This window comes from Mobula birostris, chromosome 6 (assembly GCF_030028105.1).
Source record: "Mobula birostris isolate sMobBir1 chromosome 6, sMobBir1.hap1, whole genome shotgun sequence".
Lineage (NCBI taxonomy): Eukaryota > Metazoa > Chordata > Chondrichthyes > Myliobatiformes > Myliobatidae > Mobula > Mobula birostris.
The window spans coordinates 187,185,408-187,257,496 of record NC_092375.1 but is presented as its reverse complement, the minus strand read 5'-3'; the positions used below and the strand labels follow the sequence as shown (position 1 = coordinate 187,257,496).

The following is a 72,089-nucleotide window of genomic DNA, read 5'->3' as shown; positions in this document are numbered from 1 at the left end:
ACTATCATATCACAGAAACCAGCATCCCCTCCATACCTCTCACTGCCCCAGTAAAGCAACTAGAAGTCCACAGAAGAGTCTCGGCCTAAAATGTTGACTGTTTATTCATTTCTATGGATGCTGCCTGACCTGCTGAGTTCCTCCAGCATTTTTGGTGTGTTGCTCCAGATTTCCAGCACTTGCAGAATCTTTCTGTGCGTATGGAATACTTAAAGACCCCACCCACCCTAATCATCTCTCTTCTCTCCTCTTCCAAAGGACAGAAAATACAAATGCCTGAAGGCATGTACCACCAGGCTCAAGGACAGCTTCTACCCTGCGTCTATAAAATTATTAGGTAGTTTCTGGCGGCGCTGGTCACTGGCAGGACTGGACCCAGGTGTGGGGGACAGCAGGGACAGCAGTTCCTGGTCATGGTGTTTGATTATTCAACCCAGGAGCAGAGGAACGCGCATTCCCCATGAAGAGACGGATACCAGCGGTTAGACATAGGAACACAAACAAAGCATCAGAGGCACCACGAGATATATCATTTTCCCAAACACACAAGGACTCCAACTGGAGCTAAACTAGAGTCCCCTTCAAATAATCATAGAATGCGGGAAACCTGTGGCAGACACAATTAACTTGACAAGACTAAACAGAGTGAACCAGGGTTTCACAGCATTAACAATGAGTAAATACAGGTACTCAAGCAACCCCAGAAGCCCAACACTCTGCAGAAAGCCAGAGAGGCCCACAAAGCTGATGACAATTCCTAATACAATAAATTGGACTCTTGACCTCACAAAATAGCTTGTTGTGATCCGGCACCACGTTTACCTGCACTGCACATTCTCTAGAGCTGTTAGACTTTATTCCGCATTGTCATTGTTCTAACACAGTGCATTGTGATCTGTATAAACAGTATGCCAAGAAAAGCTTTTCACTCAACCGTCAGCATATAGGACAATAATACACCAAATGCAAAATCATCAGGACAATCCCAGGTCAGGCCTTCAGAATCCACCAACCTAGGCTATGTCACTAATCTCAAACCATTATGCTTGGTGGTCGTAAAACCTGCAAAACATTCCAGCTCAGGGGGCCACACACAGCATGCACACCTGTAGAAAGGTGTGTGTGTACGTGAGTGCGTGTGCATGTGTGTGTGTGTGATGAACACAAGGCCAGAATGAGCACAATCAATATTCACATCAGCGTAAATAAATACAGGCAGTCCCCCTGCTGTGCTCGGGCTTCATTCCTGACAACTCTTTGTAAGTTGATTTCTCTGTATGTCACAAAGATCCATTTTCCACAGTAATCCATATCATATCGCTCCACATTTACTTGCTATTGTTCCCTCATTTCATTGAACAATCACTTTAACTCTATCCATAACTAAACTAATGGAGAACAGCACTGTGCGAAAGTGCTATTATATAGCTAAGATGCCTAAGACTTTTGCACAGTACTGTAGTAAGTTTAATTATTGCACTGTACTGCTGCCGCAAAAAAAATCATGACATATGTGAGTGATGATAAGCTGCTACCACTACTACTACGTCGACTCAGGCCTAGGGGGCCGGCGTCGGGCGCGATGACGGACTCTCCACTTCTCCCTCTCCCTCATCAGTGTGTTCAGTTCATCTACATTAGCCGCGCCGCTGTCTTCTAGGAGCGTGTTGACTATAGTCTTGGGAGGGCGCCCAGGGTTCATCCTCCCATGCTTGGGCTCCCATATGATGACTGGGCTGGCAGGTAGCTCGGGGTGGCGTAGACAGTACCCCGCTGGTTGCAGTCTTCTCGCCTTGATTTTAGTGGTGAGTATCGGATGATAAACCTGATTCTGATATTAGTCTCTATTGTGGACTGAGAGTGGGAAGAGACCGGGAGAGGGGAATCTTGGTTGGGAAAAGGGGAAGTGAGAGAGGAGGGAGCTGGAAGTACCAGAGAGACATTCCGTAATGATCAAAAAACCAATTGTCTGGAATCAAAAGACTTTGCCTGATGTCTCAGCGCTGGGTGTGCTTGTGCTTCTGTCACTCCCTCCCAGTCCCCTGGCATTCCTTCTCTATCACATACGCCAACACCCCTTCCGTGGCACTCCACCCTTGCCATTCCTAAGAACCCTTGCTCCCGCCAGATTTACAAACTTGTTGGCAAATACAGTACTGTGCAAAAGTCTTCAGCACCCTAGCTATATACACGTGCATAAGACTTTTGCACAGTACAGTATATCCTCTGCTCAGTCATTAATAAATACCATGAAACATTTATTTTTATTACCAGCTTAAAAATGCTTTGAAAAAAATGTATGGAAAAATTTTCAGAAGGTCAGATTCCTGAGTCAGGTCTTTCATTACCTGAAGAGCCCCTGTAATGGTTATGTACCACCACCGTGTGGAATAAATAGGAACTGCAAAACTTCCAGTCCCGCAGAAATTATGCCAAACTATAATATCAACATACAAGGTGGTGTTATAACTCCGCCATGGATAGTCTAAAACCTGGCTGTGCAAGGAGGAGGGTTGGGCATGCGGCTAGCAACTACTGCTATGTCTGCTGCTCCCAGAGGAAGGTATGAATGGTCTGTCTCTCCTTCTCGCTCGATGTTGCCAGAGTCCTGGGTCTTGGGCAAGGTTACATCAATGTGGTTTGTGGATTGGACTGTAGCTCATGTTATGATGTGTTTCTGGTTTCTGATTTCTCCTTTTTCTGTTGCTATTTTGATTGGGGGAGACTGGAGGTTAGCTGAGAAGATCATCGGGGTCTCTCTTCCCGCCATTACAGACATTTACACTACACGCTACACCCGTAAAGCAAACAGCATTGTGAAGGACCCCACGCACCCCTCATACAAACTCTTCTCCCTCCTGCCATCTGGCAAAAGGTACCGAAGCATTCGGGCTCTCACGACCAGACTGTGCAACAGTTTCTTCCCCCAAGCCAACAGACTCCTCAATACTCACGAGTCTATTCATAAAGCATCAGTGTTTTATAAAATGTTCGAGCATTCTCTGGGTGAATCGTGTAACAATCTCAAAGCAGTATGACAGAAGGATCTTGGAAGCGATATTGAAGATAATGAGTGGTCAAATATTTTATCAAATGTGGGTAGACATATTAGGGAAGCGAGAGGGAAATTTATTCAATATCAGATAGTACACAGATATTATTGGACACCAACTAGACTCTACAAAATGGGGATTGTTGATAATAATCTATGCTGGAAATGTAAAAATGAGATGGGCACATATTTTCACATGATTTGGGAGAGTTCCATGGTTCGTCCGTTTTGGTGTAAAGTTCTTGATTTGTTGGGGAGTTGGTCGGATTCCACACTGCCCTTGTGCCCACAGTTTTGTCTCCTGGGTGATAGGACAATGAAACCTAATGTAAACAATGACAAATTTACTATTATAGGTGGGTCTCATCACAGCTGCAAGAATTATATTGCAAAACTGGAAAAAACCCAGATGTCCCACTGTGAAGGAATGGACTGAGGAAATGATTAAGATTTCATCATATGAACACGTTGGGAAGAATTAACAGTGAGGAAAAGTGCAGGATGCCTGGGATCAATTTTGGTTGTATGTTAATTTAAACTTAAATTAAAACTCCTTTCTGTTTCTAAGCTTTACTTGTTTTCCTGTCATGGGATGGCTGTGTAAATATGCTGTACTGTATCAGCTCTATGACATGCTGTGCTCCTTTGTAAAATAAGAATAAATAATAATAAAAATTTAAATTACAAAAAAAACTTACGAGTCTAGACTGACATCTACATCATTTATTATTATATTGCAATTTCTCCTCTACTGTGCCTATTGTCTTGTTTATTATTTATTGTACTGCCCTGCACTGTTTTGTGCACTTTATGTAGTCCTGTGTAGGTCTGTAGTCTACTGTAGTTTTTGTGTTGTCTTACGCAGTCTAGTGTAACCTTGTGTTGTCCCACCTAGTCTAGTGTAGTTTTGTGTTGCTTCATGTAGCACCATGGTCCTGGAGGAACGTTGTTTCATTTTTACTGTGTACTGTACCAGCAGTTTATGGTTGAAATGACAATAAAAAGCGACTTGACTTGACTTGGCTCTACAGCCTGTATATTAAGATTGAACTGAAGTGAGCTGTATTGAATATGCCAGGAATCTTTCAATGACTTTGTGGGTTGGTGTTTTATATTTTGCTCTTTTTATTTCACTGTTTGTGCAATTTGGTTCTTTTTGCACGCTGGGTGTTTGGTGTTTTCTTTGAACAGGTTCCATGTTTTTCTCTGTTTTCTGGCTCTCTGTGGGAAGACCAATCTGGGCTGTATACTGGAAACATACTGTACATTTATAATAAATGTACCTTGAATCCCGTAAAATCCCAGCACTACAGAAACACCAACTGAAGCTCTAAAGACCTCTTCCCTGGGAGAGGAAGGAAGAATACTGACACCACCTGGGGACAACTTGAAAGACTGGCCCAGGACAGGGGACTCTGGTAAGCTGCTGTCAGCCGCCTATGCCCCAGTAGGGGTGATGGGTTTAAGTAAATAATACAGCACCATTTGGCAGAGGACTTAAAAAAAATATGCTTATACATTCCGTTTAAAGCAGAGGGAAACTAGATTGTGTGCCACTTTAGGCACTCCAGGGGTAAAGAAACAGGACATTATGAAGTAAAACCATTATTACCTACTTTTAGGCCAGTATATTATCAGGGCAAAAGGATAGAAGTTCATTATGACAGCAGCTGTGCAAAGGACTAATTGACAAATTATGATGCATGCTGCATTTTGGCAGATAATATTTTCTTTAACGGGGCACCTGGCCAAGTGGTTAAGGCATTGGACTAGCGACCTGAAGGTTGTGAGTTCGAGCCCCAGCCAAGGCAACGTGTTGTGTCCTTGAGCAAGGCACTTGCTCTGCGACGACACTGGTACCAAGCTGTATGGGTCCTAATGCCCTTCCCTTGGACAACATCGGTGTCGTGGAGAGGGGAGACTTGCAGCATGGGCAACTGCTGGTCTTCCATACAACCTTGCCCAGGCCTGCGCCCTGCAGAGTGAGGATTTTCCAGGCGCAGATCCATGGTCTCGCAAGACTAACGGATGCCTTTACTTTATTTTCTTTCACAATGAAACATATGTTCTGATGAAAGGTCATTGAACCAAACTGTTTCTCTGTCCATAGATTCTACCTCACCTAAATAATGCGACTAAATAATTACATAACACTTAAAAATTCTCATTAAGTCATACTCAATGTTTATTTCTCACTGATAGTCGTGATTAACCATCCACACTGCTATTGAAGAGAGCACTTGAGGATATCACCAACAGTGTATATTTGCAGACTGAAATCAGCACCAGAGGTCATTCATTGATGATGCAGCAAAAGATTTAAAAAGAACTCTAGAGCTTTTGGCTCTTTTTGGCGGGCTGCTGTCAGTGTGAGAAGTCGTACACTACTGATGCAGCTCGAGGTTTAAAAAGAGCTCAGGTGATTTTGGCTCTTTACAGCGGGCTGCAATCAGCGAGGGACCAATAAAAAGGCAAGTGTAAGCAGAGTGGCCATTGTTGGAGTGGATAGTGTTAGAGTGGCTGGGAATTGGTTCAATGGGCTTAGGCAAGAACAGGCTAGGACAAGCACAGGCGGAGGCTCAAAGTAAGAAAGTATCTAGTAAGTTTTTGTTTCTGTTAGTACATAGCTAGTGCATTGAAAGTGGGTCCAGAATTCTTGGTGTGCTCCTTGTGTAAGATGGGGGTCTCTGGGAGACCACCAGTCTCCCTGATAACTACGTCTACATGAAGAACACAGAGCTGCAGTTCCTTTGATAAACATGTCAAAGAAATGGAGCGGCAGCTCAGTGACCATTTGCTCATATGGGAAAATGAGGAGATAATAGATAGGAGCTACAGGGAGCTTCTAAGTTGAAGGAAGCAGGTACCTGGGTAACTCTCAGGAGAGGGAAAGGGAACAGGCAGCCAGTGCAGAGTGTTCCCCTCAATAATAAGTATATCGCTTTGGATACTGTTGGGGATGGGGGACAAACGTGCTAGGGGAAAGCACAGTGACCAGGTCCCTAGCACTGTCTAGCTCTGCAGCTCAGAAGGGAAAGTGGAGAGAAGAGGAGAGCAGTAGTGATAGGGGATCCCATAATTAGAGAAGCAGAAAGCAGATTCTGTGGATGTGAAAGAGACACCCCGATGGTATGTTACCTCCCAAGTGCCAGGGTCAGGGATGTCTCGGATCAGGTCCACAGCTTTCTAAAGGGGAGGGTAAACTGCCAGTAGTTGTGGTACATATAGGTACCAATGACATAGGTAGGAAAAGGGAAGGGGTTCTGAATCTCTGGATTGCTGCCTGTGCCACGTACCAGTGAGGGTAAGAAAAGAATGATTTCGCAGATGAATGCATGGATGCAGGTGGTATATTTGAATGCACACAGTATACGAAATAAGGTAGATGTTACTGTAGTGCAGTTAGAGATTGGCAGGTATGACATTGAGGGCATCTCCGAGTCGTGGCTGATAGAAGGTCATAGTTCAGAGCTTAATATCATAGGACACACATTGCATCGAAAGGACAAGCAGGTAGGCAGAGAGTGTGCGACGGTTCTGTTGGTAAAGAATGAAATCAAATTCTTAGCAAGAGGTGATACAGGACTAGAAGATGTAGAGTCCTGGTGAGTAGAGTTAAGGAACTACAAGGGTAAAAAGAGCCTGATGGGAGTTACAGTATATGCAGTCCAGGATGCTGGCTACAAATTACAATGGTAGATAGAAAAGGCATGTAAAAAAGGTAACATTGTGATAATCATGGGGAGTTCAATATGCAGGTAGATTGGGAAAATGAGGTAGGTGCTGATCCCAAGAGTGAGAAATTGTACACTGCCTATGAGATGGCTTTTTAGAGCAGCTTGTGGATGAGCCCACTAGAGGAACAGTAATTCTGGATTGTGTGTTAAAAGATGACACAGATTTGATTAGGGAGCTTAAGGTAAAGGAAAGTTTAGGAGTTAATGATCATAATATGATAGAATTCACTGTATAGTTTGAGAAGGCGAAGCTAAAATCAGATGTATCAGTATTACAGTGGAGTAAAAGCACTGTAAACCAATGAACACATCTACATGAAATAATGTCGTAGGAAAGCAACATCCATCATCAGCGATCCCCATCACCCAGGTCATACTCTTTTCTTGCTGCTGTCATCAGGTAGAAGGTACAAGAGCCTCAGGACTCGCACCACCAGGTTCAAGAACAGTTACTACCCCACAACCATCAGGCTCTTGAAGAACAGGGGATAACTACACTCACTTGTCCATTCATTGATATGTTCCCACAATCAGTGTTCTCTATCTTTAAGGACTTTTTATCTTGTTATTTAATGTTCTCAATATTTATTGCTATTTATTTACATTTGCATCTGCACAGTTTGTTGTTTTCTGCACTCTGGTTGATCTTTCATTGATCCTGTTATAGTTACTATTCTATAGATTTGCTGAATATGTCCACAGGAAATGAATCTCAGGGTTATATATGGTGACATAGATGTACTTAGACAATAAATTTCCTTTGAACAAAAGCATGAGAGAAGAGCTGGCCAAAGTTGATTGGAAGGGGACACTAGAAGGCTTGACACTAGACTGCTCAATACAAGAGGACATGGCTTTAAGGTAAGGGGTGGGAAGTTCAAGGGGGATATTAGAGGAAGGTTTTTTACTCAAGAGTGGTTGGTGCGTGGAATGCATTGCCTGAGTCAGTGGTGGAGGCAGATACACTAGTGAAGTTTAAGAGACTACTAGACAGGTATATGGAGGTATTTAAGGTGGGGGGTTATATGGGAGGCAGGGTTTGAGGGTCAGCACAACATTGTGGGCCAAAGGGCCTGTAATGTGTTGTACTATTCTACGTTCTATGTTCTATGATGACAGAACAGCAATGGCTGGGGAAAAGATACATCACAAAGATGAAAAGATATTCTAAAGGAAAGATGAGGCAACTATGGCTGACAGGGGAAGTCAAAGACAGCATAAAAGTAAAAGAGAGGCTATGTAATATAGCAAAAATTAGTGGAAAGTTAGTCCCTTCTGAGTCGTGGCTGAAAGTGGAAAGCTTTCAAAAAGCAATGGAAGGCAACTAAAGATCCATAAAAAGAGAGAAAAAAGAATATGAAGGTAAGTTGGCCATTAATGTAAACGAGGATACAAAAGATTTTTCAGATTTATAAAGAGTAAAACAGAGGTGTGAGTAGATATTAGACTGTTAGAAAATGATGTTGGAGAGGTAGTAATGGGGGACAAAAAATTACAGGCAATAAGTACTTTGCGCCAATCTACACCGTGGGAGATACTAGCGGAATGCCAGAAATTCGAGAATGTCAGAGATCAGTGGTGTGTGTGGCTGCTACTAAGGAGAAAGGACTTGGGAAAATGAAAGGTTTGAAGGTAGATGGACCAGATGACTAAACCTCAGGGTTCTGAAAGAGATAGCTGAACAAGATAAGAGCCCATGGTATTGCAGGAAAGGTACTAGAATGTAGAGAAGATTGGCTAATTGGCAGGAGGCAAAGTATAAAGGGAGCTCTTTTGTTTGGCTGCCGGTGACAAGCGGTGTGTGCCTCAGGGGTCGGTGTCAGTCACTTGTATGAAGGGACTGATGGGTTTATGCCCAGGTTTGTGGACAATATGAAGATCAGTGGAGGGGTAGGTAGTGCTGAGGAAGCAATGTGATTGCAGCAGGAAGAATGGGCAAAAAACTGGCAGATGGAATGCTGTGTTGGGAAATATATGGTAATACATTTTAGTAAAAGGAACAATAGTGTGGACTGTTATCTAAATGGAGAGAAGGTTCAAACATCAGAGGTGCAGAGGGACTTGGAAGTCCTCATGCAAGACTTCCAGAAGGTTGATTTACAGGTTGACTCTGTGGTAAAGAAGGCAAATGGAATGTGGCATTTATTTCAAGGGGAATAGAATATAAAAGCAAGGAGATAATGCTGAGCCTTTATAAGACATCAGTCAGGCTGCACTTGGAGTATGGTCAACAGATTTGGGCCACGTATCTCAGAAAGGATGTGCTCTCATTGGAGAAAGTCCAGAAGAGGTTCACGAGGATGAAAGCATACAAGATGAAAATACTAAATGGTAGCTTCAACACACTGTACTCTGACTTGGATTTTTTCCTTTTGCTGTCAAAATTCACTCCATTGAAGCCAGAGTGCAATATGCCACTGCCAGTTGGGAACACATTTCCAGGCATTTGATTATTAGTTCCTGATGGCCAGCAGATGAACAAGTGACAAACTGAAAGGAAGTGAGCAATGGAACCATCAACATTGTAAATGTAGCTGCAAAATACTGCACACCTTTTTAATGACAGGAGGAGACATTGTTCAGAATTAACAAAGGGGATCATTGTTCGTGGGTTTCTGGAGCAGATCAGGAACTTAGACCATTGATCTAAAGAAATGAGTTTGAATCTCATTATTGTATCTAAACTATTGAAATCTGAATAAATGAATACTGATTTAAAAGCTGGTATTTGTAAACAGTTTGTATAAAAACTCATTTGATTTGTTAATTGTCCTCAGGGAAAGAAATCTGACATCCTTAATCAGTCTTACCTATATTGACTAGTGTGGTGGATTCATAACTTCCCTCTGAGGAGCAATAGCAGGGCTCTTTGTTTAGGAAACAATTAAGGATGTGCACCATGTGCTGGTGGTCATATCGATGATATTTATATTTATTTAACAAGTAAATAAACATTTACTGGCCTTTGTCCTGCTACAAGTATTATTGTTCCCTTCTCTCCATTCCATCATTGTTTTGCTATTTTCTCGAGTCAAGCCCATGTTACAGCCTCTACAAGACATCACAGGAGGACATCTGAACCACTGCTCTAAGGGTCTATAAGCACCATCAATCTCAACACACTGGGTTTAAACCTCAAGAATTACACAAGATTGTTTTACATGTAACCATGAACAAAGCCATGAAGAGGATTAGCTTTAATATTTACAAGTGAAAACCAACAATGTTCAAATAATTAATGTCTGAAAAGGAGGAAATGCCCTAAACACTAAACAGGTCAGACAGCAATGTGGAAAAAGATGCGGAGGGTTTCATACTTTTTCAGTTTATTTACAAGAGCTAGGCTATAGTTACATTGTAACTTTAACATTTATAAATAGTGACTATAATAATAGGTGGTGTAAAATCAGTCTTTATTTTGATTTTCCTGGGTGCGACAGAGCTTGAAAGGAGTGTGGATAATGACTGGTCTGATGGATCCAAGGTCATGGAGGACGGTATATCATGTGGTACCACTGCTCTGGTATGTCATTGCGGCACGCGTCCTGCAAAAGTACAGCCAGGCCGGCAGAGGAAAAGGATCTCTCCTGTAGAGAGGTGGTCTTCCTGAAAGCCTTCTCATCCAACCTCCTCCTCTCCGCTTGCGACTCCAGAATTTAGCCCTCTGAAATGACTGCATAATGCATAGAGTGAATAACTTGAATCTGGATATTAGCAGCATAACATTCGACACTTCCTGACTGACTATGGCTTTTAAAAAGTTGTTTCAGGAATTAGATGCCCATCTCAATTATGTTGGTCATGGATAACAGATCTCAAAGTACAGATATATGAGTCAAATACCATGGTAACAGAGACTTGTCACATGCATTGTTTCGATGTGTATATGACTGTTTTATTCTAATGCATTGTGCCTGCTTCCACTGTAACAAATTTGTGTGCATAACATTCTGCTGTTGGGTGCAGCCAAACTGAACATGAAGGGAATGAACTGTCTGTAAATACCGAGTTTAACTAAAAGTCTTAAGTAACCATACCTGACGGTCACTGGTTTCCTGGGATTTTACAGCCCTGTACCTCTGGTCTTCTTGACAACATGGAATGATTGTGTTGTCATTCTTTGCAAATCTGCGGAGTGTTCTGTTTGAGGAGGAATCCACAGAGCGTGTGTCATGTTTCTTGTTAATCGTATAGCTGGCAGGTTCTGCTGACAAAAGCAATTAAGCGCTACTGTGATGTTAACCCCCATAGACATTGCACTATGCATGTATGTAGCAGAATCTTTTCAGGGTGCTTTGTGAAGCACATTCTTATGCACTGGTCTTGAGTTGCATGAATGCAGAAATCACATCCCTTGAAATGGCACAAGCTGTGTCACCGCTGAGGTCATCTTCAAAAGGCAGTTCCTCCAGGTGGCATCCATCATTAACGATCTTCATCATACAGGACGCGCCACTGGGACATGTCATTTCTAGCATTGATGAGAAGGCACAACAATGTTTTAGGAACAGCTTCTTCTCCTCTGCCATCAGATATCAGAATAGTCCATGAACCCAACACCACCTCACTCTTCCTCTTGTGTTCTCTTTATTTTTTGTAAGTTTTTAGTAACACGTTACACTTGCACTGTACTGCTGCTAAAAACAACAACCTTGACGACTAATGTCAGTGACAGTAAACCTAACTCTGAATATCTTGGGTGGCAATCGGCTCCTGCTGAGACCTTTCTCTTTCTCCTCTAGGTGCTGGCGCTGCCCACCCACATCTCCCCTTTATGTCCTCATGGGGAACAGTGGGGGCAGCTAACAGCAAGGTGAAGAAATCGTTTTCTCTTGGTAACTCCTATAACGTAGAATAGAACAAGTCCTGAGCGAATATCATATGACCATATAACACTGGAGCAAAATTCGGCCCACAGGGTCCGCTGTGCCATTCCATCATAGCTGATTTAATACCCCTCTCAACCTCATTCTCCTGCCTTCTCCCTATAAACTTGGACACCCTGATAATCAATAACCTACAAGCCTCTGCTTTAAATATACTCAGTGACCTGCCCTGCACAGTTGTGTGTCTGTCTGTGGCAGTCAATTTCACAGATTCATCACCCCAAAACTTCATCTTTAATAATAGACTCCAACGTCTTTCAAACCACTGAAGTCAGGCTAACTGGTATATAACTTCCTTTCTTCTACTTCCTGCCTTCCTAAAAAATGGAGTGACATTTGCAATTTTCCAGTCCTCAGGAACCATTCTAGGAGTGATTCTTGAAAGATCATCACTAATGCCTCTGCAATCTCTTCAGCTACGTCTTGCAGAGCCCTGGGGTGTATGCCATCTGGTGGAGGTGAGTTATCTAGCTTCAGAACTTCCAAGTTCAAAAGCATTTTCTCCCTAGTACACTCATTTCTGCCCCCGACACTCTGGAACTGCCAGCATACCGCTAGCGTCTTCCACAGTGAACACTGATGCAAAATAATTATTCAGTTCATTCACCATTTTCTTGTTCTCCATTACTATCTCTCCAGCGTCATTTTGCAGCAATCCAATAACTGTTTCTGCCTCTCTTTTACTCTTTCTATACCTTTTGTATAACTTCTTAATTTAAGAAGTAAAAAAAAGAAATAATAATAATAATAATTAATAAGTAAGCATTAAATATGCAGAACATGAGATGAGGGGTCCTTGAAAGTGAGTCCATAGGCTGTGGGAATTGTAATGTATGAAACTATTTCTTTCAGACCAATGACCCCCTGCCCCCCCTTAGCACGACGTATTGATCTGTTGTCTGTGCATGCGCTGATGTCTACGCATGTACATTGCTCTCTCTCTCGTTGCAATGTGAATATACCAGTTAAAGCCATCTCCCACGTGCATGCTTTTATTTAATTGATATGTAGTTGTGCACAGATACAACAAGTTGGTGACAAGTACAAACCTGAATGCCAGAAAATATCACGAACTGTACCGATGAAACAGAGAGAGCTAAACAGCACGAGAATGCCATCACAGACGCTAACAAAGGAACATGTAACAGTGAAAGAAGTGCTGAATTTAATGTGAAAATAACGTGGCAACAGCTTCAGTCAGGAAAGTTGATGAATTTGATGAAGTTAATGAAGACTGGGAGTCATACGCCAAGTGGGTTGAATTGTATTGTACCGCGAACAATGTGGAGGAGCAAAAGAAAGCCCCCGCACTTCTTAGATTAATGTCCCCAGGAACATACAGTCTCTTACACAAACTAGTAACCCTGAAAAGCCAGCAAGTAAGACGTTCAACGAAATTGCTACAATTTTGTAAAATCACATGAGACCTAAACCACTGGTAATAACTGAGAGATTTAGATTTTACAAAAGGAACCAGTCAAAATATGAACGCCTTTCTGAACTGTGCAAACTCTTCCAGTACTGTGACTTTAAAGATGGACTTTCTGATGCATTACAAGACACGTGTATGTGGCATGCATAGTCAAAGGCTCAAAACAGGTTATTGTCCAAAAAAGACCTAACCTTAGAATGGGCATTGACCACTGTAAATCATAAGAGACTTCAGTAAAGGATGCAAAACGACAGAAAATATCGTTAGAATGTGACATTCACAAAATGTCTCTGAATGGTTCAAAAATCCAAAGATATTATCGATGTGGCAACTCCTCCCATGATGCAAATGACTGTTGGTTCAAAGAAAATGTCTGCAGAAAGTGTCACTGACATAGAGAGAATATGCAAGGCAGAGAGAAAAGCACAACCAAGTGAAAAGTCGCAAACACCAAACTAAGTAAATGCATGGTTACCAAATGTAAAACAGAATCAGACAACATAGAGTCTAACAAAGGTGAACTGTCATGCCTAGGACTGCATAGTATAACTGAAGCAGATCGCAAAATCATCTGGATCACAGTAGATGTGTCTGGTGTAAAACTGAAAATGGAGCTGTGTCCATGGTCAGCTTTGTCCATAACTCCACAGGCTGACTACAGCAGACTGCTTTCTAAGATACCAGTCGGAGAAGACTTCAGTGATGCTAAAGACTTACACAGGTGAAAAAGTGTCTCCCAAAGGCAAACTGTAAGTAAATATGACGTGTAGAGGCCAAAAGCAAGAGTTAATGTATTGAAAAGTGGGGGGCAGCACCTTTCTGACGTGAATGGTTGAGAAAAATCCAACTAGACTGGCATTTAATCAAAGCTCTCAATGTGTCATCAACAGGTAACTGCAGCCCAAACGGTAGCACTAACCAGAGAATGGCAGAGCCGCTTAATGCTACTGAGAAGATGGGATTGGGAAACTCAAAGACATGAAGGCCAGAATTGAACTGGTTGAAAGAGCAATGCCAGGATTCCATAAAGCGCATTCAGTACTTTACACACTATGTCCTAAAGTGGATGCTGAACTGCAGAGCTTGGAGGCATCTGGAATTCTCTCCAAGGTTCAGTGAAGTGACTGGGCCACCCCCATTGTCCCGGTGATCAAGAAAGGGAAGGCCGGAGCAATTTGCATATGTGGGGATTTCAACGTGATGCGACTGTGCAGTGTCCCCTGTCACAAGTAGAAGACATTTTCCATTTTTGGCAGGTAGGGAGAGGTTTTCAAAGATTGACTTGTCACAAGCCTATCTGCAAATGGAGATTGAGGAGTTAAGCCGGAATTTTTCTCACAATCAATTCTCACAAGGGGGTGTTCCAGTATAGTCATCTTGTCTTTATTGTCACATCAGCTCTAGCAATTTGGCAAAGAGCAATAGACAAATGTTCCAAGATATCCCAGGGACACAATGTTACCTTGATGACATCATCGTAGCTGGCAAAAATGAAGAGCATCTCCAGAACCTTGGTAAGGTGCTTAAGAGAGAGAGAGATGTGAGATTTTCAAGAATGAAATCTCGTATTGTGGACATGTCATTGACAAACATGGCTTACATAACTCACAAGAGAAGATTGTAGCAGTGCTACAGGCACCCAAACTGGAAAATGTGTCACAACTCAGCTCATACTCAAGCATTGTAAACTACTACCACCGGTTTCTCCCAAACATTGCTACAGTGCTGCACCCATTGAATGCACCGTTACAGACAGGAGCAAAGTGGGAATGGTCAGAAAGATGTGAAAGAGCATTCAAGGAAACAAAGAGAGTAATAATATCTGATGAACTGCTCACTCGTTATGACCCATCCCTGCCCATCAGACTGGCGTGCAAATCATCCCTTTATGGCAGTGGAGCTGTTTTGTCACACATTATGAAAGATGGATCTGAATACCCGATTGCATTTGCTTCAAGATCACTGACAAGTGCAGAACGCAACTACGCACAGATCGACAGAGAAACCCTTAGTCTGGTATGGGGAATAAAGAGGTTCCACCACCACATCTATGGACAAAAATTGATACTAGTGACAGATCACCAGCCCTTTGTGTCCATTTTCAATCCCAGGAAGGGAATTCCAGTGATGACTGCTACCCAGTTACAATGTTGGTCATTATGCAACCAATTTCCCCTGGGATCAATAAAGTATGACTATGACTATGACTATTCCTAGAACCCCACTCTTATGACATAGAGTTCAAGGGTACCAAACAACACAGCAACACTGATGGCTTGTCACGTCTTCCACTATTGGCAACTGAAGAAGAAAGGTCTTCATACTGTGACCCAGCAGACATATCCCATAATGCATTGGTGAACCAGTGGCTGGTAACAAATTCCGAAATACAAAGGGAAACGAGGAATGACCCGACACTGTCAAAGGTCAATGACATCACCATGCAAGGACGGCCAGTTTATGGAAACCCTATGTTTCCAGAGTTCTCAGTCAGACGAGACCAGCTGTCGGTATGTCAAAGTACACTGATGTGTGGATCTCATATTGTGGTTCTCTCTAAACTGCATACAAGAATGTCAGAAAATCTGTATGAAGGACACTTGGGTACAGTCAAGATGAAGAGTCTCAGCCGGAGCTACATGAGGTGGCCGGAACACAGATTGAAAACTTGGCCAAAAACTGTTCAGGATGCAAAAATTTCAAAATGTACCCCACAGGCCCCTGTTACACCCGTGGGAGTGGCCGTCATCACTATGGCAAAGAGTATTGACTTTGCTGGGCCATTCATGGACTCTACGTTTCTGATTGCTGTGGATGCTTTAAAGGGGGTGAACCTTCGCAAGGTGGAAGACCCCAATGGAGTATCTGGTAGGGCTCTGAAAAACCTGTGCCAACCAACTAGCGGGAGTATTCAAGGACATTTTCAACCTCTCACTACTACGGATGGAAGTTCCCACTTTCTTCAAAAAGGCAACAATTATACCAGTGCCTAAGAAGAATAATGTGAGCTGCCTTAATGACTACGGCCCAGTAGCACTCACATCTACAGTGATGAAATGCTTTGAGAGGTTGGTCATGACTAGACTGATCTCCTGCCTTAGCAAGGACCTAGACCTATTGTAATTTGCCTATCACCACAATAGGTCAATGGCAGACACAATCTCAATGGCTCTTCACACATCCTTAGACCACCTGGACAATACAACCACCTATGTCAGGATGCTGTTCATCGACAATAGCTCAGCATTCAACACTATCATTCCCACAATGCTAATTGAGAAGTTACAGAACCTGGGCCTCTGTACCTCCCTCTGCAATTGGATCCTTGACTTCCTAACTGGAAGACCACAATCTGTGTGGATTGGTGATAATATATCCTCCTCTCTGATAATCAACACTGGTGTACCTCAGGGGTGTGTGCTTAGCCCACTGCTCTACTCTGTATATACACATGACTGCGTGGCCAAGCATAGCTCAAATGCTGTCTATAAATTTGCTGATGATACAACCATTGTTGGTAGAAACTTGAATGGAGATGAGAGGGCGTACGAGAGTGAGATATGGCAAATAGTGGAGTGGTGCTGCAGCAACAACCTGGCACTCAACGTCAGTAATACGAAGAGCTGATTGTGGACTTCAGGAAGGATAAGATAAAGGAACACATACCAATCCTCATAGAGGGATCAGAAGTGGAGAGAGTGAGCAGCTTCAAGTTCCTGGGTGTCAAGATCTCTGAGAATCTAACCTGGTCCCAATATATCGATGTAGCTATAATCCAGGCAAGATAGTGACTATACTTCATTAGGAGCTTGAAGAGATTTGGTATGTCAATGGAAACACTCAAGAACTTCTATAGATGTACTCTGGAGAGCATTCTGACTGGCCCCATCACTGTCTGGTTTGGTGGGGGAAGGGGGCTACTGCACAGGACTCAATGAAGCTGCAGAGGGTCTTAAATTTAGTCGGCTCCATGTTGGGCACTAGCCTACAAAGTACCCAGGACACCTTCAAGGAGCGGTGTCTCAGAAAGGTGTCCCTGCCCCCCCCCTTAGCACTATGAATTGATCTGTTGTCTGCGCATGCGCATTGTTCTCTCTCGCTGCAATGTGAATACTGTACAGCAATTAAAGCCGTCTCTCACGTGCGTGCTTTTATTTAATAAATACAACAGGAACACTTCAGTGATGGGGCAAGTGAAGTTATCCCCACTGGTTCAAGAACCTGATTATTTCAGAACCTGGCAGTGCGGGTCCTGATGGCAGCAGTCAGAAGAGAGCATAGTGGGATCTTTGATGATGGATGCTGCTTTCCTGTGATACCGTCTCACGTAGATGTATTCAATGGTGGGGACAGCTTTACCCGTGATGTACAGGGCCGTATCCACTACTTTTTGTAGGATTTTCCATTCAAGGGCACTGGTGTTTCCATACCAGACTTCCTAACTGGAAGACCACAGATGTGTGGATTGGTGATAACATAACCTCCTTGCTGACAACCAACACTGGTGCACCTCAGGGGTGTGTGTTTAGCCCACTGCTCTACTCTCTCTATACCCATGACTGCGTGGCTAGGCATAGCTCAAATACCATTTGCTGACGATACAACCACTGTCGGTAGAATCTCAGGTGGTGACGAGAGGGCGTACAGGAGTGAGCAGTTTCAAGTTCCTAGGTGTCAAGATCTCTCAGGACCTAACCTGGTCCCAACATATCGATGCAGTTATAAATAGTCATAGTCATAGTCATAGTCATACTTTATTGATCCCGGGGGAAATTGATTTTCGTTACAGTTGCACCATAAATAAATAGTAATAAAACCATAAATAGTTAAATAGTAATATGTAAATTATACCAGGAAATAAGTCCAGGACCAGCCTATTGGCTCAGGGTGTCTGACCCTTCAAGGGAGGAGTTGTAAAGTTTGATGACCACAGGCAGGAATGACTTCCTATGATGCTGTGTTGCATCTCGGTGGAATGAGTCTCTGGCTGAATGTACTCCTGTGTCCAACCAGTTCATTATGTAGTGGATGGGAGACATTGTCCAAGATGGCATGCAACTTGGACAGCATCCTCTTTTCAGACACCACCGTCAGAGAGTCCAATTCCATCCCCACAACATCACTGGCCTTACAAATGAGTTTGTTGAGAAAGAAGGGAAGACAGCGGCTATATTTTATTAGGTTTTTGAAGAGATTTGGTATGTCAACAAATATACTCAAAAACTTCTATAGATGTACCGTGAAGAGCATCCTGACAGGTGTCTGGTATGGGGGGGGGGGGGGGTGCTACTGCACAGGACCAAAAGAACCTGTGGAGGATTGTGAATCTAATCGGCTTTTCTAGGGTACTAGCCTACAAAGTACCCAGGACATCTTCAAGGAGCAGTGCCTCAGAAAGGCAGCGTCCTTTATTAAGGACCTCCAGCACCCAGGGCATGCCCTTTTCTCACTGTTACCATCAGGTAGGAGGAACAGAAGTCTAAAGACACACACTCAGCGATTCAGGAACAGCTTCTTCCCCTCGCTATCTGATTCTTAAATGGACATTGAACCCTTGGACACTACCTCACTTTATTAATATATAGTATTTCTGTTTTTGCACAACTCTTTAATCTATTCTATATACGAACACTGTAATCGATTTATTTATTATTATTTTGTATTTTTTCTTCTGTTATGTATTGCATTGAACTGCTGTTGCTAAGTTAACAAATTTCACGTCACGTGCCAGTGATAATAAACCCGATTCTGATAAAACTCTCCTCCACACATCTACAGAAGTTTGTCAAAGATTTAGATGAAACGCCAAATCTTCGCACACTTCTAAGAAAGTAAAGGCACTGCCATGATGGCACTATCGTGCTGGTACCAGGACAGATCCTCTGAACTAGAAATTTGTTGTTGCTGACTCTGTCCATCCCCGATCCCCAGACGACTTTGAAAATCTCTGGTATCACATACCTATCGACTAGTCTGAAGCAAGTTGAAATGAGGAAGGTAGAAACATTTCAGTCAAAACGGAAATTTGTGTTGAGAGTGGGATTGATTTAATCCTATTTTCTGCTATTTTACATCTACTTCATACACTAAGAGGACACGAAGAAAAAATTGTTAGAATCAGTAGAGCTATGTTGTCACGAAGAAAGAGAAAAAGATTGAAAATGCTGAAGTGGTTAGCTATTGGTAAATATCATTCATGGAATGACTATTTTTGGATCACACCTGACAGTTATCATCTCCCAAAATACACCCTCTTGGCTGCTAACCTTGCTGATTTATACTTCTGAAAAAGAACAGTGAAATCATGGACCTACATCACTATAAAACTACCAAAACATTTAGATTTATTAATTCTTAACAAATCAAAGCTCCTGCAAAATGATTTAAATCATTCAGGAGGCAATCAGTTACAATCTTTTGTGGATATGGTGCATGTCAATGATTTTAATATGACAGTGTACAAGAAGATTCTACCAAAAGCAATGGACTAAACAGCCAGTCCTGATGAATAGTGTTCTACCTCATTTGACAGATATTTCTTGACATACAATTGAAACATATTTCACTCTTATTGCAGATTTCTAACTAGAGTCATTGGATATTAGTTGGAAATTAGCCAGGGGTGATAACAAGGACAAGTTCCCACTACATATTAAATGCTCCCAATGGCGTCCATCTCAAATAGCCTCTGCCGATCAAGTCCAGCTCCTGGTCTTCATGTGTGGCTTAGTCACCAGGTCTGGTACAACCGTTTCTACTGACAGGAGAAGGGGTATAGGTGGGTTACTGGTGCCTTTAAACCCGGTGCTTTGGGCAGATATTGCTTGTCAGTCATAATTGGAAGCTCATCTGGAAGGAAAACTCTGATCCCAAACCTTTGCTACCTTGTGGCTATATCCACTCATGGGTTAGGCTTTGGGAATAAACCTGGGTGAAAAATCTGGAGCTGAAGTCCCTGAGGCAGTCCTACATTGAGTTCATCGGTGACTGGCAACTCCTGCGACACTCTGCCATTCCTTTAGGTTCATCAGATGCATGGAGAGGGAGAAACTTGCTATGTAGGCAACAGCTTGGTCCCCATATCGTATTCTCCAGGCTTGCGTATGTAGATAGCTAGGACACAACATCTATGGTCAACCCTGACTGGCGGAGGCCTGACTCACTCACTCTTTGAATATTGGTTAAGGCACCAATGTCTTTGGTTTTGAAAGGTGCAATGGGAACAAAGGCAGGCTGGCTCTACAACCTGCAGTCTATGAACGACACGGTGACAAATTGAACTGAGCTGAACACTCCTAGACTGTCTCAATGACTTTGTAGTTTGATAATTTTATACTCTGTGCTCATTTTGTTTTTGCCATTTGTGCATAGCAGACATCCCACCTCTCCTGGAAGTTCCGGGAGTCTTCTGCATATTGATAGTGGCTCCCTGACACCCGGAAATTATATACAATATCCCGAGATAGATTTTTTTGAGGTGGAGAGGGAGAGGGAGCATCCTGATTGGTCTCTCTTCGTGCTAAGAGTGGTCCCCAACCACCAGGCCGTGAGGAAACAATATGATTTGGCGATATGAAACGATATGAGTCATTTGCGCCTTTCCTCATTTCCTGTTACGCACTGTTGAATTTTAACGCACGCGAGGTCATCAGTGACCCAAGACGTGCAAAAGAATGGGTCTGTGACCCATTTGTGAAGCTCCCTGGTGAATCATCCATGTCAGCGCAGGAAAAAGATCAACTCCTCGAGCTTGCAATGACGGTGGGCTGAAAAGTATGTTTGACATAACATCTCTGCCAGTATTCTGGACAAAGTCAAGGCTGAACATCTTGAGATAGCCACGAAAGCACTGAAAACATTGCTTCCATTTCCAACATATTTCTGCAAAGCGGAGTTTTCTGCAATGAATGCAACGAAAACTATTGCGGAATAGACTAGACATGAGGAACCCCGTTTGAGTATCGCTCTCTCCCATCATCCCTCGATAGGACCGTGTTGTTGCAGGAAAACAAGCCCAGGGCTCCCACTGATTCACTGATTGGTGTGTTGCAATGATTTTATATGTTCATACGAGGAAAATATGCACTGTGTGTTTAATATCCAAACATTACTTAAAATGTTATTGACTTAAGTGACTTATAATTCAGTGGTCCCCAACCTCAGGGCCGCGAAGAATACAGTGGTGGCCGGAACACGCCCAGCACATTTTGAAGAAAAAAGCTGAAATAATTCGCGCTAATTAATTAGGTGCTGCCCAGCACTTAAATGTCGGCCCAGATCAGAGGTGAATGCCAATTGTGTTGCCTCTGATCTGGGCCGACATTTATGTGCCGGGCGGCACCTAATCAATTAGCTTGTTTATTTCGGCTTTTTTTCTTAAAGATGTGCTGGGAATGTTCCGGCCACCACTGTATTCTTCACGGCCCGGAGGTTTGGGACCACTGTTGTAATTGACTTATCACTACATTCATGCGAGGAAAATATGCACTGTGTGTTTAATATTAAATTCATTAGATAAACCCCTTTAGAAACGAAATTGAGTGTATTAGCCACTTACAAGTGACTTATAGTTGACGTATCACCTATATTCCGGTCGCGTTTAACACCCCCCCCCCCCCCCCACCGGGTTGGCCGGTCCGCAAGAATATTGTCAATATTAAACTGGTCTGTGGTGCAAAAAAGGTTAGGGACCCCTGATTTAAACTAGCTGGCTGGCTGCCAAGGAGCTACACTATTGATGTCCTAGGTGATGAGGCCAAACTCCCTGTAGACTTGCTTAAAGTTGTAATAGAATAAACATGATAATTTAAGTACATATTTTAATGTCACATTTGCTGCATATAGTAGTAGTAGTAGTACTACTCATACTTTATCGATCCCGGGGGAAATTGGTTTTTGACACAGTTGCACCATAAAATAAATAGTAATAGAACCATAAATAGTTAAATAGTAATATGTAAATTCTGCCAGGAAATAAGTCCAGGACTAGCCTATTGGCTCAGGGTGTCTGACCCTCCAAGGGAGGAGTTGTAAAGTTTGATGGCCACAGGCAGGAATGGCTTCCTATGACGCTCTGTGCTGCATCTCGGTGGAATGAGTCTCTAGCTGAATGTACTCCTGTGCCCACCCAGTACATTATGTAGTGGATGGGAGACATTGTCCAAGATGGCATGCAACTTAGACAGCATCCTCTTTTCAGACACCACCGTGACAGAGTCCAGTTCCATCCCTACAACATCACTGGCCTTACGAATGAGTTTGTTGATTCTGTTGGTGTCTGCTACCCTCAGCCTGCTGCCCCAGCACACAACAGCAAACATGATTGCACTGGCCACCACAGACTCATAGAACATCCTCAGCATTGGCCGGCAGATGTTAAAGGACCTCAGTTTCCTCAGAAAATAGAGACGGCTCTGACCCTTCTTGTAGACAGCTTCAGAATTCCTTGACCAGTCCAGTTTATTGTCAATTCGTATCCCCAGGTATTTGTAATCCTCCACCATGTCCACACTGACCCCTGGATGGAAACAGGGTTCACCGGTACCTTAGCTCTCCTCAGGTCTTCCACCGGCTCCTTAGTCTTTTTCACATTAAGCTGCAGATAATTCTGCTCACACCATGTGACAAAGTTTCCTACCGTAGCCCTGTACTCAACCTCATCTCCCTTGCTGATGCATCCAACTATGGCAGAGTCATCCGAAAACTTCTGAAGATGACAAGATTCTGTGCAGTAGTTGAAGTCCAAGGTGTAAATAGTGAAGAGAAAGGGAGACAAGACAGTCCCCTGTGGAGCCCCAGTGCCGCTGATCACTCTGTCGGACACACAGTGTTGCAAGCACACGTACTGTGGTCTGCCAGTCAGGTAATTGAGAATCCATGATACCAGGGAAGCATCCACCTGCATCGCTGTCAGCTTCTCCCCCAGCAGAGCAGGGCGGATGGTGTTGAACACACTGGAGAAGTCAAAAAACATGACCCTCACAGTGCTCGCTGGCTTGTCCAGGTGGGCGTAGACACGGTTCAGCAGGTAGACGATGGTATCCTCAACTCCTAGTCGGAGCTAGTAGGCGAACTGGAGGGGATCTAAGTGTGGCCTGACCATAGGCTGGAGCAGCTCCAGAACAAGTCTCTCCAGGGTCTTCATGATGTGTGAGGTCAATGACACTGGTCTGTAGTCATTGAGGCCGCTGGGGCGCGGCGCCTTCGGCACAGGGACGAGGCAGGACGGAAAGGGCTATCAGACCTATACCCAACTTGGTTTACAGATTAGACAAAATCACTAAACAAAGTATTAAATACAACCTTAGAGGCCGACAGGGGTGGCGGGGGAAAGATATGGGGTTGCAGGGGGGCGGGGGTGCTACCTCCCTGAAATGAGTTTTTGCAGGGTGGGATGTCTGGCATAGAGTGTTCGATGGTTTCTTTGAGTGGGTTCCATGATGTTTCTTTGTTTTGTGGTTGTCTGTGGGAAGACAAATCTCAGGGTTGTATACGCATACATAGTTTGATGATACATGTACTTTGAATCTTTGAACAGTTTACCATTTTACTGAACAAAGTGTTCACTAAGGATAAGCCAACATTTTTTACCTATGTGAAGTAGTAAATTCTAATTCCAGTGAGGCAAGGCTGACAGCGTGGCTTCCCAACTTACATAATTGTTTAATAATACTTCGACATCGCCCGACTCCAGTCGATCCACTTACAGTAGTGTGAAACACTTCCTTCAAGCTCATCCCGGCACTGAACTACCGTAGCCGTGCAGAATTCTGGGTACCGTGGTTCACGTGTGAGGATTTCGCTGTAAATGCAAGTTGACGGACCACAACTCCCAGCAGGCATTGTTTGCGCTTGCGCACTCTCGCTCACTGATGCTCTCTATATATATAAAAGGCAGCCGCCGCGCCTCATCCTTGTTCTTAGGCTGCCAGTCGCCATGTTGGGAGCCGTGGGACGGTGCAGCAGGGGTGTGCTGCAGGCCCTGCGGCCTGTAATCAAGCCCGTTCAGCCAGCGTTGGGCGCACCTGGTACACTCTATTCACGTAGGTATTAATGGTTGGTGTTTTGCTTCGGTATTTTCTGGTGACATCCAGTAACATAAAACATGGTGGGAGGGCGGCTTGGACTTAGTGATGCAAGCAGAAACCACCGCAAACAATCATAACCCTCCTTCCTGCTCAATCCAGTATAGAACTGAGACTTTTTCAGACAAGTTGGGGCTCGGTAACGAGGGCGGGAAGAATGGTGGGGAGCCGTGGTTGCTTTGACCTTTTCCTGTCCTCCGAATGGAGGCCTGAGGCCTAGTGGGCGGCGAAGGCGCTTCCTCCTCTCTCCCAGGCTCGTGGGGAAGTGTTTAAATTTCACTCAGCCACCGGATTTGTGTTCTGTTCGTACAAATCATCATCTTTGTACTTGTGGTATTGCGACCGTGGCTTCTCCGATGACCCTGTTCACCTCTGGTTTAGTCCTTTCACCTTGAAAGTTGGTTGCAGGAACACCAGTGTTTGTAACCAGTGATCTTACTCGGAGTTCGAGTTAAGTTATGACAGGCACATTGCATTTTAATACAAATATAGCACGTCGAGGAAATAATTTCGCTGTTGGTTCGCTTGATTCAAGCTTATGAACTCTTCCTGTGTCGCTGAAGTGATAAGATCCAAGTGCAAAAAATATTTGTACCGCTTATGCCATAGCTGGTAAATGATATTTTGTGAAGTGGCGAAGTTTCCATTTTACAACTGGCTGGAAGCTCAGCTTAAAAAAAATAAGCATGAGGACCAATTAAATCTGAGTCCTTATAACAAGGCCCTGCAAATATCGTGTTTTTTAAAAAATGACAAGCACTGTCTGAGTAACAAATTGTATTTAAGCGAAATACGGAACAAGTAGAATATTACCAATGCCACTGCCGTACTCTAAATTGTGTTGTTTCTAATAGTTATTGATGGAGGAATGCACTTGGTGTATAATACTGTATTCATTTGATGACTAAATGAACAAAATCAGTGCAGACACTGAGTGTCACACAAGTTCGTGACTGCTGCTAGTTAGACATAGTTTGGGCAACAATCTCATGTCCTAATTAAGTGGCATAGTGTCCCAAATAAATGAAGGAAATCATTTTTTAAAGTTTTTGTTCTTTTAAGTTGGCTCAAATAAGCTGCTGTACTGAAAAACTGGAATCCACTGTAGTTGCATTTTGGATAAAGTGTCAAATTTGAGCCAGGTTGTAAATAATTCGAAGCGGGCAAAGGTGAATAAGTTGTTAAAATGTAAGTCACTGATCATCAGTCATTCCTAAGACTTTTGTGCCAGTAGACTGCACATATCTTCTAGTTTATAAATTGTTCTTCATGTTGATATCCAAATATATTTTATTTTTTGTTGTGCAACATTGCTATTAGTTTTCCAGTGAATTTTGGGGCGAGGGAGAGAGATGCAAATAGTCCAGACCACTTAGTCTAACCATGCACCTCACTTGCACGCCAGTTTCAAATTCAGGATTGCCAGTGTGCCAGATGTATTATTTCTGATCAATTGGAGCCAGAGGTTATTGGAGTTTTAATATGGGGGAAAACTGGAAGCTGCCATCGGTTGCAGTGGTACTTTTAAAGTAGAATAACAAGAATCACCAGTACCATTGTTGCTGTTTGATATCCCTTTACAGCTCTTCCCCTTTATTCAGCTATGAGTAGTTGACCAATTTACAAGTTTTCACTGAAAACTTTAATGACTTTTACTTTTATTCACAAGGACATTAAGTTGGGTTTCAAATTGGTGAGTTTCTAGTTAAAATTTTAATATGAATACACTGTCCAGTTATTGAGTTTTTAAGTCAGCTGTAGTCATTCTAAAACTCATTCTAATAGGGCTGAGAGATGGGGGAGAGAGAAAATAGTTGGGCAGAAAGTGTGTTAAAGTATTATTAATGACATGATTTAAAGTTACCATGGATCAGTGAAAAGGAAATTGAGGAATCTGAAGTTTGAGGGTTACTGTAATTAGATGACTGAGGAGTGGGTGTTGTGTATTTGCACCTTCAGGGTTTTGAAGTTGAGCAAAAGACTAGTTGAAGCACAAGGGAATGGGGAGGTGGGTCATGTACTGGCATGAATTGAAACTTCATTGACATGAATAATGGAATGAATGGGATTTTCTGGTCATAGAAAGTACTGCAGGGATCAGTACTTTGGCCTCTGCCACTTTGAATTATGGAATTTAATCACCAGAGAATTGGATGGGCAAGTGAGAATGAGCCACATTGTTTTAAGCTGTTTTACATGAGCGAGAAAACATAACAAATATTGTGTAGACAATTAATGGGGAAAACGAACATATTAAATTAAATCAATGGTTTGGGGTGACATTGTACACCACAGAAGGCAAACCTGCAGCACCAAAAAATTAAAGGCAAATGGTATCTTGGCATTCATTGCAAGAAATTGAGGGCAAGAGCAAGTACATCTTTCTGGAGTAGGATAGCACTTTTTTGTGCAAGGATGTATTTACTGTTGAGAAATTTCACCAGTTTAATTATTGAACGGTTAAAGATACTGACTAGATCTGTATTCATCAGTGTTATGAAGAACAGATTGTGATCTCATTTCTCTGACTTGTCTAGAATGGTATAATGGTGTCAGTATATTTTGGCTAAGAGGAGATATATTTTCATTAGGAAAGTGGCAAGTCTGAAACTTTCCACAACAGGTGGATGTGGTGGATTCCTCAACTCTACCAATGTTAAATTTATTTAAGGATACAAATTTCTAGACACAAGGCATCAAGGAATAGGGGAAGAGCATGTTTGTTGCGTAAAGAAAATCGGTTCGGTGATTGAACAACAGCAGGCTTGTGGCTACCAAATGCTCTGTTTCTGTGGCAAAATATTTGGGCATCTCAACAGGTGATACAGTTCAAGATTAGACCTTGTTTATTCTTACTAGAATAATTCTAGGAGGCTGAGCATTGTTAATGTGTATATTTCATTACTTACTGCAGGGCGAAATTATGTTGCACAAGCTAATCCAGCTGCTAAAGAAGGTTTGCCTAAAGGACGGATTGTTGCAGTAATTGGAGCTGTTGTGGATGTCCAGTTTGATGAAGGGCTTCCTCCAATCCTGAATGCTCTCGATGTGGTGGGCCGAGAGAGCAGGCTGGTGCTGGAAGTGGCCCAGCATCTTGGTGAGCTTGATTTGATTTAAATTTTCAAATAGGAACTCGATGATGAGACATCATTATGACTTTCGTTCTTCTGAAAAGTCTGAAGACCAATTCCTATCTGAGAGAGAAGTGTCAGGAATTGTCTCAAGTTTAAATAAAATAGTTTCCTGTGTGACTAACAAGCTTAATTTCTATAGGTGAGAACACTGTACGAACCATTGCTATGGATGGTACTGAAGGGTTGGTGCGTGGGCAACAAGTTCTGGATACTGGTGCACCTATCAGGATTCCAGTTGGACCAGAAACTCTTGGTAGAATTATGAATGTCATTGGTGCACCAATTGATGAGAGAGGACCAATCACCACAAAGCAGTAAGTAGATTTATCCTGCTTGTGCATGAAAATGTCTATTTATCTGCTTTTGTGCTTTCTCACTGTATGGTTGTTACACATTAAAATGTATTTTACTTTAATGTAGAACTGTAGTATTCTACAGGTATAATTGGGAGTAAGGCATACTAGCTGGTTGTAACAAAGTTCCCTCTATTTTTTTTTAAACATCTGCACAGACTAGCCATTGCTCTGAGCAGGATACTTTTACGTGGCCTGAAAACTGCGCATCACTAATGGTTTTTTTGTAATGTTTACTAAGAATGTTTAGAATGAAAATCAAAAATATCACATACTTGATTTTATTAATTGAAAGGTGTAATGAAATGCAACAAAATATTTCATGTTTTGTAAACCTTTTCCAGCTGTGCAGCAAGGACCATGGCTGCAGAAGCATTTCATTTACTGCACAGCCTAGAGGGAACGGTGGATTCCAGTTTTGAATTTTAACCTAATATTTGCTGTCAACTTGCCTTGTCTAGTCACTAGCCATTTGAATCAGGAAACTTGCATTCTTCCTGTCCATTTTGGCTCAAATTTGATGGCAGAGAAATAGAACATTTAGGTAATGTCTCAAAAGGGGTTGAGTTTAATTGTGATGGATGCAGAAACTGAACCTGTACTGGATAATCCAACAGATATAGAAAATGATTATAATTTAAAATAAAAGCAAGTATAATTTCTGAAATATCAAAAAAAGGCAGATTTGAGAACTGTTCGATTTTTCGATCTGATAAGCCGATTGAAAAAATAATTTTGTTCTTAGAGTTTGATCTGAATAAATAAACTTCTAAACCAAGCTATGATGTAGTCGGCATTTTTTAAGTGCAAGTATGTAGATTATTTTCTTACTAACCGGATTGGTTCGTCTGCAGCGAACACTCTTGTTATGCAAGCCCACAATGCTGAAAATTTATCTTTTTTTTTCTCTCAACTACATCTACCAAATTCGAAAACCTATTTCAACCTGGATTCTTGTCAAAGCAAAATGCTGTAGCTAACGGCAATTCTCTGATGTTGGAAGAACAAAATGCTCAAAGCTAATTAGTATTGTTCCATGCTCTGCACATGACTTCAGGCTTCTGGGTACCCAGCTTGATGCTTTATTTTGATAACTTGCGATGAAGTATATTTTAATACTGTTAAATGTAATTTTTCAAATTATTTATTAATTAATTGAACTGGAACATTACTTTGATTTCCCCAAAATGTTCTAACTTCAGATGGTGTTGAAGTAGTAATTATTTTGGTTGCTTGTTGTCTGTTGTTTGGCTACTTTAATGTAAATATTGCAAAAGCTGATGCTGCCTTCTGTGCTGTGGGTATACAAAGCAGCATCTTGTGGAGTGCAAGCCACAGCCTGTTCAGTGTTAACTGTATTAGTATAAAGAAGATTTGTGGTAGTTTCAATATCATTCCCTCCAGTCATTATTCCTCACAATATCTGACTGTTCTAAAGTGAAATCTAAGGTAAAGGTAGAAAAATGAATTGCCCAAGAAACACATGATAAATTTGCAAATGACTAAGTATTTTGCAGGAATTGATTTCCACCACTGCCTCACCTCAGCACAAAATATTAGGATATATCCCATTACTTCAGAGTTGTTTGATACATCAAATTAATTGTTTGTATTGCTGCTTTTGATTCAATGGATAGGATTTCATGTACTTTATTCACCTAGGCATGCTGCAATTCATGCTGAAGCTCCTGAGTTTGTGGAGATGAGTGTTGAGCAGGAGATCTTGGTGACTGGCATCAAAGTTGTAGACCTGTTGGCTCCCTATGCCAAGGGTGGAAAAATTGGTAAGTATGTTTAATATGTAAAATTAACATAGCTTCATTGTAATTTAATATCTTAGATTTTTAAATTTGTGTTGATGTCTTCAATCCTACAAGTCTTTTGAAAGCTGCATTCTTCCCTATTTTAGCCTTTGGATCCTTGATTTTAATGACAGTGACTCTTGACCGAGCTTTCAAGTTTTAATTTCTGGAATTCCATGCAAACATCTTGGTTTTGGACATCTGGCCTAATACCTCATGCTGAGGAAAAATTGATTCCTGTAAAGCATCTTAAGTTGTTTTGCTCTGTTAAATGTTTCATAATCTTATCACCGACTTTTGAAATTGTAATTCCTCATTTAAAAATTTCGTACAAGGGTGAGAAAATTCACCATTTGTGCAGACATAGAGTAATAGTTCTGAATTGGGCCCTCTGGCTTGACCAAAATGCTTGTTTAGCTCGTCCAGTTTGGTCCTTATCCTAAACATTGTACCTGTACAAATACCTTTTAAATGTTGTTATATTTGCTTTAACTACTTCCTCTTGCATTCATTCCTTATATGTAGCATGCTTTATGTGCAGCAGTTGTTTCTGGGGTCCGCCTTTTAAATTGTTCTCGCCTATGCCCCTCAAGTTTTTGATTCCAGGTTGGTGTTGGGTTTTGGGGAGGACTGTGCATTCAATCTATTTTATGCCCTTTGTGATCTCATACCTCTGGAGCGAATGCCAGAGAAAGTGGTTCAGGCGAGTACAGTAACATTTAAGTGATTATAAGGAATTACAAGTTTAAGTCAGTGATAGCACATTTAACAGGGCAAACAGCTTGAGATGCTTTGCAAGAATCAATTTTTCTTCAGAGCACGAGATAGTAGGCCAGATGTCTAAAACCAAGAGGTGTGTATGGGATTCCAGGACTTGAAACTTGAAAGCTTCCTCATCTAAGCTCCAAAGAATAAAGTCAGAGCTTCCTCAACCCCTCCTAACTCAGGCCTTTGAATATGTTAAATGAAATAAGCCTTTAAAGCTGTCTGAAATTACTTTTTGTAGTATTCTGAGAATTGTTTGGCGTTCACAATGAATGCAACTATATGTGCACCCAGAATACTAATCAAAAATACTCTGAACCAGTTATGTAGGTTTGAGTAACTGATCTTGATTCCTATTGAATTATATTTTTTAAAAAGTATAACCAAGGCAAGTAATTTATTTTGCTAGAAATTGATGGTAAAATACAGGCTTGAGCTTAAACCTGTCCCTCCCTAGGTCTTTTTGGTGGAGCTGGTGTCGGTAAAACTGTACTGATCATGGAACTTATTAACAACGTTGCTAAAGCCCACGGTGGATACTCCGTGTTTGCTGGAGTCGGAGAGCGTACCCGTGAAGGGAATGATTTGTATCATGAAATGATTGAGTCTGGTGTCATCAATCTGAAAGACACAACATCCAAGGTAATTGTTTAAAAGTTACTAAATTATGGTTTTCTGTAAAATGGGAACACATTGTCAAATCTTAACTGCCCTGTGCTTTTAACATCTTCCGGGATAGATATCCAAAATGAAGATGCATCTCCCAAATGGATAGCCAAAATTTAAATGCCATAGAAAAATCTTAATTGCAATAGTGGAAGTCAGAAAGAGATTAAACTTGTGCTTTTGTCACTAATGTAGTTATCAAATTAGGAACTAGTATAGAAACTATTCAGAGTATAGGTGACCCCTGCATTAAAGTTGGAGTAACTGAAATTCATCCTAGGAAATTCATCAATCACTATCAAAAATGTCTGAGATCTTGATTAAAAAATTTGCAGGGTGGTGGAAGCTAAACACATTTCTGAACTCTGACTTGCACAAATGACATGTCTACATTATGGATGAATTGCAATAAAGGCAGTTTTCAAGAGATGTGCGCGCCCCCCCCCCCCCCCTTCAAGTGAGCATGTGGAATTTGAGAAGAGATTAAATAGCACAAGCAATAGAAGGGTGTTTAAACTGGGATGAGATGAGGTAGAGGCTAATGTTGAATGTAGTTGCTGGCATTGTTCATTGTGCTCCATGACCACTATAAGCAGGGTATATGTGACAAATAAATCTCTCAAAACAAGTCACCTTTTGTAAAATTTCCTTGTTTTGATTTGTACTTCAAACTTGGCATGTATTTTTTCCATTAGGTAGCACTTGTATATGGTCAGATGAATGAACCACCTGGTGCCCGTGCTAGAGTGGCACTGACTGGACTGACTGTTGCTGAATACTTCCGTGATCAGGAAGGTCAAGACGTGTTGTTGTTCATTGACAACATTTTTAGGTTCACTCAGGCAGGTTCAGAGGTAAGTAAGCTTGTTGCCAATTACACAAGTTTGATTACTAAACCTTTAAATGGTATTTGAGCAAATAGTGCAGAGTTCTTTTATGACTTCCAGGTATCTGCTCTGCTTGGCCGTATTCCTTCTGCTGTAGGTTATCAGCCAACTCTGGCCACTGACATGGGTACCATGCAAGAGCGGATCACCACCACAAAGAAAGGATCAATTACATCAGTACAGGTAACCAGAAAATTAATCAGCATTTGCTTTTTCTATTAATTCCCAGTGATGAGGAAAAATTGACTTTCGTTCTCCTGAATGTAATGAAGCAAGTTATAATTAATCTGAGGTGATTTAGTAAATATTAAAAGGAATTTTTAAAATGCAAACTTTTATACAACCAAGCTGTTTTGTTTTTACAGGCTATCTATGTACCAGCTGATGATTTGACTGACCCTGCACCTGCTACTACATTTGCCCACTTGGATGCCACAACTGTGCTTTCGCGTGCAATTGCTGAACTGGGTATATATCCAGCTGTAGATCCACTGGATTCTACTTCACGTATTATGGATCCCAATATTGTTGGACAAGAGCACTATGATGTGGCTCGTGGTGTACAGAAAATATTGCAGGTTTGTATGTTAATTTTACTAATTGGTATAATTGGCCAACTTGTAGCAAAATTTTGATCTTTTGGGGTTTTAAGATGAGAGTAATTTGTAAAGGTAAGGGAACTATGGGTTTTGTTAATTGATTGGGGCAGGAGAAAATGAGGAAATCTTGGTATGTATAGGTAGCTAGATTGAGGGAGTTGTCTTGAGCAATGGTACAGGAGAGAATTGAGAAATTTTCAAGGGGAAAGGGGGGCTACAAAATATCCCTGGCAGTAAAAATGAGTACTTTAAGACCTATATTGGGGGCTAGGATAAGACTCGTTTCCCTTAAGCAAAAAGGGTAACTTGTGAGGCCATGTGGGCAACACTTTAAATGAATATAATTTTCTTCAAGAAGGACATGGGGTGTAGTGAATTCAGAGAAGGAATCATGGCTAATAATCCGGAACAAGTCTCCACTAAGATGTTGGGTATCATGGGATGTTAGGAGTTTGGGTAAATCCCTAGGGCTGGATGTGATCTATCCCAAAAGTTAGCCTAGCTAAGTAAGGGTCTCAGCCCAAAATGTCGACTATACTCATTTCTGTAGATGCTGCTTGACCTGCTGAGTTCCCCCAGCATCTTGTTGTCAAATTTTTGCATCTTTGTTAACCATGAATGAGGTGGCAGCATACTTACAATAGTTAATATTATTCCTTAAGAACCAGAAACTGAACTGGATTTGCCATATACATCAAAGTGGCTGTTAGAGCAGGTCTGTCTGGGAATCCTGCATCAAATGACTTGCATCCTGACACCCTGGGTCCTGTTCACCATCTAAAGTGCTGAAGTCAAGAGTGTAATGGAATATAGTCCATGTGCCTGAATGAGTGTGGCTTGACACCATACAAGACAAAAGCCTGCTTTGAAATGCGCTTCATCCGCAGCCATCCCTTTACCACAGATGCACAGTGGTTTAAGAAGGCAGCTTACTGCCAACTTAATGGCAATTGGACAGTTAAATGATGGCTCTGCTTGCAAAAACCCATGTCCCTTGAATGAATATTTAAACAGTGGGAGTAAGCCAGATAACTGCAGACTAGTTAACCTTGGTGGGAAAATATCTTTGAAGAGGTAACTCAAAACAAGTCGAAGTAGGCCTGTAGATGTTAACGTCTATGGACATCAGGTGGTTTCATGTGGTCTTGTATGGCAGTCTGGTCCAGAAGCTCAAGGCATATGGGAACCAAGTGAACTGGCTAATTAGATTCAAAGTAAACTTAGTAATTGGAAGCAGAGGGTAGTGGTAGAAAGATACTTTTCTGATTTGGAGGTCTGTGACCATTGATGTTGGGATCCTTGGTGGTTGTGTATATCAGCAAATTGGATGTGACTGTAGGGAGGTATGATTTAGTTTGCAGGCATCATGGAAATAGTTGAGTAAAGCTACAGCTGCATCATTGTAACACTGAACAGGCTGTGGCTTGCACTCTATAAGAAGCTGCTTTGTATACCCACAACACAAGGCAGCATCAGCTTTTGCAATATTTACATTAAAGTAACCAACTATCTGTGTGCTTCATTGCTTGGTGGGGCATCTGCTCTGTCCGTGACCACAAGAAATTGCAGCTGTGGACAGCAAAACACATAGGAACCAGCCTCTGTCTACACTTCTCACTCTTTGGTAATGCAGTTAGTATAATCAAATAGCACTCCCCCAACCCCAGAACTCACTCTCTTCTCTCCCCCTCCTCCTGTCAGGCAGTAGATACAAAAAGCCTGAACACATGGACCACCTGTCTCAAGGACTGCTTCAATCCTGCTTCTATAAAACTTGAATGATTCCCTAGTGATAGTGAACTCTTGACCTCTCAATCTACCTCACTGCACCTCCACTGTCTACCCACACTGCACTTTGTACTGTAACTCCATTATACTTTACCTTGTATTACCTCAATGCACTAATTTTATTTATGAGATACAGCATGGAATAGGCCCCTGCAGCCCTTTGAGCCACGCTGGCCAGCAATGCCCCAATTTAATCCTAGCCTAATCGCAGGACACCACTAGCCTACCAACCAGTACGTCTTTGGGCTCTGGCAGGAAACGGGAGTATCTAGAGGGCATTGAACCCAGGTCGTCTGTACTGCAAAGCATTGTGCTAACCACTATGCTACCACGTTGCTATGTAATTATCTGTTCAGATGGTCTGCAAGACAATTTCTTCACTATACTTTGGTACATAATGACGAAACCATGGGAAACTTGTGAGCCACCTGTCAACAAATGAAAATAAGCTATTAACCAATAAGAAATGGATCAGATTGGAAGTTGGACAGAATATTTGCAGGTGCAACTTAAATGGAGGTAGGGCAGAAGTGCTTCGGCTACAAAAAATGCTAATAAACAGGCTTATCCATAATTCCCTGGAAATAGCAAGACAGGTTGCTAGGGTGAAGTAGGCATGGAGAATGCTTGTTTGTGGAATGAGTTGTTGCAGCTTCACAGATCATTAATTAAAAGCTCTGTCACTCTGTTAGAAGGATGTTAAGCTGGAGAGTGCAAAGGAAATTTGCCACAATGTTGCCTGGATTGGAGAGATGAGATAGGCTGTTATTTTCTACCTGCAGTAACAATGCATTAATCAAAATTTCTCTACAATAAAGATTGAGTAACGTCTCATCAGTCTGAAACTCTCATGGTTTTTCTACAGATGCTGTCCAATCTTATGACTATTCTCAGCATTTCTGCTTTCAACTCAATTTTCCCAGCATTTACAATTTTGCTTTTTGGTTAGGAATGTTTTATTTTCTAAAGCCAGTGGTGTTGGTTGTATATCACTTGTTCTTTGTTAAAGTGGTGCTTTCTTTATATTCTGATAGCAAACTGAGAGCAGAATTCATTTTTCCTTAGGATTACAAGTCCTTGCAGGATATCATTGCCATCCTGGGAATGGATGAACTGTCAGAAGAAGACAAACTGACTGTAGCTCGTGCTCGTAAGATCCAGCGTTTCCTCTCTCAGCCTTTCCAGGTTGCTGAGGTGTTTACAGGTCATCTTGGAAAACTTGTACCCCTCAAAGAGACCATTAAGGGATTTCAGATGATCCTTAAAGGTAAATTTAATGCTTCCTGAGATTGAAGTTAATTTTGATTGCTCTAATTACTATGGATAAATAGTTGCATTGGGCTTCTCCTTCATGCTTTTTTTTATTAATTTTGCCCACTTCCAGGTGAATATGATCATTTGCCTGAGCAATCCTTCTACATGGTTGGACCTATTGAAGAAGCAGTCGCCAAGGCACAGAAGTTGGCAGAAGAGCATTCATAATATTGTAACAATCATCTTGTGTAACTTGTATGAAACATCTTCAGATGTGTTGTCTTCATGACAAAGATCAGAATGTTATTTAATGTTTCTACTTCAGAATATGAATAAAATGTCTGAATATGGATTACATTTCTGAAGGAATGTCATAAAGATGATCACACCACATGACCAAAATAAACTCAATATTTGCCTGTAACACTTTAGTTAAGGTGTTCTGTTGGTGACTTAGTAAATTTAACAGGTTTATATATAAAAAAAAAGAGAGGTTTCAAATGGCTTTTATTTTCAGGTCACAATCATTGGCAATGATAACATCCTTCTGAAGAAAAATCCAAATTTGTCAGAGATAAATGAATATCTCAAAGTGTAAGAAAATCCCAGAGCTTGATATGTTGATAGTTCAAAGCATTGAAAGTAAGGTGTAGTTAAAATTGGATGCACAAGTGGATAAAATTGTAATAAGCTTGGTGATCTAAGGTAATGCAAGAAAGAATGGGCAATTAAAACAAATGAGGATTTGAAAGTTACACTGCTAGAACAATATAGTGAAGCAGCATGGTGCAAACATTTCTTGATCTTCAGGAAGGTGGGGTATGTTAATCTGTTTAATTGGAGGCAGATAAAATTCCACCCAGATTATTAAAATTATAATCTTGGAGGTTAGGTGTTAGCTGGTAATGTGTGCTTAATGCACACTAGGTGGAACACAGTTGTTTGAGCCAATTATCTTAAAACATGTTTCCTTGATGAATTTGTAGTTTGTGACTGAGGCAATTGGGTATTTAGCCATTGACAGGGTGGTGAGCTACATAGCTTGACCAGTTCTCATTATAAAACCATTGGTTTGGTCTTATGATTCTTTAGAATTGGAGACCAGCAAGATTCTGAGCCATCACATCTAGCTTGAGTGTCTACATTCTTGGGTAAACGCTGATGAAGGAGAGGGGTGCTTGGAGAGCTTCTGCCGGGAGCCAGGACATGTAATGTTACAGAGGGCAGCTCAAAAGCTCCACAGATCCTGTAGGCTGGGAGTTGAACACTAATGTGCTCAACACTAATGGGATGAGGCAGATGTATAGGATCTCGTCTCCACAATCTTACTGTAGGAGTGGAGCTAATATTAAGAACAAACAGGAAAGTTGTCATAGTTGGGAGTGCATCTTGGAACCAAGGTTATTGCAAAGCTCAGTAGCTGAGTAATCGAGTGGCAAGTATGTATTGGGACAGGTTTCCTAGCAAAGATGTGCTTGGGAGGTGGAAGGCCTTCAAAAGTAAAATTTTGAGAGTACAGGTTTTGCATGTTCTTGTCAGCATACAGGTTTAGGGAACCTTGGTTTTAAAGAGTCCGGTTAAAGGAAAGATGCACAGCAGGTATAGGCAAACAGGAACAAATGAGGTATTTGAGTATAAAAAATGTAAAAGAACACAAAAATCAGGAGAGCTTAAAGAAAACATGAAGTTGCTCTTGCAGACAAGGTCAAGGAGAATCCTAAGGGCTTCTACAGATAAACTAAGAGTAAAAGGATGTTTTCTCCTGGTAGGGATTAGTTTTTAGTTCAAAGTGCTCCGGCTATGTTTTGTGGCCCTGCAACCTTGTCCTTCAATCTCTGAATTATGGAGGACAGCATGTGTATAAATGTCTCTCTCCAGCAGACTTGATCATCATGACTCCAGTATTTCTACTATTTTTAATGTTTCTCAATTGTACATATGATTTTTTTGTGTCCTGTTGCTGAGCAGCAGTGAACTATCTGATTAGCCTATCAGAGTTCTCTTTGGGAAATAGCTGACTTGATCAGCATTTCTGATCTGGCTATTGTTCATGATTGCACTTAAATTTTTTTTTAAAAAGGAAAAAATTGGTCCTCTGGAAGATCAGGATAATCTATGCATAGATCTGAAAGAGATGGGGGAGAACTTGAATTTTTGCATCTGTATTACTTCGGAGACAGATGCATTCTATAGATGTGAGGCAATACAGCAGAAAGGTCATGGGCCCTATACAGATTATAGAGAAGGGAGTGTTTGTTGTTTTCGTGGCAAATTAGGGTGGATAATCTCCAGGGACTGACAATGTGTTCCCTTGGACCCTGTGGGAGGCTAGTGCAGAAATTGAAGGACCCCGAGCAGAGGTACTTAAAACATCCTTAGCCACAGGTGAGGTGCTGGAGGACTGGAAGATAGCTAATATTATGTTGTGTAAGAAAATGCCAGGAAATTACAGACCTGCGAGCCTGACACCAGTATTGGAAAAATTCTTGTAAGGTATTCTAAGGGATCAAGTATATAGTATTTGGATAGATAGGGTCTGATTAGGGATAGTCAACATGTCTGAGTGTGGCAAGTAGGTCTAACCAAACTCAGGGATTTTTGAGGAAGTTATCAGGAAAGTTGACGATGACAAAACAGTGAAGGTAAAGTCTAAATGGACTTTAGCAAGGTTTTTGATAGGGTCCTGCATGGAAGGCTCAGTTGCATGCATCCAAGATGAGGTAATAAATAGGATTAGACATTGGCTTCATGGAAGAATTTACAGAGCGGTTGTAGATGGTTGTCTCTGACTGGAGGTCTGTGACTAGTGAGTGCCCCAGGGGTCAGTACTGGGTCTGTTGTTGTTTGTCATCGATCTCAACAATGTGGATGATAATGTGGTAAACTGGATCAGCAAATTTGTGGATGATGCCAAGATTAGGGCTGTAGTGGACAGCAAGGAACATTATCAAAGCTTGCAGCAGGGCCTGGACCATTTGGAAAAATGGCAGATGGAATTTAATACAGGAAGGTGTACTTTGGGAAGAGTAACCAGCGTAGATTAAGCATGGTAAATGGTAGAGCATCGAGGAATAGAGTAGAGCATAGGGATCTTGGAATACAAGTATAATTCCTTGAAAGAGTCACAGGTAGATAAGGTTGCAAAGAAAGCTTTTGATACATTGGTCTTCATAAATCAATGTATTGAATACAGGAGTTGGGATGTTATGTTGAAATTGTAATAGGCCTCACCAACACTAATTTGGAGTATTCTGTTAGCTGTTTTGGTCAGCTACCTACAGGAAAGATGAAAATAAGATTAAGGAGTGCAGAGAAAATTTACAAGGATGTTGCCTGGACATGAAGGCCTGAGTCATACGGAAAGGTTGAATAGGTAAGGACTTTATTCCCTAGAACGTAGAAAACTGAGGGGAGATTTGACAGAGGTATACAAAATTATGAGGGGTATGCATAGGGAAAGCAGGTTTTTTTCACGGAGCTTGTATGAGATTATGACTGGGTGTCATGGGTTATGGATGAAAGGTGAAATATTTAAGTGAAACATTAGCAGGAACTTGAGGGTGATGAGAAGGTGGAACAAGCTCCCAGTACAAGTGGTGGATGCCCTGTCGATTTCAACATTTGAGAGAAATTTTTACTTGCGTATATGAAGGATGTAAGAAAGTCAATTCAATTCAACTGAACAATTATAGCCATAAATTTCCAGGATTGCCATCATTTGTCTGCTTGAACCCATTCACAGTGTTAACTTGCTGCAACTCCCAACACTGGTTTTTGATTTCACCTACTTTGGTGTAACATTGAATCAGGTTCGTGGGTCTGGCAAGTGAGACAGAAAACACTGACTGTGAATAGGTATATTAATTGTTTAATTACAACCAGTAAAAATTTGACCAAACGTTTATGTTCCCCAAGTTACAGAAACTACATAACTGAATATTCAACAAACATTCTTAGCTAAAAGCATATTGCAGAGCATATTTTCCCAATGGTCATATGCACCGCTTGCCTTAAACCGAAGAAGAGAGAAAGAACCTTCCATACATGCTCGCTAAATACCCAGTATATTTGAAACTGGAAACCAGGCAGCTAGCCAATGGGAAAAACCGCTGCAGTTTCTAAACTAACCAATCACAATGGAAGCAATTTTCAACAATCAGAATGAGCGATGTCCCCACAGAACAGTTGGTTATTTGCTTAAGCATTTTCAATTAAAATAATAAACCACTTCAAAAGCAGGTCACTAAAAATCATTTTACTTGCATCTGGATATAAACAACCAACCTTTTTATAATATGCATATTGAAATCCGGCATCACTGAGATAGATGACGTAGTTTGGCATTAAGTTCCTTTTCTTTTGTTAGTAGGTTATTGCTGTGCTTTTTGAAAGCTTCAAATTCCTATTAATAGGAAAAAAAGTTAGAAAATATATTATTTTTCAATGGATTACTTGTAAGGTTTGTAGCATGTGACAGGTTTATGGTGGAGACCCATTTTAGTTACCAGTAAGTATAACCATATAACAATTACAGTACGGAAACAGGCCAACTCGGCCCTTCTAGTCCGTGCTGAACTCTTACTCTATCCCATTCCCACCGACCTGCACTCAGCCCATAACCCTCCATACCTTTCCTGTCCATATATCTATCCAATTTAACTTTAAATGACAACATAGAACCTGCCTCAATCACTTCTGCTGGAAGCTCATTCCACACAGCTACCACTCTCTGAGTAAAGAAATTCCCCCTCATGTTACCCCTAAACTTTTGTCCTCTAATTCTCAACCCATGCCCTCTTGTTTGAATCTTCCCCACTCTCAATGGAAAAAGTCTAACCACATCAACTCTATCAATCTCCCTCATAATTTTAAACACCTCTATCAAGTCTCCCCTCAACCTTCTACGCTCCAAGGAATAAAGACGTAACTTGTTCAACCTTTCTCTGTAACTTAGGAGATGAAACCCAGGCAACATTTTAGTAAAACTCCTCTGTACTCTCTCAATTTTATTGACATCCTTCCTATAATTTGGTGACCAGAACTGTACACAATACTCCAGATTTGGCCTTACCAATGCCTTATACAAATTCAACATTACATCCCAACTCCTATACTCAATGCTCTGATTAATAAGGGCCAGCAAACCAAAAGCTTTCACCACCACCCTATCCACATGAGATATACATTTTTCATCTCACTCCAAACATTTACATCTGTTCAAGTGCACACCAGATTGTTTACACAAGTAGAAGTGATGGATGAGGAATCCTACATCTGAAGTTTTTTTCCTGCAATATTTTTTAAATCTGCAGGTAACTGTAAAGATGTTAACTTGAATGTGCTTATTTAGCATCTTCCATAGAATGCTTTAATTTCTCCACAGTGTGTTGATTGTTTAAAATTGCACATAACAGTGTTAATACTTAGCAAATGTATTTTAGGTCTGAGGTACAGTACAACTGAAATGCAGTATCTGATAAAACGTCTTCTGCCAAAGATTTTGAGAATATTCTGGAAACATTTGTACAATTTCAGTAATGGAAAGGGAATATTCCATGCTTAAAGCAATGTGCAAATAATTTTATTTAATATTTTATTGACTTGGCAGCTAGAGTAATTTCTGCTTTAAAAAGGCATGGCATTATTAGCCTTTGCGGTACTTATGCAGGCAGGAAAAAACAATTTGAACAGTGCAAATGACAAAAGTAAGCTGACCATGGATTAGAACCGACGTCACTTACTCTTTCCAAGTCAGTATAAATCTTTACGTATTTATGATATTGCTGCTCTAACTTTTTGACTCTTGCACTTTCATTTACCATTGCAGCTTCATGTTGAAATCTGAAATACAAAGCACATATTTTAAATGAAATGTATAAAATACAAAATAGTAGTCTACTCCTCTATAAATTAAAACCCCATCCTGAACCAGTCAGATGCCGGTTATTTACAATGGGGCCATATAGAAGCAGTCATGGTAAGGTGCACAATGCAATTATTCAAACGCAAACAGCAACTTGAATCTTGAAGAAGTTGCATTAAAAGGCATAGGCATTGATAGCTATGCCCTTAAATTAAAATTAACTCATTTTACTGACTGACTAGAAGGAACTAGAAACACTTGAAGCCAGTAACTGGGAGTAAAGCCAGGCTCCCTGACCTCAACTAGATCAGATGTGTCAGGTTTGAATCACATATCAAGAACAATTAAGCTTACAAAAGCTATAGTTAGTCCAGAACCACAGCACTAAGTAAGTGAGTGTTGCGTTCTGAAGGTTAAACATTTTAGTATTAATCATTATATGGTCATATTTAGTAAATTGTTCTGATTTGTTTTACCTGTCTTCTGCATTTTTCTTTGCATTTTCTGTTAATTTTAGCTTTTCCTCAAGTAGTTGTATCTCTTTTTGTTTGTCCTATATTTTAAAAGGTAATTGAAACAGAAATTAGGCATTTGCAAATGACAAATTCCCTTTTGTATCGATGTGTATCTCCTCAACAGACATGTACTGTTATGTTCAAGGCCAAGAAAATCTGAAATGCTGAGGCTTAGCAATTACTTATATGATTAAAGGTGGCCTGAGTGGTGCAGAAAGAGAAATAGAAATCTAAGCCTGATGTTAGTGTCAGAAGTGATCAGTTTTGATATAAGATACTTTACCTGTAATATGCCTCCTTATCCCCCATGGATGTTGTCTGGTCTATTCAGTATTTCCAGTAACTGCTGTTGTTCTATACATTTCCCATATGTTGTTTGTCTTTTTCTTACTAATTACCCTCAGTTATCTGTCCAGACAGCTGGGCTGTGATGACAACATTGTGAACTGTATAGTAATATATCATATCAGAGTGTGTACAGAGTGCGAAAATGGGCAGACATGTCGGAGATAATGTAATGTGAGTTGATGCATTTGGGTTGGAATAATGAGAGGTAGAATAGAATAAAGAATATTCTAAATGGAAATCTTGAGCAATACACACAAAGTGCTAGAGAAACTCAGCAGGTCAGGCAGCATTTATGGAGGAAAATTAACAGTAATCATTTTGGGCTAAGGCCTTTCATCAGAGTAGAGAAAACTTTTGAAAAATGGTGCAAGAACAGAGGGTAAGAGTGGACGATCATTGAAAGTGCAAGGCAGGTTATAAGGCATGCACATTTCAAGACTTTACCAAGAAAGCCATAAACTGGTCCAGCCTCAACCAGATCATCATCATCATGTGCCATACTCTGCCAGAGCCTTGGTGACTACTTTCTTCCACTGCAATCTGTCAGCAGTCAAACCTCTTGCATCTCTGGCGGTGAGGCTGGTCCACTTCTTGATGTTATCCTCTGTCTGCCTCGGGAGTGGCTTCCTTCTACTCTGCCTTCAAGTACAGTGCGTTCCAGTGTGTCATCAGTTCTTGAGATGTGTCCAAAATAGCGAAGTTTCCATTGGATAACGGTTTCCAGAAGTATTGGTTTTGTGCCAGTCTTTTGTAAGATGAAATTGTTCGATCTCTTTTCAATGTATGATACCCTGAGGATCCATCTGTATGTCCACATCTCCAACGCTATCAACTTCTTTTCATTAGCTGCTTTTAGGGTCCATGTTTCACAGCCATATAGGGTTACTGGCCAGACAAGACGCTTGAGGAGGTGTATCTTGGTGTTAGTGCTCACAGATCTATCTTTCCAGATGTTCCAGAGTTTGGTAGTGCTTGTGCATGCCATTGCTAGCCTTCGCCTTAGTTCCTTGCTGCTCAACCAGATGCTGTGATCAATTTTAGTTGCCTCATTATGTGAGGGTTGCAAAGATATTGGACTGGATCCAGCGAAGATATCGGGCACTTTTGCTCCATCCACCAAAAGCAGAATTTCCAGGTAGCCAACCATTTTAATTCCTATTTCCATTCCCGTCCCAATATGTCGGTCCATAGCCTCCTCCTGTGCCATGGTGAGGCCACTCTCAGGGTGGAGGAACAACACCTCATATTCCATCTGGATAGCCTTCAACAAGATGGCATGAACATTAATTTTTCCTTCTGGTAAAAAAAAAATCCCCTCCCTCTTACATCTTCTGCTATTTTCCACTCTGGTCTCTTACCTCATCTCACCTGCCTATCATCTCTCCCTGCGTCTCCTCCTCCTTCCTTTTCTCCAATGGCCTATTCTCCTCTCTTCTCAGATTCCTTTTTCGCTATACCTTTCCCACCCACCTGGCTTCATCTATCACTATAATTACAAGGGTAGGTTAGACTCAGAGAGACTGGGACTGTTTGCTTTAGAGAAGGTTAAAGATATAATAAAAGCATATAACATTACATGGTGTCTGGATAGAGTGGATGGTGGTGAGGTTGGTCTCATATATAAAAGAAAAGGGAAGCAAATTAGTAGCAACATGGGGGGCAGAAACAGAAAAATATAGTCACTTTTTCTTTACTTAAACCGAATCATTTATAGTTCTCAACTTGACCTGTATAATTTTCCCTCTCTCCATGGAAATTTTAAGAAGTTCTTCTTTCTCTTGTGTTAATAAAGTCATTTTATTTTGGAATTCTGTTTCTTCATGATTTCTAATTTCTGCAGCTTCTTTTTGTTTCAGTTCTGCAACTAAACAAAAGGTCAAGACACCTGATTTAGAAAAGAATGATTTCATCACATTTTGAACTTACCATATGTAATGTTTTTGCTGAAAACTAGCATGCTTTGAAATTACCAGATATATTTAAATTAATTACTCAATTCTGCCTAAGTCAATCTCGATAAAATTATTTTAGATTACAAATAAACTCTTCTTGGGCTCCCAGTCGGGTACAGGTATCGATTTTAACCCACATTTCGATGACAAAGTCTGCCATTTTCAAAAGGGATGATGCCTGGGCTTGTCTAGTCCAGTGGTATTTATACCCCCATTGTCCATCCCCCCCGATTGGTTAGTCCTCATCTGATCAATGGCTTTTTGGACTGCCGGTGAAGGAAGCCATTGAAATAAAACAAGAGGAAAAGGATTTTTTAAAAAGACAAAGGTCCACTCTAAGTAAGAACTGGAATTCGAGTGTAAACAAGGTGGGACAGTGGAAACCTGATTGGATGAGGTCTAACCAATCAGGAGGAACGTATGAATACCACTGGACATCAACCCTGATAAAGATGGTAGGGTTTTTCATTGAAATGTTGGGTAAAAACGATACTTGTACCTGGCTGAAGGCCCAAGAAGAGTTTATTTGTCATGTACACTGGCAAAGCATTAAATCTTTTTTTTAAATTTTAGATTGTTATCCAAAGTCATTATTTTGCTGTAACTGCATCAACTATTGTAAGTCTTTAAGGAACTTCTAACTATATGACAAAAATATTTCTAATTTAATTTACAATATTTTTAATTTCAGATATACTGTTAAAATCTTTCATCCTATTGGTCTTTGATATGTTGCAATTTATCGTGACACTAGATGTGGTTATTTACTTGAACACATACCATTACATCTATCTTCTGCTTCTTTGAGCTTTGCCTTCAGAGACTGCACTTCATCTAGATAAGACTTCTCTGTCTTCGCTTGTTTGTCTAAAAATTCACTTTCTGTTGTTCGCAAATTCATTGTCATTTGCCTGAAATATAGAAAAGAACACATATTATGATTATAGTATTGATTTTCAGAAAATTAAAAAGGATAACTGATATTTATACTTCAAAGACATTTTGAAATCCCCAGGAAACTGATTTGTTGTCAAAAACCTATCTGCTTTGCTAATAGGTATATAGAAGTAAATCTGTAGTCATGAAATGACCTGCCTATATGTGACTATTTTCATTATACAGCACAAAAATAGGCCCTTCAGCCTACCATGTGTATGCTGACCACCAATTACCTATCGCAGTGGTTAGCGCAATACAGTTATAGCTCAGGTCATTGGTGTTTAGAAATCATCTCCAGCGCTATCTGTAAGGAGTTTGTAAGCTCTCCCCATGACTGTGTGGGATTCCTCTGGGTGCTCCGATTTCCTCCCACAGTCCAAAGATGTACTGGTTAGTAGGTTAATGGATCATTAGGCTAGAGTTACGTAGTGGGTTGCTGAGTGGGGGGGGGGGGGCGGCACATGGATCATTGGCCGGAAGGGCCTGTCTGGGCCGTATCTCTAAATAAACAGAACAACCCCATTACCAGTATTTGGTCCATTGCACACCATGCCTTGGCATTTCAAGTGCTAACCTTAAACATTCTGCGAGTCTGTTTCTCCAACACCTTCTCAGGGCGACTTCAACCACCCTCTGATTGAAAATAATTCATCCTCGGATCCATTCTAAACCTCTTCCTCCTCACCTTAAAACATTGTCCTCAAGTCTTACACACCTCTGACATGAGAAGGTTATTACTATCAGTCCCTCTTCGGTCTTCTTCAGCTCCTCTGCTTCAAGGAAAACAAAGCTAGCCTATCCGATCCCTTCTCATAACTGAAATGTTTTATTCCAGACAACATTCTAGCAAATCTAATTTTTAATATATCATCTGCGTTCTTTCCAGTATCACTGGATTCTTCCCACAATGTGAAGACCAGAACTGTATACACTTTTCAAGTTGTGGTCTAACTGATGTTTTGTAAAATTATGTTGAGTCCTACCTCCTCTTATCTTCTATTTTTGTAAATCTTGAGATTCTATCTGCAGTACGTCCTTGATACATTAAAAAAATGAATCTAACTTTTGACAAGAACCTGTTTAATTTCTTTTCTAAAGACATTAATCATTTTTGTGTCACCACCAGTGTCTGTACACCTGTTCCACTTTCTTATGTTGTTACTAATTTATGAAAATAATCTTTTATAATTACTATAAAGATCATCAGACATAGTAGCAGAATTAGGCCAATCAGCCCATCGAGTTTGCTGATATATTATGGCTGATCTATTTTCCCTCTCAATCCTACCTTTGCCCCATAACATTTTTCACCCCTCCTAATCAAGTCTCTATGAACCTCCACTTTAAATATACCAAAAATGACTTGGCCTACACAGCTCTCTTTGGCAATGAATTCCACAAATTCACCACTCTCTGGCTAAAGAAATTGCTCCTCAGCTCTGTTCTAAAGAGCTGTTTTTCTATTCTGAGGCTACGTTGTCTGGTTCTGGAAACTCTCACATCAGAGACATCCTCGGCATGTCCACTCTCTCTAGGCCTTCCAATGTTCGGGAGGTTTCAATGAGAAAATGGCTTCTTTGTAAAAGATTTTCCAGGACCTTTCTAATTGAAGGAAGTTCTAAAACATTTCACTTTTTATTTATAATTTACAAGTAGTCCATCTTGCTTGGATTATTATAAACTTAAATTCCACGATGAATTGGATTGGGGGGAGGGGTTGGAATCTACACTTTATAACTGTTAGGGATCATGCTGGAGTTATGAAATTATGGGTTAACTAAAATGAGAACAATTCTTCAGGAAATTAAACCTCTACACAAATTAACTTCTAACTGAAATTTTGTGCATAGTGAAATCAACCATTCTGATTCTGTGCATTGAAACGACAGAGAGGAAGCCAATAGGTGAACGTTCCTGCTAATTGCTCATTGTTAAAGGGGTATCCTTGCCACTTAATACACAGTTCAGGACTGGTCTGATTTGTCACTTAAACTTCTGGTTAGTTGTATATTCTTTGAGCTATCCTTTAACACTACAAAAGGAGTATATTTTGGGTGTCTGGAGTTTGTACTTTGGCTTTCGGAATATTCAAAGGGGTTCTGCTAGTTGGGAGGTGATGCCATTGTAAAGAGGAAATTTTGTAAACTTATCTGAATATACTCCAAGTATAAGTACGTGATTATAGCAATTGAAACTGTAGTTAATTGTAATCATTGTATTGAAATTGTTAAAAAAATATTGTGCTAGGAAAGTGAGATCCTCTTGGATTCTTCTCGATCAGGGGTTCCCAACTCTACTTTTATGCCATGGACCAATACCATTAACTGAGGGGTCCATGGGCCCCAGACTGGAAACCCCTGTTCTAGAGTCGCTCTCCTGAAAGTATGTTGTGTGAATAAAGACTTTTATATTTCCCAGTTACAATTTCTTTGTGGCTCAGTTTCAATCAGTCATATTTGGGGGGCCCATCTGGGATACATTCGTGACCCACGACATGGCCAGCGACCTCAGCAGTCTAAGGGGATGAGTATTTTTAAGGTAGCACCCTAGGCTTGGATCTCTTTAGGTCAATGGTCATGGAATCATAGAGTATCAAACAATACGGTGGAGACCTGAACTATTGTGAATAGGATAGTGTTAAACAAGTGGATTGCTGGATGATGTGACTCGTTGAGCTGGAAGGTCCTGTTCTGTGCTGTATCTCTAAATAAGATAATAAAAAATAGATAAATAAAGTAGATATAAAAGTGCTGTGTGTGTGCAGATTCTGTAAACCTTGACCAAAACACATAAAATACTGGAGGAACTCTGCAAGTCAGGCAGCATCTATGCAAGCGAGTAAACAGTTGATGTTTCAGACTAAGACCTTTCAACACGAATGGAAAGGAAGGGGCCAGACACCCGAATAAAGTGGGGAGGAGGGGAAGGAGTACAAGCTGGCAGGTGATAGGTGAAACTAGGTGAGGAGGAAGGTAGTGGAGGGGAGAGGAAGTAAGAAGTTAGAAGATGATAGGTGAAAGAGGTAAGGGGCTAAAGAAGAAGGAACCTAATATGAAAGGACAGTGACCATGGAAGAAAAGGAAGGAGAAGGAACCCAGAGAGTAGGTGGGCAGGTGAACAGCAGAGGGAAGGGGGAAACCAGAAATGGGAAATGGAAAGGGAGAGAAGGGGGAAGGGGGAGAAATTGCCAGAAGATAGATAAATCGATATTCATGCTATTCAGTTGATGGCTACTCAAACGAAATATGAGGTGTTTCTCCTGAGTATGTCCTTTCACGGTGGTACAGGATGCCATAGGTAGGGATGTTGGAACGGGAATGGGAAATTGGTGGGCACTGGAAAATCCTACCTTTTGTGGCGGACTGAGTGAAGGTGCTTGACAAAACAGTTCTCCAACCTACAATGGGTCTCACTGACGTCGAAGTAGCCATACTGGGAGCTACCTACCATCTTCTACCTCCTATGGTCCATTTTCCTCTCCTATCAGATTCCTTCCTCTCCAGCCCTTTACTTTTCCTACCCACTTCGCTTCATCTATCATCTTCTAGCTATCTTCCTTCCCTTCTCCCACTTTTTTATTCTGGCGTCTTCCTACTTACTTTCCCATCCTGAAGAAGGTTCTCAACCCAAAACATTGATCCTTTATTCATTTCCACAGATACTGCCTGATCTGTTGAGGTCCTCCAGAATTATGCGTGTGCTACTTTGGATTTCCAGCATCTGCGGAATTTCTAGTGTTTAGAAGCATATCATACTCCATAAATACCACCAACTACAATGGGATCCTACCACTATACACGTCTTCCCCTCCCTTCACATTTTCCACTTTTAGTAGGGATTGCACCCTATTTAATTCCTTTGACACTTGCCTTTCCCTATTGATCTCTCTCCTGGCACTTATCTCTGCAAGCAGGACAAATGCTACATCTGCACCTACATTTCCTCCCTCATCACCATTCATGGCCCCACACAGTTCTTCCAGGTTAGACAATACTTCTATGAGTCTGTCGAGGTCATTTACTATATCTGTTGCCCCTAATACGGCCTCCTCTACATCAGTGAGACCCGACAAAAATTGGGGGTCCACTTCATTGAGCACCTTCGCTCCATCTACTGTGAAAGGCTGGATCTCCCAGTGGCCATCCATTTCAATTCATCTTCCCATTCCCATTCTGACATGTCTTTCCATGATCTCCATGTTTGTATTCAGTTAATTTCTTAGGACATATCGGATTTCAAATTTGTTATCACGTTGCTTACTTGCATTCTCGTTCCAGCATGTTGCATTGTTTCAAACATTCTTCTAGTTTATTGGACAGGTTCAATATTTGGTCTTCCTTCTCCTGCAAGGCTCGACGAAAAAGATTTTCATTTTCTCTCTTAAGATTTTCATTTTGCTCACTAAGCACCAAATTCTGTCTCTTATATTCATCCTTAAATTTGATAATTTCTTGGTGGTTTAATGCCAGATCCATGAATCGCTCTTCCAGCCGAGCTGACAACTTGACTTCACCCTGCAGTTGTTGCTTCAAGTCCTCACACTGGCTCTCCAGCTCAGCATTAATTCTTTCCAATGCTTGACAATGCCGAATGAACTCATCAGCCCGCTGTTTTAGTATGCAGATGAGCTGTGACTGTTGATCTATCCTAGATCGTAACATGGCATTTTCTGTTTTATCTTCTTCAGACAATCCACGTAACTTCTCTAATGTAAGCGGCAAAGTATCAATTTCCTACACAATACAAAAATATTTGAATCAATTTAGCACAGAGGTAATAAATTCACAAATTCATCAAGACACGCTGGATTGGTGTTATGATCCTGGTGTGATTGTTAATATAAGTGTACTGTCTTGGGTTTGTGTTTTTGATATAGTTGACTGTGCAAAAGCATTGACTGGGTCAGTGATTCAGCTTTTGTTTTCAGTGTAGGGAGTATTATTTGGATATGGTTATCAGTTTGAATACAATGATATTGATTTGGTATTCAATGTGAACACAATAGTGTATCAGTATGAAGACTCTAATTTGGTTTGTGATCTGGCTTTGATGATAACCTTGATGACACTAATTCAGTTTAATTATCATAAAGAGCACACAGACTCAGATTATGATCCGGGTTTGATCATCAGAGTGAACATACAGATCTGGATTATTGCCCCGAACCTGATTTGAGTTTTGTAAGTGTTGTGGGAGCAGTGTCTCGTGTTAAGTTACCATTGTGATTATGGTATCTCAGGTCAATTACCTGGATTTCGTTACCATTTTGAACACACCATCTCAGTGTACTGAGCATTATGAGCATGCTACCTAGAATTAGTCCCTGAGCTATGATGATCTTTGTAAACACATTATTCAAGAGTAGCTGGCTTCTTTGATTACTGTAAGCTCATGTTTCTAGGGTTAGTGCCCTGAGTTGATTGATGGCACTATCAGAGGTTCAGGACCATTATAAGCAGACTATTACTGTGGACATGAGCTATAACCCAAGTTCAGAGATCACAATGAACATGATGCCTCAGAGTTAGTTACCATCATCATTATGTGCCATGCCTTATGACATAGGTGATCATGGTCAATGACCATGATTGTTCTTGGCAAATTTTTCTACAGAAGTAGCTGGTTTGCCATTGCCTTCTTCTGGGCAGTGTCTTCACAAGATGGGTGACCCCAGCCATTATAAAGATTCTTCAGAGGTTACCTGGCGAGAGTGGTTGCATAACCAGGACTTGTGATATGCAGCAGCAGCTCATATGACCATCCACCACCTGCTCCCTTGGCTTCACATGACCCTGCTGGGGGTGGGGGTGAGGTTGTGGGTGCTAAGCAGGTGCTACATATTACCAATGACTACTATTCAAAGGTTTGCTTTAGTGAATATTGTGAGTGTATCGTTTCAGGTCTAATTTTCGTTATGAACACACATCTTAGTTTGGATCACACACAAAATGCTGGAGGAACTCAGCAGGCCAGGCAGCATTTTGTGTGTGTTGCTTGGATTTCCAGCAGATTCTCTCTTGTTTGTCTCACTTTGGAGCCTTGAGCTTGGGGATCACGTTAACCAATTTATCCCGCTGTGAACACACTATCCTGGGTCCATTACTTGGGGTGAAGTTTCCACGGTGAATATAATACAGTGGCATGCAAAAGTTTGGGCACCCCAGGTCAAAATTTCTATTACTGTGAATAGCTAAGCAAGTAAAAGATGACCTGATTTCCAAAAGGCAAAAAGTTAAAGATGGCAGATTTCTTTAATATTTTAAGCAAGATTACTTTTTTATTTCCATCTTTTAGTTTCAAAATAACAAAAAAAGAAAAGGGCCCGAAGCAAAAGTTTGGGCACCCTGCATGGTCAGTACTTAGTAACATCCCCTTTGGCAAGTATCACAGCTTGTAAATGCTTTCGTTTTAACCTGCTTAATCTAGTATCAACAAGATTTAAGAATTCCATTGTTTTGAAAAATATTACTGACAAGGTCCATCAGTTGAATCCTACACTGCAAAAAAAATTGAAGGAATTAATTATCAAGCATAAAGATTTATCTTCTGACATTCCAAGACGGTGTATGGCTGCAGTGCATGACGTCATTGTAAATTCAGCCCAGCCGATCAAAGAGCATCCTTACAGAATGAATATAGAGGAAAGTAAAATGGTTAAACAAGAAATTGGAAACAAGAAAGAACAAGGAAAGAGAGTGGATGACTGTATTGATAGAGTGGGAAAGGCTAAATACCTTACGAAGATTGACCTGTTAAAAGGATATTGGTGTGTTCCTTTAACAGAGAGGGTTAAAGAGATATCTACATTTATGACACCATCTGGACTGTATGAGTACAATGTTTTACCCTTCAGGATGAAAAATGCTCCAGGAACATTTCAAAGAATGATCAATTCTGTGATTAGAGGGTTAGAAAACACAGGGGCTTGCATTGATGATTTAGTGGTCTGGAATGACACATGGGAAGAGAATATTGTGGCTGTAGAAAAACTGTTTGAAAGGCTGTCCAAGGCCAACCTTTCTGTAAACCTTGCTAAAAGTGAGTTTGGTCATGCCACAGTTACATATCTTGGCTATGTAGTAGGCCAGGGCGAACTGGCCCCTGTACAGGCCAAGGTTCAAGCTATTGCTGAGGTTCATGTTCCGACCAGCAAGAAAGCCTTGAGAAGGTTTTCGGGAATGATTGGGTATTTTCATAAGTTTTGTAAGAACTTTGCAGACATCGCTCTCCCCCTAATAAAACTCCTGGGGAAGAGTGAAAGATTTGTATGGAATGACCTTTGCCAGGAGGCATTTGAACGCCTGAAAACCATCCTGTGCTCAAAGAACCTGATTTTTCAAAGCCATTTTCTATAGCGACAGACGCTAGTGATGAAGCTGCTGGGGCAGTACTGTTACAGAAGGGTGTGGATGACATTGAACACCCAGTAGCTTATTTCTCAAAGAAATTTAATGTGCATCAGAAAAACTATTCCACTGTTGAAAAGGAATTGCTAGCACTTATTCTGGCTTTACAACATTTTGAAGTCTAAGTTTGTCCTGCCCAGAGACCACTTGTGGTTCACACGGATCACAATCCGTTAGTGTTTCTAACTAAGATGAAGGATAAGAATAGAAGGTTATTAAATTGGAGCCTAATATTGCAAGAATATGACTTAAAAATCAAACATGTGAAAGGTACTGACAATATTATAGCTGATTGCTTGTCCAAATGTTAAGTTAGAAATTGTACACGTTTTTGCTCTGTTATCTGATGATTATACGTGTTGGTTCAAACTCTGTAAGTTACCTTTAAACCAAAAATGTTGCCTTTGTCAAAAAATTTTTCTAACAGGAAGGGGGTGTGACGGGGTCCTGAATTACCCCTATGAACTGTGCTTTTGAAAAGAGAGAGAGGGTTGTTCAACACAGACATCTTGTTAAAAAGAGAGAGAGAGGCAAAGACTGCTCACAGTTTGTTTACAGTTTGCAAGGACACTGGCAGCTTCCAAGTTCTTACAGAGAGAGAAGGGAGGAGCTGCTTGATGGACAGCTGGAATTCAGCACGGTGAGATAAATAGAAGGTCGACTGTTAGACCTACAGACAAATGGTTTTTTGACACTGAGCTTTGTTGTGCCCACAGAAAAGGTGGGTTTTGGAGGATCGATCAGTGGCTCTCACTGTGTGAAAAGGGTGTGACCGGTGGGGAGTTATTCGTGTGTCCGACCCTCGCTTGGGTTGATAATTCCACCACAGAAGAACGGTCCCCTTTGTTGTGGTCACAGTTGGTGACTTCTAAAGGAATTCAGAGGACAACGGGAAGCATCAGCTCACCTGAAGAACCAAACACGTCTCTCTCTCTCCATCACTACTCAACTCAATACCACGAACTGAACTGAACTTTACTCATCTTTGTAGGACTATCTATTTACCCCTAGACTCGAAGAAGCTTGGTTGTCATATATTTCCACACTTATATGTGTGTATACATATATATATATATATAAAATCATTGCTAACTTGTTTGATATATCTGCATTTATATTACTGTATTGCGTAGTTACTAATAAATACCATTAGTTAACAGCAATACCGGACTCCAAAGTGTTTTCCATTTCTGCTGGTTCTTTAACCCGTCACGGGGTACGTGACATGCCCAAACTTTTGCACGCTACTGTATCTCAGGGGGTTAATGCCTGGAGTTAAAGAGCATTGTGGTCACGTTGTCTCAGGTTTAGTGAATACAGTACAGTAGTACACATTCTGAGTCCGGCTGGTGCCTAAGATTACTGACCATGTTAACCATTGTCTTCGATTATCACTGAATTCAGTGACCACTGTGGACATCCTGCGTTTGTGGTTGGTGCTCTGAGTTTATTGATCAAGACTTGGGCCATGACCCTAATTTTCTGAGGCCATACCGTCTCGGGATTGTTAAACCCACCTGTTCGCTGTCCTGCATCATTTGATTAAAGTTTCGAGGCTTGCGCCCTCCGGCTCCTTGCGGCTCCATGGTCCGCAGTGAGACCGTTGCTAACAGCAACAAGCAACCGCATTACGGCGGCTGCGGTCCGTCAAAAACCAGCCGGCGAATTCAAAACGCGATTTTGCGACCTTATTCCTCACGGAGAGAATGATGGCTAGTCCAGAGCTTGGCCTACCTCGTGGCTTCTGTCAAGCCTCTCTCTATACACACACACAAATACGCTCAAGTAAAATCAAATTCAAATAATTGCGAGTTTGTGGCTACGTAATTAGACTAAAATAGAGAGATGCGGAGATGGCATTTGACAAGACCTGATGGGGGCCCGCAGAAAAGCTGCATTTACTTAGAGGTTCATTTGCTTCAGGTTGGTTATTGTTTTCATGTTTTTATAACTGTAGGTGTTTCCATTGAAATAATATCATCCGTGTGCGATGGACTCCTGTACCACGGGGTGTTAGTAGTTTGCCTTGTCAAGGTGGAAGAAGTCAAAGAAGAGCATGCGCTGGTTAACTCCTCATCGCCCAACGTTAACCTTTTCATTTATTTCCTTGCATTATCGTGCGGGGCAGATTTTACTGACATTGTATTTTTGACTGAAATATCTTTGCGTATTTATTCGACATTCAGCTATGTACATCCACATGAAACGCTGTCGCAGTATTCATCATCAGGGGCCCCCACCACCCAGGACATGATCCTTTCTGGGGCTGCCGTTGGCAAGAAGGTACAGGAGCCTCAGGACTTACAGCACCACGTTCAGGAACGGTTATTACCCCTCAATCATCAGGCTCTTGAACAAAAGGAGATAACTCTGATAATAAATGTACTTTAAATCTTTGAAATTCACTCAACTTCACTTGGCCATCATTGAAATGTTTCTCACTTTCATGGATTTTTCATCTCATATTCTCAGTATTTATATAATTGTTTTTTTTTTGCATTTGCACAGGTTGTTGTCCTCTGCACTCTTGCACCAGTTGGGCAATCTTTCATCAATTCTGCTATAGTGATTATTCTAGAGATTTGTTGATTATGCCCACAAGAAAATGAATTTTTGGGTTGTATATGGTGACATATGAATTTATATATGTAATTTGATAATAACATCTATTTGAACTTTGAACTTTACAGGTTGAGCACCTCTTATCCAAAATGCTTGGGGCTGTAAGTGTTTTGGATATTGGATTTTTTTGATTTTGAAATATTTGTATCTATACATTTGTATTTACCTTGGGGATGGGACCCAAGACTAAACACAAAATCCATTTACATTATTACATTTACAGCTTATGTACAGCTGGTGTGAAGCTCACAGAGAGAACAGTCCGCAGTCACAGTACAGTCTAACATGATGGAGCTGGGTCCTCCACAGACCATCAGAGTTGAATGACTGCCCCTGACTGCGTCTATTACTGGGTTCCAGCATTGCAACTGGCTGCATACCCACCATTGATTTCAAACAGCCACGCATTCCATGGTGCTGACAATGGGAGTGGGGGTGTAGTTTTACATAATATTTTAAATAATTTTGTACACGAAATGATAACGTGTACATTGAACCATCAGAAAGGTAAGCTACCACTACTTAAGTAGACAGTCAAAGGATATTTGATATCACCATCATTCCCGACTCTGAGTTTATATGTTATTGCGAAACAGTCTTGTCTTACACTTGTTTATTACACATATGTACAGGTACAGCCGTTCAGCATGTTAGATCTTCATCAGTCACAACCTTGGCAAACTCATCAATGAATTTCTCTACTGCTTCGTGATCAGCAGATGTTTTATCATCACAAATGATTAAAAACTGTAATGTGCCTTTTCTTAAATTTCTGCAACCAACCTGCTGAATATTCACAATTGCCTTCAATTTTCAGTTCGCCATGATAGATCTTTACTTGTTTCCTGATTGGCATGCCATTAGGCAGCATACGTTCACTCCAACACTGATGAATCCACTCTTTCAATACACGATTGAGATCTTTGTTTTTGCTTTATGCAGTGTTTTTCTATTTTTCATTAAATTCAGTTCAGTGCACACGTGAGGTCTCTTCTCAGAACCATCTGTGGTGTGCAAAGACCTGCACCTTGCCGGGGAATCTCCTCAGTGTCCTGTGGAATATTCCATTTGTGATGTCATGTCAGTGCTAAAATTTTTTTTTGATTTTGGGATTTTGGATAAGGGGTGCTCCAACCTGTATTACTTTTAAAATATTTTGGCACATTTTGCTTATAATACTTTGGAAGCTCTGATCTTTAACCATCTAAGACTGTTATGGTTATAGGAGTTTAGGAGAAGCATTTTTCTTAAAGTGGGTGATCTTTTAATGGAGGAAGATGATAAATCTTTAGCTTATTTAAAAATTGTAATTTCATTGATTTCAGCACTCTCTGCTCAACTGAACTGGTATGAGGTGCTGGGGGAAGTATACAGTTAATAGCAGGACCTTCAACAGCATTGATGCGCAGAGGGATGTTGGAGTTCAAGTTCACGGCTCCCTAGGACTGGTCATGCAAAAGGACAAAAAGGTGATGAAGGTGTTTGGCATGCTTGCCGTCATTGGCCTAAGAGTTAGAAAGTCATGTTGCAGCTATGTAAAACTCTGGGTTCGGAAGGTGGATTTAGTGTATTTAATATTTGAGTAATGTTGTAAATATATTGTTGGATTAAGTATTCCTTTGTTTAAATAATTTATGATGGGTTATATGTAAGAAACACATGAATGATATAAGTCATTACACTACCACGTCATATGTGAGCGCCTTGCTAAAGGAAAAAAAAAACTAAGTTCATGAGTATCCCTGGTTCCTGTGTTTTACTTTTGATTAGTTTCTGTAGTTACAAACGTAACAGTGGCGGCTTTGGAAAGGGTACAGAAGAGGTTTATCAGGATCCTGCTTATCTTATATATAAGGAGAGGTTGGAAGCTAAGGGAAGACCTGATTAAAGTTTATGAAATTAGGAGGCATGGATGGGAGAGACAATCAGAACATTTTACCCAGGCTGGAAGTGTCAAATGCTAGAAGATATTCATTGAAAGCAGGGGTTCACAAGCTTTTTTATGCCATGGACTAATACCACTAAGCCAGGGGTCTGTGGATCTCAGGTTGGGAACCCCTGATTTAAGATGAGAGGGGAAAGTTTAAAGGAGATCTTCAGAGTAAGTTTTTTATGCAGAGAGTGAAGCTATTTGTCGGGTTGTTCATTGAGCCTGGAAGTTAGGTCTCAAGTGTTTTGTCAGCAGTCAAGGTGACATCATCACTGCGTAATTGAGTGTTGTTTCTGCCATGTGCTTGTGTGTATACTGGGGCCTGACTCATTGTTCAGATTGGTTGGCTGTCGTACTGCCTGATAGTCTCTTCTGGGTCCCAGCCAACTAGGTAGCTGAGTGATCTCCACTGGTCCATATCCCTGGTTATCAGTTATTGTGAGCGCTAACTACAGTGGACCCAGCGGATACGAGTGGCCAATATAAACGAGTCAAACCAATATAAACGTGAGCACTCAGCAGTCAATTGCGCACTGATGATGTCACCTTGACTGGTGATGAAATGTTTGTGACCTAACCTCCAGGCTTGGCGAACAACCCTACAAACAAACAGCGAATCTGAGCTACCAGTCTTCTCTTTCATTCAGAGTGGAAGGTGTTGTCAGGGCTAGTGGTGAAAGCAAACATGATAGTGGCATTTACGAGACTGTTAGACAGATGAATATTCAGAGTAAATTATATGTACAGATAGAAGAGATTTGATTTAATTTGGCATTGTATTTGTACAGATTTCATGGGCTTGAGAGAGTGTCGCCATGCTGTATTATTCCATGTTCTATAAAACTTATCCATGATGATGAAACCTCCAAATCTATGCAATATTTCAGTTGTTTTGGTACTTGTTTTCTATAATTCCATTTCTTCAAAATCTAATTTGTATACATTCAGTTACCCTTTATCAGGCCCTGCACTAAAATGTGATCATCATAACAAGTAAATAAAATGCAAATCAAAAGTCATTATATAAGTCTTTGGTTGGGCTGTAATTGGACTAGGTCCTTTACTTTCATCATCTCATGAGCACCCATTACACTGCACTAGGCACTTTTCATCATTTTCACCACTATCCCAGAATAGTGTATATGGGTATGTGAGATAACCTATGACAATCTTTTTCCACGGGTCACACCAACATGTTACATATTCCAAATCAACACACACAAAATGTTCGAAGAATTCAGCAGGCCAGGCAGCATCTATGGAAATGAGTAGAGAGTCGATGTTTCGGGCTGAAACCCTTCGTCTGGACTACATATTCCATTTGTGCTGCAGCTGTGTAGTTCATCTTAAAACATAGTTGTGGGGAGATTTACTGCTACCTGTATCATAGAAACATAGAAAAACATAGAAACATAGAAAATAGGTGCAGGAGTAGGCCATTCGGCCCTTCGAGCCTGCACCGCCATTTATTATGAACATGGCTGATCATCCAACTCAGAACCCCACCCTAGCCTTCCCTCCATACCCCCTGACCCCCTTAGCCACAAGGGCCATATCTAACTCCCTCTTAAATATAGCCAATGAACTGGCCTCAACTGTTTCCTGTGGCAGAGAATTCCACAGATTCACCACTCTCTGTGTGAAGAAGTTTTTCCTAATCTCGGTCCTAAAAGGCTTCCCCTCTATCCTCAAACTGTGGCCCCTCGTTCTGGACTTCCCCAACATTGGGAACAATCTTCCTGCATCTAGCCTGTCCAATCCCTTTAGGATCTTATACGTTTCAATCAGATCCCCCCTCAATCTTCTAAATTCCAACGAGTACAAGCCCAGTTCATCCAGTCTTTCTTCATATGAAAGTCCTGCCATCCCAGGAATCAATCTGGTGAACCTTCTTTGTACTCCCTCTATGGCAAGGATGTCTTTCCTCAGATTAGGGGACCAAAACTGCACACAATACTCCAGGTGTGGTCTCACCAAGGCCTTGTACAACTGCAGTAGTACCTCCCTGCTCCTGTACTCAAATCCTCTCGCTATAAATGCCAGCATACCATTCACCTTTTTCACCGCCCGCTGTACCTGCAGGCCCACTTTCAATGACTGGTGTATAATAACACCCAGGTCTCGTTGCACCTCCCCTTTTCCTAATCGGCCACCATTCAGATAATAATCTGTTTTCCTATTTTTGCCACCAAAGTGGATAACTTCACATTTATCCACATTAAATTGCATCTGCCATGAATTTGCCCACTCACCCAACCTATCCAAGTCACCCTGCATCCTCTTAGCATCCTCCTCACAGCTAACACTGCCACCCAGCTTCGTGTCATCCGCAAACTTGGAGATGCTGCATTTAATTCCCTCATCCAAGTCATTAATATATATTGTAAACAACTGGGGTCCCAGCACTGAGCCTTGCGGTACCCCACTAGTCACCGCCTGCCATTCTGAAAAGGTTCCGTTTATTCCCACTCTTTGCTTCCTGTCTGCTAACCAACTCTCCACCCACACCAATACCTTACCCCCAATACCGTGTGCTTTAAGTTTGCACACTAATCTCCTGTGTGGGACCTTGTCAAAAGCCTTCTGAAAATCCAAATATACCACATCCACTGGTTCTTCCCTATCCACTCTACTAGTTACATCCTCAAAAAATTCTATGAGATTCGTCAGACATGATTTTCCTTTCACAAATCCATGGTCCGATCATTTCACCGCTTTCCAAATGTGCTGTTATCACATCCTTGATAACTGACTCTAGCAGTTTCCCCACCACCGACGTTAGGCTAACCGGTCTATAATTCCCCGGTTTCTCTCTCCCTCCTTTTTTAAAAAGTGGAGTTACATTAGCCACCCTCCAATCCTCAGGAACTAGTCCAGAATCTAACGAGCTGCTATCAGCTGCTCTCGCTCAAAGTCAGCAAAATGAAAGCTGATTGTTGACCTGGAAGGTGAAGGAGTGTGAACATGTGCCAGTCTACTGTACATTGAGGGGTTGGCACTGAAGAGAGTCACCAACTTTAAATTGCTGGGCATTACCTTTGTTACAGATCATTCTGGAGTTATGAAATTATGGATAGTATAATTCTTACTTACTGCCCATTATGCTTTTGGTATTTTGGGCAGCAATGAATTTTCTCCCATCTGTCTGTCCTTGGCCATCTTGTTTATTGTGTCCCAGGTGTAGTTCATGGTCCTTATTTCCATCTTTATGCCAAGTTATCTTGTCTCCCCCATCTCCTCCACTCTTCAGGGATCCAATAAAGTGCTGTCTTGATGATGGGAGTTGGCCTCTCTTCTCACCACATGCCCAATCCATGTCTAATATGATGATTGTGGCCATGTCTTCTTAATCACAAGGAGATCATAATGGAACGTGGGTGAGATCCTTCTTGGCCAGAAAATACAGAGGATCTTCCAGAGACTCAAGGGGTGGAATGATGACAGCTTGGCAGAGTTGCTTTCTATCATGTGCCAGCATTCATAACATAATTATGGATCAGCTAGAATGAGAACCAATCTTCAGGAAATAAAACATTTTAAATTTAAATTCCAACTGATATTTTGTGGTTAGTGTTGGGTATGGGACATTCTGATTCTATCTCATTGAAATTACATAACAGAAGACATTCGACAAATTTCCTCCTATAAGTACATTATCAAAGGTGCATTCCTGCCACCTAGTGCAAAGTTCAGGATAGGTCTGATTTGCCACATAATCCATGGAACCATCCCTCAACCTGTAAGAAAAAAGCAATATCATAGGTGTCGAGAGATGGTGCTCATGCTTCAGGAACAGACACCAGTGCTGAATATTCAAACGGATTCTGCTGTTTACAATGTGCTATCTTTGTAAATATGTGATTCTGAAAATTCACCTGACTATTCAAAATGTTAAAGTTAAGGAAGTGATTATAGCAATTGAAACTAGTTAGCCATTTCTTTTTATCTTTGTGTTGAAGCAGTATAAAACACTCTCTTGAAGTCTTGCTATATGATTTATATTTCCCAGCTACGTCTTCCATGTAGCTCAATTGCACTCAGCATATTGGATGACCTGTGCTGGACTCAGCACAAAGACGCAATGTTAAGGGAATTGTTATGTTTATGGTACTTGGAAGCCAGGTGGCCGTGAATAAACACACATGAGAGACGGCAAAGTGAGGAATAAACGTGCTGCTGTTTATTTTGCTTGTAAGTCATCTACCCAGAATGCCGTCTCACAATATGTTCAGTATGTAACACACAGGAAAGCTTGACAGCAGCCTGTCCAAAAAGGAATTCGAGAGGGACCAATATCCTGGCAAGGAGGTTTGCTAATGCTACTGGGGTGGGGGAGTGTAAACCAGATTTGCGGGGGGTGGGGGGTGGGAATTGAAGTGAAGAGGCAGAGGATTGGGAGGTTAGAACACAAGAAGAGACAGCTTGTAGGGAGTTTGTGAGGAAGGATAGGCAGATGTTAGAGCAAAAATGCACTGAGCCTGATGGTTTGAGATGCATCTATTTTAATGCAAGGAGTTTCATAAATAAGGTGGATGAACTTAAGAGCGTGGATCAATATGTAGAACTATGACGTTGTGGCCATTACAGATTCTTGGATGTCTCAGGAGCGGGAAGACTGTTGAGTATGCCAGGCTTTACATGTTTCAAAAAGAACAGGGAGGGAGGCAAAAGAGGTGGGGGTGTGGTATTGCTAATTAGGGATAGTGTCACGGCTGCAGAAAAGGAGGAAGTCGTGGAGGGATTGTCTACTGAGTCAGTGTGGGTGGAAGTCAGAAAGAGAAAAGGGGCAATAACTCTGCTGGGTGTTTTTATAGACCCCCCCCCAGTAGTAACAGGGATATTGACGAGCAGATTGAGAGGCAGATTCTGAAACGGTGCAATAATAGTAGTGCATCTCCTTAGCACAAGGGGTTTAGATGGGTTGGAGTTTGTTAGGTGTGCTCAGGAAGGTTTCCTGACATAATATGTAGATAAGCCAACTAGAGGAGAGGCTATACTTGTTCTGGTATTGGGAAATGAACCTGGTCAGGTGTCAGATCTCTCGGTGGGAGAGCATTTTGGAGGTAGTGACCACAACTCTATGTCATTCACCATAGTGCTGGAGAGGGATAGGAGCAGACAATTTCAGAAAACATTTAATTGGGGTAAAGGGAAATATGATGCTAATAGGCAGGAACTTGGGAGCATAAATTGGGAGCAGGTGTTCTCGGGGAAATGCACGGCAGAAATGTGGTAAATGTTCAGGGAACATTTGCGTGGAGTTCTGCATAAGTGTGTTCCATTGAGGTAGGGAAAGGATGGTAGGGTTAAAGAACCATGGTGTATAAAGGATGTAGAAAATCTAGTTAAGAATAAAAGAAAAGCTTATGAAAGGTTCAAGAAACTAGGTACTGTTAGAGCTCCACAAACTAACAAGATTGCTAGGAAGGAGCTCAAGAATGGAATTAGGAGAGACAGAAGGGGCCATAAGAAGGCCTTGGATTAAGGAAAACCCCAAGGCAATCTACAAATGTGTGAAGAGCAAGAGGATGAGCCATGTGAGAATAAGACCAATCAGGTGCTATAGTGGAAACGTGTGCACGGAGTCGGAGGAGGTAGCAGAGCTAGTTAATGAATACTTTGCTTCAGTATTCACCAAAGAAAAAGATCTTGGCAATTGTGGGGATGACTTACAGTGGACTGAAATGCTTGAGCATGTAGACATTAAGAAAGAGGATGTGCTAGAGCTTTTGAAAGGATTAAGTTAGATAAATCACCGGGACCGGATGAGATATACCCCAGGCTACTGTGGGAAGCGAGGGAGGAGATTGCTGAGCCTCTTGCAATGATCTTTGCATCATCAATAGGGACGGGAGAAGTACTGGAGGATTGGAGGGTTGAAATTGTTGTTCCCTCGTTCAAGAAAGGGAGTAAAGATAACCCAGGAAATTATAGACCAGTGAGTCTGACTTCAATAGTGGGCAAGTTGTTGGAGAAGATCCTAAGAGGCAGGATTCATGAGCATTTGGAAAGACATAACCTGAGCAGGGATAGTCAGCATGGCTTTGTCAAGAGCAGGTCAAGCCTTACGATCCTGATTGAATTCTTTGAAGATGTAACAAAACACATTGATGAAGGTAGAGCAGTGGATGTAATGTATATGAATTTCAGTAAGGCGTTTGATAAGGTTCCCCATGCAAGTCTCCTTCAGAAAGTAAGGAGGCACTGGATCCAAGGAATCCTTGCGTTGTGGATCCAGAATTGGCTTGCCCACAGAGGCAAAGGGTGGTTGTATTTGATTCGTATTCTGCAGGGAGGTCGTTGACCAGTGGTGTGCCACAAGGATCTGTTCTGGGACCTGTCCTCTTTGTGATCTTTATAAATGACCAGGATGAAGAAGTAGAAGGGTGGGTTAGTAAGTTTGCTGATGACACAAAGGTTGTGGGTGTTGTGGATAGTCTAGAGGGTTGTTAGAGGTTACAGTAGTTCATAGATAGGATGCAGAACTGAGTTGAGAAATGGCAGATAGATTTCAACCCAGATAAATCTGAAGTGCAAACAACAGGAATTCTGCAGATGCTGGAAATTCAAGCAACACACATCAAAGTTGCTGGTGAACGCAGCAGGCCAGGCAGCATCTCTAGGAAGAGGTGCAGTCGACGTTTCAGGCCGAGACCCTTCGTCAGGACTAACTGAAGGAAGAGTGAGTAAGAGATTTGAAAGTTGGAGGGGGAGGGGGAGATCCAAAATGATAGGAGAAGACAGGAGGGGGAAGGATGGAGCAAAGAGCTGGACAGGTGATTGGCAAAAGGGATACGAGGGGATCATGGGACAGGAGGTCCAGGAAGAAAGACGGGGGAGGGGGAACCCGGGGGAGGGGGAACCCAGATGATGGGCAAGGCGAGACCCGACGCAGACTGGGAGACCGCTTTGCTGAACACCTACGCTCTGTACGCCAGAGAAAGCAGGATCTCCCAGTGGCCACACATTTTAATTCCACATCCCATTCCCATTCTGACATGTCTATCCATGGCCTCATCTACTGTAAAGATAAAGCCACACTCAGGTTGGAGGAACAACACCTTATATTCCATCTGGGTAGCCTCTAACCTGATGGCATGAACATCGACTTCTCTAACTTCCGCTAATGCCCCACCTCCCTCTCGTACCCCATCTGTTACTTATTTTTATACACACATTCTTTCTCTCACTCTCCTTTTTCTCCCTCTGTCCCTCTGAATATACCCCTTGCCCATCCTCTGGGTTCCCCCCCCCCCGTCGTTCTTCCCGGACCTCCTGTCCCATGATCCTCTCGTATCCCTTTTGCCAATCACCTGTCCAGCTCTTGGCTCCATCCCTCCCCCTCCTGTCTTCTCCTATCATTTTGGATCTCCCCCTCCCCCTCCAACTTTCAAATCTCTTACTCACTCTTCCTTCAGTTAGTCCTGACGAAGGGTCTCGGCCTGAAACGTCGACTGCACCTCTTCCTAGAGATGCTGCCTGGCCTGATAAATCTGAAGTGATTCAATTTGGTAGGTCAAATTTGAAGACAGAATATAATATTAATGGTTAGAATCTTGGCAGTGTGAAGATTCTGAGAGATTTTGGGGTCCGTGTCCATAGGACACTCAAAGCTGCTGCGCAGGTTGACTGTGTTGTTAAGAAGGTGTATGGTGTGTTGGCATTCATCAACCATGGGATTGCGTTTAAGAGCCATGAGGTAATGTTACAGCTATATAAGACCTTGGTCAGACCCCACTTGGAGTACTGTGTTCAGTTCTGGTCACCTCACTACAGGAAGGAAGTGGATACTATATTAAGAGCGCAAAAGAAATTTACAAGGACGTTGTCTGGATTGGAGAGTGTACCTATGGAAATTAGTTGAGTGAACTTGGCCTTTTCTCTTTGGAGTGAAGGAGGATGAGAGGTGACCTGATGGATGCATATAAAATGATGAGGGGCATTGATCATGTGGATAGCCAGAGGCTTTTTCCCAGGGCTGAAATGTCTAATGTGAGGGGCTATAGTTTTAAGGTGCTTGGAAATAAGTACAGAGGGGATGTCAGGGGTAAGTTTTTCACACAGAGAGTGGTGGGTGCTTGGAATGCACTACTGGCGGTGGTGGTGGAAACAGATACAATAGGGTCTTTTAAGAGCCTCAGATAGGTATATGGAGCTTAGTAAAATAGAGGGCTATGTTTAGGCAGTTTCTAGAGTAGGTTACACGGTCGGCACAACATTGTGGGCCGAAGGTCCTGTAATGTGCTGTAGGTTTCTATGTTCTATGTTCAACCCATAATGGTCAAAATGAATTCATTGAATATATTATACAAATGAATGAATATATAACATATCCCTCCCCCCCTTAATTTAAAGGTTTCTTCCCCTTCTAATACACAGACCAGCAGCTGAACATTCAATGGAGTAATCATCAAATTCAACCAACTACAAAAAATATACTTTTCTGAACTAGGGTAAGAGGGTAGACTGCCTTGATCCCCAGACATAACCCTGGGAATTATTCTGCCCAATCTGCTGAGGGTTCGTCACTAAACCAGAGATTCAATCTGTCTGGAGGCTGCCTGTTCTTGTGAGGTTACCAGTGTCCTGGGGATGATACCAAAGTCATTCTGTCTCTTGGTAGTGTATGTGTAGTTCTTGACTTGGATACTGCATCACCAGTAGGGGGCACCTCAGAAAGCACAGGTGATGGGGAAGCACTAGCTGTGTCATTTGTTCTTAATGGAGGCTGTGCAGTCATTATCTCAGAATCCTCTCCCATTTCTCCAACTGGATCTGGATTGGTCAGTTTGTGTTGGTTTTAGCCTCAGAAGTAGGGAACAGCTGATAAACATGCCTTCTCCAGATGTTGTGGTTACTACTTTCCACTGTGTACAACACAGGACCAGTTTGTGCAGCCACTGTCGCAGGTATCCACTAAGTTCCAGAGGTGCAGTTCTGGGCAAGCACTCTCTCTGTTGCTATGAAACCACTGTACTTTGCTTTGGCACATCTTCCTGCTTCGGTTTTCTGTTAATTTAACACAACTTGTTTTATGTCTGGGGGGTCTAAGCTGGTGAAGTAGGCCGTGGAGCTGTTCTTTTCATCGTTGGAGTGGCTGCAGCTATTTGGTGGTGGCATGACCTGTATTGCGGTAGAACAGCAAGAAAGTACTGAGACACTGGTTGAGAGATCCAGCTCTCACTGAAGACTTGAGGGCTTGTTTCGTTGTTTGTATGAATCGTTCAGCAAGGCCATTAGTGGCTGGATGATATGGTGCTGACTTGATATGCTGAATACTTCCATAAATGCCTTGGACTTTTCAGACAGGAGTTGTGGGCCATTGTCACTTACAAGCTGTTGAGAAATCCCAAAACAGCTAAAGATGGAACGTAGTTCCTCAATGCATTTTTCAGTTATAGTGCTCTTCATGTTGGCAACCTTGGGCAATTTGCAGAATGCATCTACTATGATCAAGAACACGTGGCCTACAGGTTCTGCAAAATCTATGTGAATTTTCTGCATGGTTCTTCATTCCATTCCCATGGATGCAAAGGAGCAAGTTGAGGAATATCTCTCGCTCGCTGACAATGTGGGCGTACTTTAGGCTTCTCTTCGATGGTTAAATCCCAGAAGTAGCTGCATGCAAATTCTTTCATGCTCACTATGCCAAAGTGCCCTGCATGTAGCTTGTCAGGCACTTGCTTTCTTAATGGTGGAGGAATGACAACACAATAGCCCCATTGACTGCATTCTGCTTGGATTGTGAGCTCCTTCCATCAAGTCTGGTAAGCTTTCAATTTTATGCTTGGCTCTCCTTTTCATTCGTGAGTTACCATATGTCAATATGATGATCTGTCAGTAGTGTGAATCACTGACCAAAGAAGAATTGATGGAATTTCTTAACTCCAAGGGCAATTGTGAATTCTTCTTATTCATTCTGGGCATAGCGACTTTCTGCCTTGCTTCATGTCCCTGATGCGAAAGCAATTTGATGTTCTTCACCTGACAGCATGATGTGTGAGATAACTGCCCACACACCATAGGGTGATGCATTGCATGCCAAATGTGTGGGATGAGGTGTGTGTGCTTCAGATTGTGACGAAGTTACTTTGGTCTTTTTAAAGGCCTCTTCACAGTGATCTGTCCATTGCCAGTGTGTGTTGATTTATTTAAAAGCTCATGAAGTGCTTTCAGCATGCCAGCTAGGTTGGGATCAAACTTTGCATTGTAAATTAGTAATCCTAAAAAAGATCTTATTTGACTTACATTCTGTAGTGATGGAGCCTCCACGATTGCCTTCATTTTTGATGGAGCTTTGTGAAAACCTGAGTTGTCAATCACTTGGTCCAAATATTCAATTGAAAGTCTAAAGAACTCACACTTGTCCTTCTGGACTCTTAGCCCATATTCCTTGAATCTTTGTAGTGTAGCATCCAAGTTTTGTACATGCTCATGTTCATTTTCCCAGTAATGAGTTAGTCATCCAAGTTACATGGCACCCCTGTCCACCTGCTCAGGATTTGGTCCATTTCTCTCTGAAAATGTGCAGGAGCCAAGGTGATGCCAAATGGAAGCCTTCAGTAAATGAACATTCCTTTGTGAGCCATTATAGTCCACAGTTCCTGTGACTCTGGCTCCACATGCGTCTGAAAATACGCTTGACGCAAGCCAATCTTGCTGAGTGTCTGTCCTTCAGCCAAACATGAGGGGTCATCAATGAGGGGAAGAGGGTATTGTTCAGCCATTAAAAATATCATTAAAGGTTACCTTGAAGTCTCCACAAATATTTAAAGACCCATCCCTTTTTAGGACAGGAACCACTGGAATTACTCATTTACTTACACACACTGGTTCCAATACCTTTCCAATACAGCCTCAACCTTTGGTTTGGAGGTTTATGGAACAGGTCTTGCCTTCTGGCATTTGGGTGTTGTGTTGAGCTCAGCAGCCAGCTTAACAGTGATTCTTTTCATGTTGAATACTTCTGCGTATTGCTTCAATACCTCAGTGCTCCCACCAATCAAATGCACATCGTGCAGTTGAGCTGGAGCTGCTCTAACTATGAAGAGTACTGAAGTGCTGGATAATTACAATGTACAGTGGAAGTTTCTTTCTCTGTTTGTGAATCTCCACTGTAACAAGTACTGCTCCTCTCACTGGAACAACCTCACCAGTGTAAATCTTTAAAAACAACCTTGCCCGTTCTGGGATGAGATACTGCACTTCCTTCTTGTAAACTGTCTCTAACACCCGTGATACTGTGGTACTTGTGTCCACCCGCATCCTCACTGTGGCCCCATTCAACCACAGGGTCACCCAATAGCCGTCTTTATGTCCTGAAACAGATAAAACATGTAAGGATTCTTCAACCACAGAGTGAGAGTCACTCAGTCCATCCTCAGTATGCTCCATCTTGTTCATGTGTTCCCTTTTTTTCACAAAACTTCATTTTTCTTTATTACAAAGTTTTTGATTGACAGTGTGCTTTACTTTTACAGGTGTATACAGTATGTCCCTTTTTGCCATAGTTTCAGCAATCTAAATCCTTAAACCATCATTCCTTTGCTGAATGCCCAGTTTTGCCACAGTGGTAACATTGATTGCCAATAGGTGTCTTATTCTTAAAGTCAGTAGAAACTTCATAAACTTGGGAGCGTAATAGCTGTGCTTCTTTAGCTGCCATCTCCATAATGTACAAATCTCAATTGCCTTCTGTAACGTTAGTCTGTCTACTGTAAGCAAACATTCCGGAATTGCCTCACTGTGCAGACCACATATGAGTCGATCACGAAGCATGTCATACAGCAACTGCCCAAAATCATAGTGCTTAGACAATTGCTTCAGCACCACCACAAGCTATGAAATAGACTTGCCTTCCTCTTAATTCCTTTTATGAAGTCTAAACCTCTCAGCAATGATCAAAGGTCTAGGTGAATAGTGGTCCTTAAGGCTTTAACTATGTCCTCATAAAGCTTATCACCAGACTTAGCAGGCTGCACTAGACTGCGCAATGAATTAAATATTTTTGCACCCATCACAGTCAGAAAAGTTGAAGCATGGATATCATCTAAAATTTGATTTGCCCGTGCAAAATATTCAACTCTTTCAGTGTATGAACTCCATTGCTCCGTCATTTTGTCATATGGCTCCATATTTCCAAACATTGTTGGCATTTTCAAACACAATCATGTTCCAGAAAAGTTAACTAATCTTGTCCGTCTCTCTCTTCCTCTCTTATTTCGAGTCATAGAAAAATACAGCACAGAAACAGACCCTTCAGCCCATCTAGTCCATGCCAAATCATTTAAACTGCCTACTCCCATCGACTTGAACCCAGACCATAGCCCTCCATACCCCTACCATCAATGTACTTATCCAACCTTCTCTGAAACATTGAAATCAAGCTTACATGCACCACTTGCACCCCTAGCTCATTCCACACTCTTGTGACCCTCTGAGTGAAGAAGTTTCCCTTCATATTCCCCTTAAACTTTTCATCTTTCACCCAACCCACGACCTCTAGTCACTTGTTTTACTTAACTGTCTTGTTCTTGTTCTTTCCCCTCAGATTCTTCACTCGCCATGCTTCCTGCAGCCATTTTCTCATGGTGTGCAGTGTCTGCTTTTCAATGACCCACGTTATACAGTGGTATACCACCAGCGTTGCACACAGACCTTTCGTGCCGAAGGGAGCAGAACAATAAATGTTGTGTGAGGACCTGTCACCTTGTTATGTTTGTGGTACTGGGAAGCCAGGTAGCTGTGAATATCACAACACAACAAAGTGAGAGTTGAGGAACTGACATGCAGATGTTTATTTTACTTGTAAGTCAACTACCCAGAATGCCCTCTCACATTACATTCAATATTTAACACACAGGGAAGCTTGATAGCAACTGTGAGGGTCAAAATATACATCTTCAAGGAGCAATACCTGAAAAAGGTGGCATGCATCGTTAAGGACCCCTATGCCTTGTTCACACTGCTACCATCAGAGAGGAGGTACAGAAGTCTGAAGGCACACACTCAATGATTCAGGAACAACTTACTCCTCCAGTATCTGATTTCTGAATGAACTTTGAACCCATGAAGGCTCCCTCATTACTTTTTTAAATTTCAATTTTTGCACTACTTATTTAACTATTTTATATATATTTACTGTAATTCATGTTTTTTCCATCATTTTGTATAGCATTGTACTGCTGCTGCAAAGTCAGCAAATTTCACAACATGTGCATGTTGTATTAAACCTGATTCTGATTCTGAATACATAACAGAAAGCATGCCAGTATCTTTACCAAGGAGGTTGAGGAGATTTAGCTTGTCATCAAGCACTTTAATATACCTCTACACATGTACTATTGATAGTATCCCGACTGGTTGCATCATGGCCTGGTACTGCAATTCACGTGTGTAGGAACTTAAGAAGCTGCAGAGAGTAGTGGACTTTGCTCAATATATCACGGCACACTGTTCACCACAATCAGTGGTACAGGAAGCACTCCCTAAGGAAGGGACATTCAACTTCAAAGATCATGCCACCTTTCCACAGCTACTATCAAGAAGGTCGTACAATAGCCTAAATTCTCACATAATCAGATTCATAAACAGAGGGGGAGAAGAAGATGGCGGCGCGACGCAGCGCTCGCGGCCGCTCTGAATTGATATCGTATTTGTGAACTAGGATGCCGTGCACAATCCTGATTTGATGGTGACAGCCGTGAGAAGCACGGAGGAACATCTGAAGAAACTTCTGAAATGCCTGCTTCGCTGCCGCTGCTACTGTGCGATCGAGAACCGCCGGAGGGGAAGGCCCCAAATCCTCGGCTTTGCCTATTGCCGGGGCCGGGGTCGAAGCGCTCGGCAGAGATGGTGCTCGGTGCTTGGTGTCGGAGAGCTGGTTGGAGGCCCGAAGTTTTCAGACGGACTCAGAGTCGGACTTGGGTTGGGTGCTTCCAGGGTGCTGCATCAGCAAGTCTGCGGTGCTGGAAGCTCATGGCAGGGAGAGTTTCTCCCTTCAACCATCTGCGTGAGATGATGGGACTTTTGAGAGACTTTGAGACTTTTTACCGTGCCCATGGTCTGTTCTTCTATCAAACTACGGTATTGCTTGCACTGTTGTAACTATATGTTATAATTATGTGGTTTTTGTCAGTTTTTTTAGTCTTGGTTTGTCTTGTGTTTCTGTGATATCATTCTGGAGGAACAAATTGTATCATTTCTTAATGCATACATTTCTAAATGAGAATAAAAGAGGACTGCTTGTCCTCATAATTTAGTAATCTAAAAGAGAAGATACTTTCCTTCAGCCATTTGGTTCAAAGTTCAATGTTTAAAGTAGATTTATTATCAGAGTACATATACAGTATACAATGTTCTTACAGGCAGCCTCAAAACAAAGAAACTGAAAAGAATCCTTAAAAAAAGACCAACAACACCCAATGAGTGAGAAAGAGAGAAAAAAATCGTGCAGGCAATAAAAGTAAACAAATAGCATTTAGAACAAAAGTGAGTCCATAGTTACGGAGCCTGGAGCAACTGGAGCAGGCCGCAGCCTCAGTTCAGTGCATAGCAGAGTAAATGTCATGGAGCAGCGAGCAGAACTGGCCTGACCCTCACCTCTGGTCCTGACACCCAGCCTTTTCAATCCATCTGGCCTGCAGTTTAAATTGTCTAAAGGTCAGGTCGTTCCTCAATCTAGGACCTGGGCCCTTTGCAACAATACAATCTGGGTCTAGGCCTTGTTGCATTGATATGCTTTGGGCCTGGATCCCACCACCACCTTTTCAAATCAGCCCCGTGCTTAGATCGATCAGACCTCGCTTTTGGTTCTTGAACCGACTGACAAAATCCTAATCAGCACATCCGTTTAGCAATACTATGACCACTCTGATCACTTTGCACTAAAGTGGGCTTCATTTTGTTATGTTCTAATTGTTTTTGTTTTTTGTAAAATTGTGTGTAACTTACATTTATGTTTTTATTGTGAATTCCACCTAAATGGTGCGATGTGCATGTGATGCTGCTGCAGTTTTAGGTTGTGAATGTGCATGCATGTACTTGTGCAAATAGTGATAAACTCAATGTTGACTT

General features: G+C 41.5%; 2 protein-coding genes and 1 non-coding gene across 3 annotated transcripts; 2 read left to right on the top strand and 1 right to left on the bottom strand.

Moving 5' to 3' along the window:
* Positions 1–24,010: 24,010 nt before the first annotated feature.
* atp5f1b (ATP synthase F1 subunit beta) lies at positions 24,011–35,863 on the top strand. Its single transcript, XM_072262081.1, has 10 exons — positions 24,011–24,149; positions 27,106–27,288; positions 27,465–27,639; positions 29,341–29,462; positions 30,703–30,887; positions 31,607–31,765; positions 31,859–31,981; positions 32,164–32,376; positions 35,251–35,452; positions 35,570–35,863. The coding sequence occupies exons 1-10, from the start codon at positions 24,044–24,046 to the stop codon at positions 35,665–35,667; spliced, it is 1,566 nt and encodes a 521-aa protein (XP_072118182.1). The 5' UTR covers positions 24,011–24,043; the 3' UTR covers positions 35,668–35,863.
* Positions 32,022–32,094, top strand: LOC140199911 (small nucleolar RNA SNORD59). Its single transcript, XR_011886525.1, has one exon. It is a non-coding gene; the product is annotated as a small nucleolar RNA SNORD59 (small nucleolar RNA).
* Positions 35,864–39,321: 3,458 nt separating the features above from the next.
* On the bottom strand, positions 39,322–54,061 carry LOC140198668 (coiled-coil domain-containing protein 89). The gene is made up of 7 exons (XM_072259686.1): positions 53,980–54,061; positions 49,317–49,789; positions 44,898–45,028; positions 43,893–44,029; positions 41,779–41,855; positions 41,181–41,280; positions 39,322–39,841 (listed from the first exon to the last, which is right to left on the bottom strand). Exons 1-7 carry the CDS (start codon positions 54,046–54,048, stop codon positions 39,755–39,757), a joined length of 1,074 nt encoding a protein of 357 aa, XP_072115787.1. The 5' UTR covers positions 54,049–54,061; the 3' UTR covers positions 39,322–39,754.
* Positions 54,062–72,089: the final 18,028 nt, after the last annotated feature.

Excerpts from the sequence above, each read along its gene's own strand:
- LOC140198668 (XM_072259686.1), bottom strand. The coding sequence starts at position 54,048 with ATGGAGCCGCAAGGAGCCGGAGGGCGCAAGCCTCGAAACTTTAATCAA. Across the intron at positions 45,029-49,316 it reads ATGCTGGAACGAGAATGCAA|GCAAATGACAATGAATTTGC; the intron begins GTAAGCAACGTG and ends TCTATATTTCAG. Across the intron at positions 41,281-41,778 it reads AAGAAAAATGCAGAAGACAG|ATTTCAACATGAAGCTGCAA; the intron begins GTAAAACAAATC and ends TTTGTATTTCAG.
- atp5f1b (XM_072262081.1), top strand. The coding sequence starts at position 24,044 with ATGTTGGGAGCCGTGGGACGGTGCAGCAGGGGTGTGCTGCAGGCCCTG. Across the intron at positions 27,640-29,340 it reads GGACCAATCACCACAAAGCA|GCATGCTGCAATTCATGCTG; the intron begins GTAAGTAGATTT and ends TTATTCACCTAG. Across the intron at positions 31,982-32,163 it reads GATCAATTACATCAGTACAG|GCTATCTATGTACCAGCTGA; the intron begins GTAACCAGAAAA and ends TTGTTTTTACAG.